The 71,754-nt window shown below is 44.7% G+C and overlaps 2 protein-coding genes across 3 annotated transcripts; both read right to left on the bottom strand.

The window, feature by feature from the left end:
* Positions 1–24,427: 24,427 nt before the first annotated feature.
* On the bottom strand, positions 24,428–37,827 carry RAMP2 (receptor activity modifying protein 2). 2 transcript variants are annotated; one of them, XM_063116738.1, is made up of 4 exons: positions 37,466–37,827; positions 35,753–35,848; positions 26,885–26,987; positions 24,428–25,740 (listed from the first exon to the last, which is right to left on the bottom strand). In XM_063116738.1, the coding sequence occupies exons 1-4, from the start codon at positions 37,512–37,514 to the stop codon at positions 25,485–25,487; spliced, it is 504 nt and encodes a 167-aa protein (XP_062972808.1). In that variant the 5' UTR covers positions 37,515–37,827; the 3' UTR covers positions 24,428–25,484. The 2 variants fall into 2 exon arrangements, with proteins under 2 accessions (XP_062972808.1, XP_062972800.1); XM_063116730.1 differs by having other exon boundaries at positions 35,753–35,845; positions 37,466–37,629.
* Positions 37,828–57,707: 19,880 nt separating this feature from the next.
* On the bottom strand, positions 57,708–66,343 carry LOC134399153 (receptor activity-modifying protein 1-like). Its single transcript, XM_063127061.1, has 4 exons — positions 66,247–66,343; positions 64,590–64,616; positions 59,731–59,872; positions 57,708–57,945 (listed from the first exon to the last, which is right to left on the bottom strand). The coding sequence occupies exons 1-4, from the start codon at positions 66,341–66,343 to the stop codon at positions 57,708–57,710; spliced, it is 504 nt and encodes a 167-aa protein (XP_062983131.1).
* Between the last annotated feature and the right edge of the window lie 5,411 nt (positions 66,344–71,754).

Raw genomic sequence — 71,754 nt, 5'->3', positions numbered from 1 at the left:
TTTACAAAGTGCAGGTTTTGGTCAATATACAATCTTTATTTTGACATAGGGGAGATAACAGAAGGAGGGGAGGGGAGGGACGGGGAGGCAGGAATGAATGAGCAAGACTTCCGTGTCATGTCAATGTCACACACTTAAACTTAGTCATAGTCTAAACATGCTGTATTAGCACTAGTCTGTACCCCTGTTCATTTGTGAAGAGAAAAAGACAAAAAGAGAGACACCTCCCTGCCACTCTGGACCAAACCTCATTATCAAAAAGAAAATACAGAAGCAGATACTGGCTCTGCATCTAGAAAGACATCTCCAAACTGGACTATTCCACCTTGCTTTACGGTGAGCTTGGTCACCATAAACTTTAGACAGCTTCCACTGACCTTTGGCAGGGCGGAATCCCTTGAGGTCTTTCCCTCCTCCCTGAATACTTGGTGGAGGATTCCGGATAATTCCTTCTCCTGGTGGTAGTGAAGGGATCTGGCGCCAAGCTGTTGGAAAAGAAATCAAGCCTTTCACCATTCATGGATGTCTAACCCTCCCACTGTCCGAACAGGCTTGATCCAGCATGCCTTTCCATTGCGCCCTGTCATCTTCTGTTCCTCTCTTTTATTTTGGATTCCAATCTCAGGTCAAGGTGCTCTGAGGATGGCCATTGTATCCCTGACACTGAAATAGTCATTCCCGACTACCACCACGCTTAGGCTGACAGGTTCTGGCTATGCCACAGTCTACTTCACAGGTTCTAGTCAGAGTAGGCCTCCAGGAGGGCATGAGTTACACAGGGACACTTCTCTATCATCTCAGGTCTTGTTACCCAGCAAGCCTAGTTCAGAGCTCCACATTCTGATCAGCAGTCCTTGGCCATGCCATGCTGGCACAAAGGGGGGAACCCCTCAGATAACAGTGCTGGGGAGATGCAGGAGTCCATCAAAGCAGAGCTGCCACTGATGAAGATGGATAGTTTTGCAAGGCAGAAGTTTCACCTGCCATGTGTTTTGCCTCATAAGACAAGCAAACATTTTATCTGCCCTGGGTGTAACATCAATATGGCTTCCCTGCCATTAATGGGCCCCATCCTGGGCATAACTTCCAGAATAATTTATTAAATCGACCATCATGTAGAGAGAACCACGAAGTTCCCAATTCTATGCTTTGTTCTCTGATGTCAACGTTAAACCCAACCGAAAGCAACCCAGATGCAAGAGGTGGAGATCCTTCCTTACCCTCTTCAGTTTGCTCCTCCATTCCTCTGCTTTTGAGGAATCCTCCTCTAAAAGTTCTGTGGAAGAAGAAGAAGAAGAAGAAGAAGAAGAAGAAGAAGAAGAAGAAGAAGAAGAAGAAGAAGAAGAAGAAATGCATTGGTTAGGAATATTGTTCTATTGGACAAGATGGCTGTGAGGTTTTCTTTCTAAATCAGACCTGGCAAATCAAATAACTAACATGCCTGACTTGTAAAATAACTAAAATGAGCTCTGCATGAAACCTCCCATTTACAATATGTCTGGGAGCTTTAACTGACCCAAAACAATGTGATAGGCTGTGAAAAAATGGGGTCCCATGTTAGTACTCGCTATACTTCAGGGTTAAACTACACGTTACATTAACTCACTAGTGTGCTGCTCCCCCCTTCTATTATTTATTTATTTCAGAGTAAACACACTCCCTGCCAACTGGATTGGAACTGCAGTGTGTGGGGAGGTTTAATTCTTCTCTCCCCAGCTGGGCCCTCCGATGAAAACACCCCCATGTGGCAGTTAGCAGCAGTAAAAAAAAAAAATCCTCCTTGACCCTCAGACAGTGAGGGAAACACAGAGCAGGCTGCTGTGGGAGATATTAATGGGCAGGCAGGTTCCTATGGGAGAAGACAGTCCTTGAAGTATCTTGGACCCAGCATGTTTAGAGCAACTGAATGGGCTTGCAAACCAAGTAGAAGCCAAAGAACATGTAAAATCAGCATTTGTATGCTCCACATGGCCAGCCCCAGTACAATCTAGCAGCTACTTTTGAACCAGCTGCTCGTTCCAAATACATTCTAAAGGCAGGCCCACATTGAGCGTATTACATCTATCTAATCTAGATACCCGTGGCAGGAATTTGCATGAATTAGCTTCTCTTGGCCAGCTTTCTGTCATTTTCTCCCACACTGATTTCATTTTATCCAACTAAGATACTTAACAATAAGAACTAGAAGCTTAGTTCCTTTTAAAAGTTGGGTCATGGAAGATCCAATTGAAGATGGCAAAGGCTTCTTCGCATTACCCACTGATTCTTCCTTCTATTTGCTCAACTTCTGCAATGCGCTCTACATGGGGCTACCTCTGTGCCTAGTCCGGAAACTTCAATTAGTCCAAAATATGGCAGCCAGGCTGGTCACTGGTAAATAAATAAATAAATAAATAACAGGGACTGGCCGGCGAGATCTCATTATGCCATTCCTTTTACAACTTCATTGGTTGCCAGTCCAGGTCCGGGCCCAATTCAAAGTGCTGGTATTGACATTTAAAGCCCTAAACGGTTTGGGGGCAGGTTATTTGAAGGAACGCCTCCTCCCATATGTAGCCCGGACCTTAAGATCATCTACAGGGGCCCTTGTCTGTGAGCCCCTGCCAAAGGAAGTGAGGCAGGTGGCTACTAGGAGGAGGGCTTTCTCTGCTGTGGCACCCCAGTTGTGGAATGAGCTCCCCAGAGAGGTCCGCCTGGCGCCTTCACTGTACTCCTTTCGTCGCCAGCTGAAGACCTTTTTATTCTCTCAGTATTTTAACACTTAATTTTAACTTAAATTTAAATTTTACTGTTTTAACTCTGTATTTTAATTTTATATCAATTTTGCTGCGAGGTTTTTATCCTGGTTGTGCTTTTTATACTGTATTTTGTATTTGTGCTTTTAACCTGTTGGTTGTTTTATTATGGTTTTAATTTTTGTGAACAGCCCAGAGAGCTTTGGCTATTGGGCGGTATAAAAATGTAATAAATAAATAAATAAACACGGTATATAAAAGCCAGGAGCCACACTCCTGCTTTATAGTGGTATTGAACTGCACTGACAACTGTTGGGGCCCATTGACACAAACCACATACTGCTTTCACAGTGCTATATCCTGTTCGGTGTGGCTCCTGCCTTTTATATACCGCTTTCATACCACTTCCATAGTGCAATATCCTGCTTGGGGTAAATTAGGCCTAGGCCTCAGTGAGCTGCACACATATGAAGAGATTCACTGCTGCTGTTATGGTAATACGAAATCTGTGCTCCTGCAAACATCAAAGTGACATGGTGGGAGACCCTCTTCTACCTTTGGAGGCAAGTGTCCTGAGCACTTTCCAGGAGCTGCGATCTGATAACAGCTGGCCCTGGAAAGTCTCCAGCAGCTTGGTGAGGACTTCTGCTGGGATGTAGCTCCAGAGAGCTTCGACGATGGCTCCAGCTGCATCGTTGTACAGATTCTGAAGATCCTACAGCACAAAGAGAGATCGGCATACCCTTTTGGGAACCATCTAAGGCAGGCCTCACAACTTTGGATCTATCAAGCTAATGGAACCCCACCATCCATGTATTGTACCGCATCAGGACCTTGGCAGCCTCCCTGCTTGCAGTCCTAGGCAGGCAGCAAGTTCAGGAGATTTCTCAAGCTCATCATGGGCCACTATACAGGGCAAATGGGGTACATTAAGCTTAGTGGGTCACAAGTTGCATAGGCTTCATCTAAGGAAGAAGGGGAGGAGTTTCAGAACAGGTTAATCAAGTGGCAATGTTTGGAATAGGGCTTAAATCAAAGCAGGGCTCAATCTGGGAACCTGCATTCCAATATCAGTGGGCCTTATGAAAACAAGGGGTAGGAGGTGGGAAAGCAAGCACAGAGTGCTTTTTGGCCTGTAACTGGCGTGGCTTTTATCTCCCGCCAAGGACCCCCTCCCACAACACCTTATACACAGATCTGGGATTATGAAGAAGATTGACAAGTGAACCAGAGTAGCTGAGCCCCCACACCCATCAAATTAATGGGTGTGGGGGCTCAGCTAGTTAATGTCACAAATTAAGCAGTGTGACATTAACTCTCAATATTAACATGGACTCTGTGCGAACCTCCTTGCAAAGTTCTTTAAATTCATCCAGGGGCCACCATAGCCATAGGAACATGTGGAAGCAGAACCCTGGTTTCTCTCAGTGCATGGCTCACCAAATCGTATGCATGTTCCTCCAAACAATTTGGACTGGTGAGACTGCATTTTTGGAATGAGGAGGCATGCGTTTTTCACAGAATCTCCAAACAGGCCAGACTACATATAAATGTCCAACCTTGCCATTGCGATACTCACTGTTTTCTTATCAATGTCCTCCATGGCAAGATGGAGCAGGTTCATGGCCAAATTGCCACTTATTTCGCTGGCCGACTTGATAAAAGATGGCAGAAGTTCATTGATGCGCATCCGGTGTACTGGTGCGATCTGCATAGGATTAAAAATGAGTAAGAATTCAAATGAAATCAATAATTTCTCAGTTTGCTTGTGTGTGTGTGTGTCCCCGTGTCTCCAAGAGAGAAAGAGGGGGAAACACCAAATCCAAGATTTCTATTTGCTAAAAAACAAAAACAAAAACCCCACAATAAGAAAGGTCTAACCATGCAATCCCATGCCCAAGTAAGCCCATCACGATCAATGCATTTTACCCCACAGTAGCCATGTTTAGGATTAGAGCCTAAGAATAAAAACAAGACATTTAAACGTTTTTTAAAACAATGGAAGTGGGTGTTAAAATAAAATAATAGTGCCCCAGCTCAATATGGCCTTAGCTAGACTTAAGATTTATCCTGGGATCGTCCCTGCCTGCTCCCCGGATCCCCTGTGTGTCATTTACATGAACAGAGATGACCCTGGGACAATCTTGGGATAAACCTTAGGTCTAGCTAAGGCCTATGTCCCCTTGAACTGAAGGGGATCATCCCAAAAATGGGTTGTATGCAAATGTAAAGTCACAAAAATGAATTTAAAACAAAGCTTCTAAAGAGCAAGTGGATTGTGCTGCCAATGTGGCTGGTAGTCTCTTCTGCCAGCGTGTAATTTGTCTTTTCTTTGTAGGCCAAAGAATCAACCAATACTTTTCTGTGAAAGGAACACTCATCCAAGGTTTACAAAAAGCAAGGAGTTGTTCAGAAACTCAAGCCACAGCTAGACCTAAGGTTTATCTTGGGATCATCCAGGGTTCGCCCCTGCCTGAGCACTGGATCCCCTGTGTGTCACCTAGATGAACAGGTTTGACCCCTGGACGATCCAGGGATAAACCTTAGGTCTAGCTATGGCCAAAGTGTTGCCCAGTATGCAAGTAGAAATACCATATTAAAAAGATTAAGAAGAGTTGTACCCCATAAAACTGCTGCAGGTAGTTGCACGCACTCGTTAAGACTACCACAGGCTGAGTGATCCTCATGGCCCATAGGCTGAGGTTAGAATGGGCCAAGGTGTTGGTGTTACTTGACCCCAAATTCTGGAGGTGTGTAAAGCACAGCTGTGCATCTAGGAAGAAAGAGAAAACAAAAGACCTACAGCAAGTGACACTAACAGATCAGTTACAGAAAACACTTCAAGGACTTCTTGTTCAACAGGACAGCGTGTCCTTATCATGTCTCGTATGTGCACTTCTACCTCCTTTTCTAGAAGGATAAGTAACAAGTCACAAGTAACAAGTTCTTGCTTTTTTTAGATCTCTCCTACCTTAAAAAGATGCCTGTGACCCATAACTCTCATGTTTTCTACCTTCAGAACTTAAGGGCTGCTATCCCCCTTTCATGGAAGGTTGCTCTTGAAGTCTGTTCCAAAGCCTCAGCTAATACCGAATGTAGTGACACAGCCAGGCCTGGCACCAATACATGTCATCTTTGGACAGATGATGGGGCATTGGGGCTCCAGCAGTGCCCACTCCTAGTCTGGGCCACCCTTCAATTTAATTTTGTATTAGCAGTGGGGAAACAGTGATCTTTATTATTATTATTATTATTATTATTTATTTATATAGCACCATCAATGTACATGGTGCTGTACAGATAACACAGTACATAGCAAGACCCTGCCGCATAGGCTTACAATCTAATAAGTTGTAGTTAACAATAAAGAGGGAAGGAGAATGCAAACAGGCACAGGGAAGTGTAAACAGGCACCGGGTAGGGTAAAGCTAATAGTATAGAGTCAGAACAAACTCAATATTTGAAGGCTATAGGGAAAAGAAAAGTTTTTAGCTGAGTTTTAAAAGCAGTGATTGAGTTTGTAGTTCTCAAGTGTTCTGGAAGAGCGTTCCAGGCGTAAGGGGCAGCAGAAGAAAAAGGACGAAGCCGAGTAAGGGAAGTGGAGGTCCTTGGGCAGGCGAGAAGCATGGCATCAGAGGAGCGGAGAGCCCGGGCGGGGCGATAGTGTGAGATGAGAGAGGAGAGATAGGGAGGAGCTAGACCGTGAAGAGCCTTGAAGGTCAGCAGGAGAAGTTTATATTGGATTCTGGAGTGAATTGGAAGCCAATGAAGAGATTTCAGAAGTGGAGTGACATGGTCAGAGCGGCGGGCCAGGAAGATGATCTTAGCGGCAGAGTGGTGGACAGAGACCAGCGGACTGATGTGAGACGAAGGAAGGCCAGAGAGAAGAAGGTTGCAGTAGTCCAGCCGAGAGATAACCAGTGCGTGAACGAGAGTCTTGGCAGAAGAGACAGACAAAAATGGTCGAATCCTGGCAATATTATATAGGAAGAAACGACAGGATTTAGCTGCAGCCTCGATGTGAGGAGTAAAGGAGAGCGAGGAGTCAAATATAAAGCCAAGACTACGAGCTTCCTTGACCGGAGTAAGCGTGACATCGTTGACAGTAAGAGAGAATGAGAGGTGAGGAGAAGGTTTAGGAGGAAAAACAAGCAATTCAGTCTTTGCCATGTTAAGTTTCAAACGACGATGAAGCAGCCAGGCTGAGATATCTGAAAGACATGCTGAGATACGATCGTGAACATCTGGAGAAAGTTCCGGAGATGAAAGATATAATTGTGTATCATCGGCATACAGGTGATATTGGAGGCCGTGAGATTGAATAAGCTTGCCCAAGGGCAGCATGTATAGAGAGAACAACAACGGGCCAAGCACCGAGCCTTGCGGAACCCCAACTGAAAGGGGAAAAGAGGAGGACGAGCTGCCGTTAGCCGACACGCTGAAAGAGCGACCCTCTAGATAGGAGGCGAACCAGTTATAGACAGAGCCACAGAGTCCAAGGTCATGGAGGGAATCTAAGAGAAGATCGTGATCAACCGTGTCAAAGGCTGCGGTTAGATCAAGGAGAATAAGAATGGAATAATGGCCTTTAGACTTGGCAGTAAGGAGATCATTGGTGATCTTGGTAAGGGCTGTTTCAGTGGAATGCAAAGGACGGAAGCCAGATTGAAAGGGATCCAGAGCAGAGTTATTAGAGAGAAAGTCAAGACAACGAGAGTAGACCAGACGTTCCAGGATCTTTGAGACAAAGGGCAGGAGGGAGACAGGTCGGTAGTTAGACAGTGATAGTCGATCAAGAGTGGGTTTTTTGAGAATGGGAGAGACTGTAGCATGTTTAAAAGCAGAAGGAAATGAACCAGAGGACAGAGAAGAATTAATGATGTGAAGCAAGGACGGGAGAATAGCGGGGATAAGATTAATAAAGACGTGAGAGGGAATCGGATCACGGGAACAAGTGGAAGGCTTCGATGAGCGCAGTATTTTAGACAGTTCATCAGCTGAGACCGAAGGGAACGCCGAGAGAGTTGAAGGAGGAACTGACAGGTGAGGGGCAGGAGCTGGAAGCGGAGCAGAGTTGGCTAGATCTGAGCGTATAGTTTGGATTTTAGCATTGAAGAAAGAGGCAAAGTCGTTGGCAGACAGAGAGGCGGGGAGAGATGGCGGATTAGGCTTCAGAAGAGAATTGAAGGACGCGAAGAGCCGCTGAGGGTGCTTAGCATTTGACTGGATCAACGTTGAGTAGTGCTGCTGTTTGGCCAGTGAAATGGCAGAAGAGAAGGAGGAGAGAACAAATTTGTAGTGGACAAAGTCCGCCCAGTCCTTGGTCTTACGCCACAGGCGTTCGGCTGCCCGGGAACAAGAGCGAAGGTAGCGGAGGAAAGAGGTGAGCCACGGTTGGGGTTGAGAGGGGCGAACTATCCGAGTTGTAGATGGAGCAAGATTATCAAGAGTTGAAGATAAGGAGGAGTTAAAGGAGGAGACGGCTGAGTCCAAGGAGACGGCTGTGTAGACAGAAGGGAGAGAGGAGGCTAAAGACTGAGAAAAAGCCTCGTAGTTGATAGAATGCAGGTCACGACAAGGGCGTGAAGCGGGACGTGAAGGAGGGGGATTGTGAGTGATATTGAAAGAGACTAGATGATGATCTGACAGAGGAAAGTCAGCAATAGAAAAGTCCAGGACAGAGCAGTTCCGAGTGAGGACAAGATCCAGACAGTGTCCAAGGGAATGAGTGGGTGCTTCAGAGCAGAGCTTAAGATCGTAAGAGGAAGATAAGGAGCGAAATCGTAGAGCTGCAGCATCGTGAGGGTCATCCACATGGATATTGAAGTCACCCAAGATCAGAGTAGGAGAGTTGTCAGAGAGGAGAAAGGACAGCCACGAGTCGTGTGTGTGTGTGTGCGTGTGCGTAAGAGAGGGAGAGAATTCATGAGTGTGTGAGAAATGAATGGGAATTGTAGGTCTTACCCCACCCACCACTGCCATTCTCACCATCAACCCTGCTCACTCGTGCAGCCCTTGAACATTTCATCAAGGGCCAGTACAGCACTCAAACCCCAAAAGTTTGCCTAGCTATTCCATAAAATGGACAAGTTTGTTGGGCTATCCCTGCAATTTATTTTTGTCACCATCAGAATGAGACAGCCCTGCCCCTGGATTCAATCTCAGGCAAAGTCTGAAACATGGCAATCCTAAATTGGTGAATGAATGGACAGGTGGGGCCCATTGGTGTCCTCTCTGGGCTTAGTGATTCTCTTCCTCAAAAAGCCTGACGAAACACAAAGGCTCCCTTACAACAACAGTGTCTCTTGGCATGTACAGACTCCCTCTGTTCCAAGAGGCAGAATTCAGTGGCTAATCTGCACTTGTAGCTGAATTTTGGAAGGGTATCTAAAAGGCAGGAGCCACAATACTGCTTTATAGCGGTATTGAAGTGCACTGACAACTGTTGGGGCCCATTGACACATACCCTATACTGCTTTCATACCACTAGATCCTGCTTGGTGTGGCTCCTGCCTTAATGTTTGCAGAAGCCACCCACAGCAGTGCAGGGCAATGATGTGTTCAGATGATGTGGAATATAGTCAAAAGGTATGATTTCTAGTTTAATAAAACACTGGATGCGTATCAAATCTTATCCCAAAGAGACTTCCTACTGATGGAATAGCAATTCAAAGGTATGAAACCCCAATTCTGCCTAAGCCAATCCTTAGACACCAGAAGTACAAGACTTAGATCCTCACCAGATACACCCAAATCATCCTTTGGATACACATGGGGACTCCTCCAGTTCATTAGCCTTCTTAACGAAGAGAAAAACCTGCAGAAGTGTTGCAAAATGAAACACGTGTAAAATGCCAGAGTTGTGATGAGAGTTGCTGTAACCCAAAGAAATGTTATAAGACATTTTTGTGCAATGAAAGTAGATCAAGAACTTCTTTCAAAATTTCATATCAGCTTGTGGAAACAAAGAAAGAAAGACAGAACGCTGCTACTTAGCACCAACACCAAATTGATGCTAACCAGTTGGCCCTCCCTTCCACAAAGGATTTCCAGAACCAAATGTAAGGCCAGACGTGGGGGAGGTCCATTAGCCTCCAGGACCCAGTTGGGTGCTGTCAACAACCCTAGTGGAGACCCCTCTTGATTGCTGCACCATATTTTATTCCAGCCTTCCTTTATCATCCAGGCCTCGTCTACACCAAGCAGGATATTCCACTATGAAAAGTGGTATCTAAAAGGCAGGAGCCACACTACTGCTTTATAGCGGTATTGAAGTGCACTGACAACTGTTGGGGCCCATTGATACATACCCTATACTGCTTTCATACCACTATATCCTGCTTGGTGTGGCTCCTGCCTTTTAGATACCACTTTCACACTGATTTCATAGTGCTATATCCTGCTTGGTGTAGATGAGGCCCCAGAGTGAAGTCTCTGTATTAGCACTCAGAACCCCCCTTGGCAGCAATGTTAGCTAAAACCTTAGGAAGCTTCCATTGATGGGCTTCTTCTCTGTCAAATACGTGGTCCTATACAACCAGTAGGAGAACCCCTTCCATTTCAATACAAAGAATTGAAGTATTAAACTATCACCATGACGATCACAGTGAGGATAAAATAAATTAGTGTCACGGTATGGATGTAGTTTTGAAGACCTACAATTATAGGCAGACCATGACTAAGTAACTTCCCTTGTATTGCTTGGAGTATGGCTGTAAAGGTGAATTTCATAACCATTTCAGCTGAAGTCTCGGAAAAGTCTTCCTTATATGATAATATAAAACAGAAAATGATATTATCCTGTGGGTCTGGCTTTCCAAGATCACAATGCATATTTAACCATATTTAAATCTTCAATATGGTTTTGTGGATCTCACCAAACCACTCTCATATAAGGTTGGCTCTTTGATGGGAAAAGTGTTTAAAATGTGTATTAATTGCCCTTAGCTTTGGTGGGTTATGAATTGGAAATCCAATCTGCAAACCAGCCCTAAGTAAAAGTTAATATAGCTCCAAAATAAACCTTTTTCAATACCTGTTACGAAGACCCATTTTTACTGCATTCAGACTCAGTCTGACTGTGAACTGTTTTACACTTTGCCAGAACTTAAAGTGTATCCTGATTGTGACATCATCCATGATATTCAAGCATAACATTTGAACTCACCAGGTTATCCCTGTGCCATATAATGCTCTGCAACTAAGTGGCACATAATGCTCTGCAATGAAGTAACCATCAGCCTGACTATCCAAGTGTGATGTTTAGTTTCAAACTCATAACCTAAATCTGAAGAAGCATTTAGCATAACCTGAAAGTGTGCTTCCAGTATTAAGTGAAGAAACATCCAATAAAAGGTGCAATCTTACTTGCTGGGTGTATTAATGCTCACATATTAGTCTACTTTAAGGAGAGAATCAGCTAGTGTAATATTATTTTTGTTCAGATAAATCCTTGACCTGATATCTTTCAGGCGCTAGGTCAAGACTTTCCTCTTCTCCCAGGCATTTAATGGCATTGAACGCGAAGTTTGTTTTTTAATGGACCCAAGAATTGTTGTTTTAAATGGATGCTGCTGTTTTTATGCTGTTGTTGTTACATCTCTGATGGTTTTTAAAGTGTGTGTGTGTGTATGTGTGTGTGTGTGTGTATATATATATATATATATATATATATATATATATATATATATAGTTTACTGTTTTTAGCTTTTGTGAACTGCCCAGAGAGCTTCGTGACTTCATGGACCAGCCCACGCCAGAGCCACGCTGCCCAGGGGTAATTAGGCTAATCCTCCCACCATGAGACCGACACACACAGGGAGAGGAAATAAGCCATTGTGGCTTATTTGGCCTGCACCTCAGTCCTCCCTTATGTGCAAACCTGGCCATTCTATCCAAGCCTGCTAGCCACGATGATGTAATAGAACCTCTAGGTTCCGAGGCAGTATGGGCCAGGGGAGGGGGAAAAAAGTCAGGAAAGGGCAGTTCCATTTATGAAATGAAAGAGGCCGATGCCTTGGGTGGGCTGCCTTTTATAGGCACAGTCCCTCCCTACCTCACATGGTCTACATTTTGCCATGAGGGGTGCCTCTATTCTGCTCCTCCCCCTCGCAACAGCCGGCTTCCCACCCAAGTGCGGCCTGGTCTTTCTGTTTGAGTCCTTGGGCTCAGTTGAAGCAGCTGCGGCGACAGCGGCAGAGCCAGGTAAGTGGGCAAGGGGGAGGGGGGTCTTACCTGCGTCTGTCGTGGCCCATCACCAGCTTCACTAGAGCCCGCGGCTCAACCTGGAAGTGTAGGCCGCAAGATGGGAGCTCCGATTTGGAGCCGAAGCTCTTCAGCAGAGCGGAGCGGACCCTAGGCGGATCGAGGCGGAGCGGGCAGAATCCGCAATTTGCAGATCGGCAGCGGAGCGGAGTGGGGGGTCCGTGCACAGCCCTACTTGATTCTATAGTTACTCAAATTGTATCAGGTGCATATCAACAGCACCATTTTAATTATCCATTAAAATGGTTCTGCTAAGAGTTCATCTGTCGCTTAGACCTTCTCATTCATTCATAATCTATAATGGACAACTAATGTAATATCTTGTTTTCCATCAGGCTCAGTTCATGCAACCATGAACATGAACTAGTGCTGGGCAGAAAATATGGTTCATTCTTATTCCGAAGATACTTCTATGATACCATTCCATTGCTTGACTGAAACAGGTTTTCTGACGAATTTACTATTTCAATAATGTATGCAAGAATAGAAAATCCTGTTAAATCCTATTGCCCAACCCTAGTAATCTGAACTCCTTATAAATCTCCAATTAATTCTATGATCTATGCCTAATCATGATATGATCTTCATTTCTTATTCGAACGTATTCATAACTAAGGTGTCAAATGAAATCCATCTAAGAAATTTCACTCCTCAGATCTAAACTCCTAACACTTCTATCACATTCCTCAGAAAGCATCTATTCCAGTGCCTCCAAATTTCTCCTTTTCTCTTAGGTTGAATTCAGTGGCAAGTTGGCACCTTGAGAATGTCAATTTCCACAGCCCATTTGGAGGATTTTGCTAGTTTTGTTGAAACTTTTGCACCTGGGATGTCTGGAGTTTTTACCTAAGGAGGAATATTTGTGAAGGTCTCCAAATCACGCCAACTTAGACAGCAGAATAAAGCTCTAATGTGACATTACTACATTCACATTTTGTAAATATAGCATTTACCTGCAACAGTCAAACAGCGACCTGTGTATTTCCTTATAGCCTTGTGTTATTATAATCAACAGCAAAACAAAGTTACTCCTCTTTAACTAATTAGTGTAATTGTGAACTCAGATTCTTCTTCATCATCATCATCATCATCATCATCATCATCATCATTTCACTGAGGTAATGTCTGAAGAACCGCTTACTTTCCCCCTCACATTAAATTGTGTGATCATTAATGTGTAATTGTCATGTCTACAGAAGCTTACACACTGAAAGTTCAATGTCTACTGATAACTAAGGTTAAGATTTTATGTAATTTTGTTGGCTTGCTGTTTGTCAGTGCAAACCTTAAGATGAATTTTGAGATGAGTTGTTGTTTTTCCCTTAATTTTATTACAACTTTTTTATTATCAGCCTTCTCCTGCAACAGAAGAAGAAACTTCAGGGCAATGTACATAAACAATTTGGGCATTGAAGCCAAACATTTCCCCCCTAGAAACATTGCTAGGCTGGCCAGATCACATTACGCCAGTCCTTTTACAACTTCATTGGCTGCCAGTCCAGATCCGGGCCCAATTCAAAGTGTTGGTATTCACATTTGAAGACCTAAACAGTTTGAGGCCAGGTTATTTGAAGGAACGCCTCCTCCTCCTTTCATCGCCAGCTGAAGACCTTTTTATTCTCTCAGTATTTTAACATTTAATTTTAACTTAATTAATTTTACTGTTCTAACACTGTATTTTAATCTTATATCAATTTTGCTACGTGGTTTTATCCTGGTTGGGCTTTTTATACTCTATTTTGTATTTGTGCTTTTAACCTGTTGGTTGTTTTATTATGGTTTTAATTTTTGTGAACCGCCCAGGGAGCTTCGGCTATTGGGCGGTATAAAAATGTAATCAAGAAATAAATTACCTCCATGTTCTTTCCACAAATTGTTTTATGCTTTTATCAACGGTTTTCAAGTCCACAGACCTTCTTTTTTTTAATCTTTGAGAAAGGTAATTAAGGGCCAAACTTTACTCTTGTTTACATTGGTGTAACTCCTGATCCATGCATAGCCGCAGAAAACTCACTCAGAAGAGATACCTGGCATACACCAATACAGGATAATCTAGGCATTTAATCATCAGAAAAGCAAGCAACAATGAAACAATAAACACTAACATTTATGTGGCCCTTCTCCTAAGTAATGCAAATGCTTTGTGTACATTATCAGAACAATCCTCACCACAACCTTGTTTTGTAGGCCACTATTGTCATCACCAAACTGCACATTACAGTGAAGCAGCTGAGTGACTCATTAGATTATGTCTCAGTTGGTATTTGAACTAAAGATATTTTAACTCTCATCTTGTGCCCCTAACTGCTATTGCCAATGCCCTTTCTTTTAATCTGCATTCTTCTGCTTTCACCTGTTGTCTTTTTGCCTGCGTGCCTGGTCTTGTCTTTCCCTTTTCCAAAGCACAATTTGACCATTGTTGTACTCATTCTATTTCAAGCACATTTGATGCAAAAACTTGTAACCAGAGGGAGACTTCAGCAGTGGCCTATTTCTTCTGCAAGGTAAGTTTCTAGTCATCCACACTTTCCATCAATTCTGATCCAGAGCAAAAACCACCACCTTCTTCACCTAGGTTTGAATCTGGCATCCATCAGTCAGCGCTTTGTAACCCTAACGTTTCTCTAGTATCGCAGTCCGATTTGAGCAGCAGCCTATGAACCAGCCGCTACATGTTCAAAGTCTTGTATGTGATTAAAGGAGTCACTGCAAGAGACAATGGGCATTCTGGTTTCTTTGTGATACTAAGATCAGCTTCTTTACACATGATTTTTTCCAGGTAGTTTCTTCCTCTGCCTTTCTACTACATTTCATTATACAACCACTAGATTCCACTATGGTAAAGCGGAATTGCACAATTACACAAGTCTCTCATTCCAATATTTCTAAATAACACCAGGCTTTCTTGTTAGGACCTCTGTCCTTAAAGCAACAGAAGGGACGTATGAGAATTTCATTTCAGTTTGCTAAACATCAGAATGTGCCCCATTCACACCCCCAAATGGGAACATGAGCACATTCTTTGGGCAAAGCTCATTCTCCCATCCCTAAGCCTGAGGTCACACAGGAAGAAACACTGACGGATCCAAAATAAAAAAATAAAAAAATAGCATCTTACCACTTTTCTGAGGATAGCACAGGGCAGCATTGGGCGGAGATAGCTTTCTCCATGAACGTTTGGTGGTCGTTGCTATGATTTGACCAGCAGAATCCATGTCCAGGAAGTGGACTTAACAGTGCAGTCCTACGCCTATTCCTCCCAGGTAAGTCCTACTAGGTCTTACTCCTAGGTAAGAGCTCATAGGATTGAGATTTTAAGAACTGTTCTTCTGGCCTTAAGTCAGAAGAGCAGAGGAGCTTCTCCCACTCCTGTGCTTAGTCTGAAAATGTCTGACATGTAATATGCTTTTCACTCATTAGTCAAGACCTACTGTATTAGCCCTCGTCTATACAACAGTGGGATAGCTCATTAAATAAAAACCTGATTTTTCATTGATTCGAATGTAGGTAAAGAGCATCACACTGTAGCAGCAACAGCGATTTATTTCCTGAATTATTATTTTTTTATAGTGTTATTAATGCACACATGCACACTATCACATTATCCCTTATATGATGATAAAGAGTAGAAGCCAAGGAAGCTATAAATCTTATCTGCGGAGCTCTACAGACTAATATAACACACAAACCGAGTGGGAGCGCGGGGGGAATGGGACAAGGCTACAGAGGGAAAGGAATATATATATAAATAGAGGAATGAATTTGTATTAAGAAGCTTTCTCTGCGGTGCTCCAGAGAGAGACTTCAAACTAAAATCAGCGTGAATGAAGGAGGCAGCGGATTGGTGCAAAATCAGGAAATGGGCCAATCACATTATTCTACCCTCAAAGCTCCGCCCACACGTCAAAATCCGACATAACTCCCCCAAAGACACACAACCACAAGGCAGTGCAAACTTGGACCCCATCTAAAAGCCGAGGTAAGTTGCGAATGCAAATATGTGTATTATTGCAGTTAAAACCCAGCGCTGAGGTGAATGGATGGCTGCATGTAACCTAAAATGCAAATATGCGCATTTAGGTTGGGGTAACGAAGCTGTATAGACAAGCCCCCTATTTAAGGAGATTCTTTATCATTATGTAAGTCCCAGTGAGCTCTCTTGAAATTACTGCTAAGTAAACATATAAGTTTAGGTAGCTAAATGTGTTTAATAGTAGCTGGATCGTACCATTGTGTGATGATGATGATGATGATGATTTCATATAGCGCCATCAATTCACATGGTGCTATCGTAGTAAAGCAATTATATCTTGTTCAGACATATTTAAAAGGCAACACCCCCCCCACACACACAAACACTGTAATTCCTAAAAGAGCAACCTTTTGTCCCACAAGGCCTGAGGGGGTAGGAGGAAATGAATCTGGGGAAGGCTGAACCTGACACAAAAGGAGGGTGGCTTTTGTCTTGGGGCTCTTTCAGAATTCTAAAGTCTAAGAAAGATGGGGCAACGAAGCGGCATCCCTATGTGCATGAGGCACCAGAGGTCACTGTGGCTTTCAGCAGTTGCATCTCTTTTCCTGTGGTTACCCACATAAGGCAGGAAAAGTGAAGTGTCAAGGGCCCTTTCTAGCATTCCTGTTGCCACGTAATAAATGCACAATTGTTAGTCATGTAGGGAATAAAGATATCTCCTCAAAGTTGCCCTTTGGTGCAGGTTGCTGAATTTTATTTTCATGCTATTTTGTTGCTAGGAAAATTCCCCTTTCCCCTTCCAATGGGATACTATCGTAGGGTGCTTCCATATAAGGCTGTTATTATAAAGTCACCCAGCCTTGTTCATGGAATTTTACAGGGGAGTCTGGGTCCAACCACTTCTTTTCTTCTTTCCACAAAAAACTATTAAAGAGGAAAAGTCAGAAACACTACACAATGCTTTTTGACTTGTCCGTGCTAGGAGCCCATTGTCCAGAAGTCACCTATAGCAATGTTGTTGTTGTTGTTGCTGCTGCTACTACTAACCACCACCACAATAATAACTGCAACTCTGGTAGCACTTCCATGCTCATGGTTTGGTGTCCTTCCTTTCCTCTCATTTTAATACTATCAGTCCTTGCTCAATTCCCCCACCCCCAAGAGTCATTTCTGTTTGTGTTCACTGGGTTCTGTTGAGAGTGAGGCACAACCTCTGTCCTCTCCCCGACTCTTCCCCAAATGCTTTATTTGTAGCTCATTGTGTAATTTCCCGCTTTCTGAAAGATTTGAGCCAATACCATTCCATGCCCCAGGAAGGAAGGAAGGAGGGAAGGAAGGAAGGAAGGAAGGAAGGAAGGAAGGAAGGAAGGAAGGAGGGAAGGAAGGAAGGAAGGAGGGAAGGAAGGAAGGAAGGAAGGAAGGAAGGAAGGAGGGAAGGAAGGAAGGAAGGAAGGAAGGAAGGAAGGAAGGAAGGAAGGAAGGAGGGAAGGAAGGAAGGAGGGAGGGAAGGAAGGAAGGAAGGAAGGAAGGAAGGAAGGAAGGAAGGAAGGAAGGAGGGAAGGAAGGAAGGAACCACCCATCTGGTGGAAAATACTAGAAACAAAGGTAATCAGGAGGGAGGAGAGATAGCTTCAGAATGCATGTCCTTCCTCCCATCAAACCCAGCTAGCAGCATAAGAACATGGTGGAAATGTTTCCAACGCAATTATTCCCCTGCCTTCTCCGCGAACCTTTTTTTTAAGATTACTTTTAGATTTTTTAAAAAATAAACACACATACTTGGAATCATGTCCAATTAATTTTAACTTGAAGAAAGTGTGACCAGGAGCATCATGTCTTCATTCGGTTTTTAATTTGGTAGAGGCCTGGCACTCAAGTGTTGTGCCCTCCTCTGAGGGAGGGCGTTTCTAGCCAGGTTTTTTTTTTTTAAGGTTGCTAACAGAAACAGGGCTATCACAGCTAGCAATGTCCAAACATTCAGCACAGATTTTAACCTTTTTCTTTGCAGCAGTAGTTGGCAGACTTCAGGCTTGTAAGATATATTTCTTCTTTTTTTCTTTTACTAGAATGGAGTTAGGGTGGTTCTTATACAGAGAACAGTCTTCTCTTTGAAGTGTTGTCCCCTTTTTGAAGTGTTGTCTAGTTCACACCTTCTTTAAAGAGAGAACTATAAGAACTATTGCCCATCAACAATTAACACCTGGGCAGGATCTACACTACTGCTTTAAAACGGTTTATAACAGTAGTGGCAACTGTTGGGGGCCAGGGCACACTCCCTATACAGTTTTCAAACCGTTTTCAAAGTGTCATATCCTGCTTGGTGTAGATCTGGCCCTGGACAGCAGACTGAAGAGCCAACCACACGGGCCAGCTAGGGGCTGTCTATACATTGCCTGAGCCCCGCAGTTGCTGCACAGTGGCGTTGGGTCAGTTACATGACACAGCTGCTGACCCGCAGCCACTGTGGGGCTTTTTGCCCAAGCTGCGCAATAAAAAAGTTGGGAACTTAGCCCAATTCTTTTCTTCAAAGTGTGGCCAGCACGGCCCTTCCGCTGTGTGACCTTGCTGTGGGGTCAAGCCGGGGGTTGACGGGTACTTACTTGGTTGCCGGAAGTCCAGCAGAGGGCAGGGTTGTGTTAATTAACTTCCCTGATGCTGCGTTTATTCACCCCAATGTATATCTGAAACCGCATTTGTAGAGGGAGCTTTTATCCCTTACTTTGCTGATGCACAGCTGTGCATCTCCAGTTTATAAAAATAGAGATCTGCTGCATTCCCCGACAGTTTGCTGGAATGGGGCGAAGTTGGGAAGGGCTGTTTTCATAGAGAGAGCACCCACCGCATTTCATTTAATCTACATGGTAATAAATACCACCACACCAAATTTCATGGTTTGGCCAGCCGCTTTGCTATTAAAGACACTACACCGCATTTCAGCTGCTTATATAAGAGCCTTGTTGTAACATTTTCTCGGGCCCGGTGTGAGATCTCTCGCTGCCCGAGGTGCTGCCGCAGCCACATCACATCCCGCAACCAGTGACCTTCTTACCTTTGTTGATGATGTTGGCACCATTGCCTCATTGGCTCTGAAGAGAACCACATGACGGAATAAAGGGGCCACATCTCTTGCAGGAGTTCACGCAGCACTCACAAGACTTCACTCAGCTCTTGTGGGAGTTCAAGCTACTCTTGCGAGAGTCGCTAGCCCTTCTTCTGGCTATGCAAGAAGGCAGGGAGAGGGCGGGCGGTTCCTCCAGAGAGCCCCACAAGCCACTCTCTCGCTGTGGGAAATGCCATGGTGGGAGTGTAGCCGGAGGGGTTCCCCAGAGCACCTGCTGGAGGTAAAGGTGAAAGGAGGAGCAGCAGTGGTGCAATTCGCCAGTCCTCCCGAGGCTCACCCTTTTTCATGGCCCTGCCTTTTCTGTCGCCATCCCCTTTTGTTTTTCTTCTGTTTTCTTAGAGGGCAGTGACTGTCTGGTTTTTACTTATCTGTAAGAATCTCTGAGAGGCTTTCTAGCTGAAGAGTGAAGAATAAATCAATAATAATAATAATAATAATAATAATTTTATTTCTTACCTGCTTCTCCCTCTGGGCCAACAGTGCGATATGGCTAAAATAAAGGCAAATGCTATTTGGGGCTGTATTAATAGAAGTATAGCTTCTAAATCATGTGAGGTACTGGTTCCTCTCTATTCGGCTCTGGTTAGGCCTCCTCTTGAGTATTGTGTCCAGTTCTGGGCTCCACAATTCAAGAAGGATGCAGACAAGCTGGAGCATGTTGAGAAGTGGGCAACGAGGATGATCAGGGGTCTGGAAACAAAGCCCTATGAGGAGAGACTGAAAGAACTGGGCATGTTTAACCTGGAGAAAAGAAGGCTGAGGGGAGAAATGATAGCACTCTTCAAATACTTGAAAGGTTGTTACACAATGGAGGGCCAGGATCTCTTCTTGATCATCCCAGAGTGCAGGACAAGGAATAATGGGTTCAAGTTACAGGAAGCAAGATTCCAGCTGGACATCAGGAAAAACTTCCTGACTGTTAGAGCATTATGACAAAGGAACCAGTTACCTAGGAAGGTTGTGGGTTCTCCCATACTAGAGGCCTTCAAGAGGCAGCTGGACAACCATCTGTCAGGTATGCTTTAGGGTGGATTCCTGCATTGAGCAAGGGGTTGGACTTGATGGCCTTGTAGGCCCCTTCCAACTCTACTATTCTATGTTTCTGATTCTATGGATCAAGGAAGGGAACAACATTAAATACAATATAATACATAAAACTAGTTAAAAGAGCATATTAAACCAATACAATATTAAAATAACCATCACAACATATTAAAATTCTTAAGCTTAAAATTCATCTGGGTAGACCTACCGGAAGACACTAGTCTTTATGGCTGTCTTAAACTCGGAGAGAGTATTAAGGTGACGAATCTCCTCCTGCAGCCCATTCTACAGTCTGGGGGCGGCAGAAGAAAAGGTCCTCTGGGTAACAGTTATTAGCCTAGTTGTGGCTGACTGGAATAAACTCTTCCCAGAAGACCTGAGTGTGGGGGGCAGATTGTACGGGAGAAGGGGATCCCGTAGGTAACCTGGACCCAAACCATATAGGGCAGGAGGTGCTTTGGACTTCAATTCCCAGAAGCACCTGCCAGCATAGACAATGGTCAGAAATGCTTGGAGTTGAAGTCCCAAACATCTGGATATCTTCTTTCTGCCCACCCCTTCTTTAAATATATAAATGACATAAATGGATGGGGTAAAGAGAAACTGTTGAGTAGGTAGACAGCCCATTAGAATTATGTCATTTTTATCTAACTCCTGAAGCTGTATCTCACCAGAGCCAAAACCATCATGTGTATCACTTGACATAGCAAGGGAAAACTTGGTCAAGTTATTATTTATTATTATTATTTATTTATATAGCACCATCAATGTACATGGTGCTGTACAGCGTAAAACAGTAAATAGCAAGACCCTCCGCATAGGCTTACATTCTACTAAAATCATAGTAAAGCAATAAGGAGGGGAAGGGAATGCAAACAGGCACTGGGTAGGGAAAACAGGCACAGGGTAGGGTAAAACTAACAGTATAAAGTCCGAGCAACATCAAGTTTTAAAAGCTTTAGGAAAAAGAAAAGTTTTTAGCTGAGCTTTAAAAGTTGTGATTGAGCTTGTAGATCTCAAATGTTCTGGAAGAGTGTTCCAGGCGTAAGGGGCAGCAGAAGAGAAGGGACGAAGCCGAGCAAGGGAAGTAGAGACCCTTGGGCAGGAGAGAAAGAATGCTGAGCCACAGTCATTGTTTGTAGTATGTACTTCTGTAGATCATTGTAGTGGATCTAGTTTACTGAATAACATAATTTGGGAAGCCAAATTCTGTGAACAAGGTGGTGGACAGGGTCTTCTCAGTGGTGGCCTCCCAATTATGGAACACTCTCCCCAGTGAGGTCCGCCAGGCACCAACACTGCCTTATACACAAGGATGGCCAGGTACCTTGTCCACTAAACAGGGCACTGCTTGGACATTGGGTGAATTAAGATAACTTTTATTAATCTGTTACTGCTGGCAGACATAAGAAAGATAAGTAGGAAAATATGTGCGGTGTATTTTTGCTTGTGTTTATTAATAAATATTGGAAACTACATTCTGAATCTGTTTTGCTTTAAGTCATAAGGTGCTTTCCTGTCTTCAGCCTTGTAAAGAGTATAATTTGAGTGGCTGAAGGGTTCCCTGGACAGACAGCTGCATGTAAGGTGGGGGGTGGGGGTAGCTCTTATGGATAACACTATCTTCCCTCCTACATATTCACTGTGGTTGCTTCCACACTAAAATTGCAATCGCATGGTCCCTGGGAGGACATCCTGGGGGGCGGCATTAGGATAGATCATATTTCCACCTCCAAGGGTAGAGAGATGGTCTACTCTTGGAGGGGGAGAGCTGACGGATTCCCCCCACACACACACAAATGCCCATGGCCCTTACCCCTCCAACTGTAGGACTTTAACTTCAAAGAGAGGGGAAAGAAGGAATGCTGGTGGGGGCATCTGGGGGTGATCCAGGAGAGTTTGTGGATCCAAAGCTCTCCTGACCCACAGAAATGATCCCAAGTCAGCCAGTAATCTAGGACAGTCTTTGAACTGGTATAGATTAACTCTGTCCTATTGGTGTTCAGAGAGCTTCGGCTGTGGGGCGGTATATAAATGTAATAAATAAATTAATAGAATTAATTTAAAAAGAGAGAGAAACATGGCTGGGGTGGGGGAGAAGGAGCGAAACAACGCTCCTCCTACATGAACCTGATGGGTTGGCGCTCTCCAAGATAAAGGTTAGGATTGCCTAAGGTGACCATATGAAAAGGAGGACAGGGCCCTGCCCTCTTTTGTATCTGGTCACTCATGTACAGCTCCTACAGCTTTGATTGTTGTGATGAAGAGGGAATTTCACCAGGTCTTGCATGCATTCAAATGACAGCTGCTGAAATTCCCTTTTCTATAAAACTGTTAAAGATAAATGCTCCCTGTCCTTCTTTTCATTTCATATGGTCACACTAGGACTGCCGCCTAAGGGCTTTGCTAGACCTGCTGGCTTATCCAGGCAGGGAGGCGGGGCGGCAGCGCGCTGACGTTAGCGCGCGCCGCCGCAGCTTCCAGACGCCGGACGCACAGAGACGTCGGATCCCTGCAGCATCCGCCTTTTTTTCTTTTTTAGTTTAAAGGGGCTGCGTGCGGCCCGAAGACTCCGGACTGGTAAGTCCTTTTTTTAAAAACGGGGGGGGGGGGGGGAAGGATGGCAAGGGGGGATGGCAAGGGGGGAGGGCGGGGGAGAGAGCGCCGCGCGCCGCCGCCCGAGCAAGCAGGCGAGCGGCGCTTGCCTGGGCAAGGCCTGGCATGGGGCGGCATTGCCCGGGCAAGCGCCGCTCGCCTGCTTGCTTGGGCGGCGGCGCATGGCGCTCTCTCACCCGCCCTCCCCCCTTGCCATCCCCCCTTGCCCCTCTCTTCCCCCCCCCCCGGGCTGATGGACACAGTGCTCGTGTGAGCGCTGTGCCAGGTCCGAGTAGCCGCAAAAAGCCGCGGACCTTCCTAGACGTTTCGCAGCTCCAGCCTGAGGCTGTGGCTGCAAAAAAGGTGCCATAAGCAACTTTGCTTATGGGACGTTGGAGGAGGCCTCAGTGCAGCCTGGGCCCGGATTCCCCTGTGCGTCATGTGGACGCACAGCAGGGAATCCGGGTCTCAAGGCGCGCTAAGGCCTCGTCTAGCAAGGCCCTAAGGCTCCTTGGCACTGATGAGGCATTGCCTTCCAACAAGCATCTGGAAGTGGAATTAAAACAATGGTTCAACGTAGCGTTTAATATATTTATTTTATTTATTTGACATATTTATAAATTGCCTCTCCACCTTCTGGGTGCTTGAGGTAATATACAAAATTCAGATATAAAAACAGCAATAAAAACAGAATAAACTAATACAGCACAGCAATAACATAAAACTGGAGACAGAACATTCATTATAACAAAATCAGAAAGCGACATTAGAAACCTTCAAAAGCTTGACAGCATAATGTAGGCTTCATTGCCCATCTAAAGGATAATAAACAGGGGGCTAGTTTGATTTCCCTAGGGATGTAGTTCAACCATTCTGCTTCTATTGCTATATTTCTGTTTCCATGACTAAGATCCTTCTATAAGTTTTATATACAAATAAGTCCCATTCAGCAAAGGTCACCTGCAATCTTAATTAATAGCTTCCTCCTAGTAGCTTCTGCACTTTATTCTTTCTTACCTAGCATAACAGAGGCATTACTAAGAGGAGGCCTCTCAATTGCATGTTAACTAGTCATTTTCTTTGGCCTGCTAGGGGACTTTAATTACTAATTGCCTCTCTCTCTTTTTTCATTTTTAAAATAATGAAATAGCAGTTTTTCATTGTAAACAATGAAAATTTTAAAATGATAAGAGGAGATTAGTAAATAATTACTCCCATTGCAGGGAACAAATTAAAGTGCAATTAAGAGAGTATTCATCAGTAATGCCACTGTAATGTTGGACAGGAAACAATAAAAAGGTGATAAGTTGGAAAGAAGAATCTATTCATTAAAGACAGCAGCCTCAATAACACTTTAACAGCTGATACTGTAACTGCATTTTAAACAACAGTTAAAAAAAAACAGGTCTGAAGAAACACTGCAGCAAACAATAAGATAGGTCTCTGGAGTATCCTCTGGGAGTCTCCTCTGCAAGGATCGAGAAGAGATCCTGGCCCTCCTCTGTGTGACAACCTTTTTAAGTATTTGAAGAGTGCTCTCATGTCTCCCCTCAATCTTCTCTTCTCCAGGCTAAACATGCCCAGTTGTTTCAGTCTCTCTTAATAGGGCTTTGTTTCCAGACCCCTGATCATCCTGGTTGTTCAGAGGAGGGCAACCAGGATGATCAGGGGTCTGGAAACAAAGCCCTACGAAGAAAGACTGAAACAACTGGGCATGTTTAGCCTGGAGAAGAGAAGATGGAGACGAGACATGATAGCACTCTTCAAATACTTAAAAGGTTGTCACACAAAGGAGGGCCAGGATCTCTTCTCGATCCTCCCAGAGTGCAGGACACGGAATAAGGGGCTTAAGTTAAAGGAAGCAAGATTCCAGCTGGACATCAGGAAAAACTTCCTGACTGTTAGAGCAGTACGACAATGGAACCAGTTACCTAGGGAGGTTGTGGTCTCTCCCACACTAGAGGCCTTCAAGAGGCAGCTGGACAACCAGCTGTCAGGGATGCTGTAGGGTGGATTCCTGCATTGAGCAGGGGGTTGGACTTGATGGCCTTTTAGGCTCCTTCCAACTCTGCTATTCCGTGATTCTATGAAACTCAGTCCTAATAAACATAGGAGGAGTGATACAGATGCCTAACCCCACAGCCTGTATGAAAATAGACAGATTTATTGGTGTATGGAATCAATAAGCACCTCATGTACTTAGGCAGCTGCAACATTCTGGAAAATTTGGGTGGAGGGGAGAAGATACCAATCTACAGAAAGAAATGTTTACACAAGTGGCCAGAGCAGACTCACGTATGTTTGGCCTACTCAAAGCTACCCTGTAGTCTTTAACTGTCATGGCTTCCCTCCACAGAACTCTGGAAACCAATTCTGTAAAGAGTCTAGGGAGTTATCACCAAGAATTTCCAGCAGTTCTGTAGCACTACAATTTCCAGAATCCCTTCAGAATGAACTACAATAGTTAGACCACTTTCAAACTGGTTTAAGTCTGCTGTGTATATGTGGCTGCATTTGCTTCTATGACAGAGATTCTATGCTACTTCTTTTAATACAAGTTGTAAGGTGCCTCAATACTTTTAGCATTCAAAGTCTCAAGGTTAAGTCTCCAGTACAGTGGTTCATGTCAGGTTGTGGTTTCTTGGAGTTGGAGGGGGGCAATCCCATGATAGTCAAGAGATGAAGATTGTAATAGCATTGCAGAGTGTTTGGCCATGTGGGCCCTACGATGTTAGTAAATGAAGGTCAGGACTCATGACTGCATCTCCCCATCCTTGCTCTTCAACACAACAAGAGTGACCAGAAAAGGGATGAGGCAGATGGGAGTTATGATAAGGGGCAGTAAAACATTTTCAGGGGGGTCCATGAGAAGAGGGTATTCTTCAGTGCAGTTGAGGAAGTACATGCGGTGGCTGAAGACAGTGTAGTTGTCAGCCAAGGCATTGGGGAAGCCATAGCTCAGGTTATCAGCCCATTCTTCCAGGCAGCGTCGCAGTTCACTGTATGGTCTGTGGAGTTGATAGAGGAAACAGAGTAAGAGAGCCAGGTGTAGGAGCCTTAGATGGAAGCCATCTACACAGGGAAAGTTGGTCCTTTGCCCTCAGGGGAAACCTTGCCCCGCAGACCCCAGATGTTTTGCACTTTCTACTTCACCGAACTCTTGTCTTAATAGCTTTGATGTTCTAGTGTTCATACTTCATTCACATACTTTGTTCACATGGAGCGTTGACTAGGCCCATTTGGCTTTCCTATCAAACCCACTCATGAATTGAGAATGCAGCCTAGAACATGCAGCAAGATTGGCTAACTTTGAAGAAAGGAGGTGGCCAGTTGTCCTACTTTATAGAGGACAGTCTCTATTTTGGGGAGCTGAAAGAGGACAATCTTCTATTTGAATGTGTCCTCTATTTGATGGGCTGTTCAGTCCTAGTCTGGTTTAAGACCAAATAGCTATAAGGAGAAAGAGCAGCAGGGGCCTCAAAGTTGTCCGTCAACAGTTAGCACCTACACAGCAGACTGAGCAGGCAAACAGGTCACCTAGTCAGTCTTCTTGACTATGATGAGATATATTGTATTTCTATTTAAGTTATAGTTGCTGTTTTTAAATTTGCAGCTATATGTGCATATGCAAATATTATGCAAATTGGTGTCCTATTTTGTTCTCTTTTTTGTTTATATAATTCCTCTTTTTTGGCAGTACTTAAGGGTCTGCACTCCATTACTGATCCTCTAAATAAGGATTCCCCAATAAATCTGAAATGCCCCAGAGTTTCCTAGAACATAATCTGAAATCCACCAAAACAGATAAAACAAAAGTAAGATGCCACACACAAATTAGATGATATCAAATGGTGAAACGACACAAAACATTTCCCCCAGTCAGCTTTGCTTGCAAAAATGCTCCCCCAGATAAACAAAAAAATAACACTTCCAAACAGATGCCTTTCTTTAAATGGTTTCAGTAATGATTTCTGGCAAATTAATGTATTATTGCTTAAAACATTTTATCAACATGTCTCAAGATCTGGGGTTTGACTTTATTTTTTTAAAAAAACTGAAAACGCCAGCATTTGTATGCCAAAATTCAGAATTTCATATGACCACATTTTGAATTTGCACAAAAAGTTTCGTTTAATGTGAGCTCTTCAATACCTGCTAATAGCTCTCCATTCACACCAGTGCACTTTGCTGACATTGCCCATCTGGTGAACAAAGAATCTCCAGCAGTTTTCTGCAATGACACTGTACAATGCATCTAGAGAGGAAAGGAAGCAAAATGTCATGAATAACATCCTTCAGGTGTGTATGGTAGGTCAGCAGAGAGGGGAAAAGGTACTGGCTGGGTCACCTGATGCCAAAAGCCTACAGAATGGGAGTTTTGGTAGATGCACCAACAAGACTAATGGAATATAACCTCCATTTTGTCCTGTTGTGAACCGACTACTGACCCATGCAGGGAGAACTCCATAGTGCAGGGGTGGGCAACTTGCAGCCCCCTAGATGTTGTGCCCTACAACTCTCATCGTCCCAAGCCTCTGGCTATACTGGCTAGGAGTTGCAAGACAAAACAACTGGAAGGCCCCATGATGCTTACCATAGTGCATCTACATCTAATCAGTCAGCACATCATTTCTATAGGATGGCAGTGAGCAAATGATTTTAAATGTATTCACTTGCTGTGCTTTTCGTTGTATGTCTCACTTTTTGACTGGTGTTCTCAATGTGGCTCACAACAATAGTGAAGGAAGGAAGGGAAACAATCTGATGTAGTGGGTGGGTGGGAGTTTCTCTTGTCAGCTGGCAACTGCAGCGGACCAGTTGCAGAAAGGACACTTCACTGCAGAACCCTACAACAGCCCATGAGTTCTGGGTGACTTGTTACTCATAGCTACAAGCTACCCTGGCCAGGTTTACATGACCCAACAAGCTGAGGGTAATTATGCTAATCCCTCTGGCACATGACCAGCATATACCAGAGGGACTTAACAAGCCAACACATCACGCCAGTCCTTTTCCAGCTTCATTGGCTGCCAGTCCAGGTCTGGGCCCGCTTCAAAGTGCTGGTATTAACATTTAAAGCCCTAAATGGCTTGGGGCCAGGCTATCTGAAGGAACACCTCCTCCCGTATGTACCTCAGGGTACATCCTCAGGGGTCCTTCTCCGCGAGCCCCTGCCAAAGGAAGTGAGGCAGGTGGCTACCAGGAGGAGGGCCTTCTCTGCTGTGGCACCCTGGAGTTCGCTTGGCACCTACATTATATGCTTTTAGACGCCAGGTGAAGACTTTTTTATTCTCCCAGCATTTTAACAGTCTATAAATAAATTTTAACTAGGTGTTTTAAATTTGTAATTTTGCATTGCTGCTGTTTTGATCTGGTTGAGCTTTTAGATCATATTTTATATTATGGTTTTATACTGTTGTTTTAAAAATGTTTTTAATTTTTGTGAACCGCCCAGAGAGCTCCGGCTATTGGGCGGTATAGAACTGTAATAAATAAATAAATAAATAAATAAATTATTAAATAAATATTTAATAAATTAAATATTATTAATTTATTAAATTAATAAAGGACCTTATTAACCACTCTGCAGTCATGCAAACAGGTCTTTATCAAGGTAAAGTCTTCACTTTTGCAAATTTATGCAAATTTCATAGCAGGAAAAATAAAAAGTTCATGAATGCCTACCTGCATAAATAAGGGCTTGGAAAATAATTTCTTTTTTGTGACCCAATGGCGGGGGCAGGGGACTAGCTGCAGAAAGGCAACTGCGGAGGACCAACTGCAGCAATGGTGATGATGCAGGGAACAAGGAAAGGAGGATTTCATGCCTCCCCGGGATACGTGGCAGTAGCAGGCTGGAGGACTGAGAGGGACTGGGGGAGAAACAAGCCCTGGGAAGCTGCCGAGTAGGTGACCATCTGTCAGGAGTAAAGGGCAAGCTACCCATCCACCATGGCTTCTTCTCAGGTTGGCTTAGCCTGGCATGCAAATGCACCCACTCTCTCACTTCTAGCTCACCCAAGAAGTGGGCCAGAAGAGAGGAAGTCCCAATTGGCCCTTCAGGAAGCTTTAGAAGCAGGTGAAGTATTTCCCTTGATAAAGAGAGCCATTGGCCTCATCTTGACGAACACAGGAGGAAAGCACCTCGCTCTTATTCTCCGCTGTATGAGGAAATCGGCTCTGCTCTGTCAGAGTTACATGGCGGAGCCAGCTGTCCCTAAAACCCATTTTTTCGGTGCCAGGAAAAGCATACTTCTAGATGGGGGCAGGGTAGCACTAACGTCATCAGTGAGAGAGGCTTGTTACCCACCCCTCTCCAGGCTCCCCCTGCTACTGGTAGTATGAATGAGATTGGGAAGGAACTCATGCGGCAGATCTATATTTTTAGAAATCTGTTGTGCAACAGCAAAGTAAAGAATAAAAGCTCCCTCCAGAAATGCCCCGTTTTGGATTCATATTGGGGAGAACAGACACAGCATCGGAGAAGCTACCCTATTTCTTCGATTCTAAGACGCACTTTTCCCCCCATATAAACATCTCTAAAAATGGGGCGCGTCTTAGAATCACGAGTGTGTCTTAGGGTTGTTTTTTGTGTGTTGGTGGTACTGAAATTAGTGTGCGTCTTACAATTGATGGCGTCTTAAAATCAAAGAAATACGGTAATTAAAATAACATCAGGGAAGCGAAGTAGGCAGCAATTAAAACTCTCAACGGAATGGGAAAAGGCGTGATGGGGGGAAGGGGCAGCCCCAGCCCCAGCCCTTGACCACATCCCAGCCGGGTCACAGGCATGCCCAGGAATGAATGTGGAGCCACGAGGGTGCATTGCAGAGTAAGCGCATGGAAGCAGCTTCAACTAAAAAGAACACAGTAAAACAACTGTGCAATACCGTGACTTTTCGAGGCAGAAGTGGCTGGTTACATGTGTGCTGGCCATGCCGTCATCTGTTGCAAAGGACCTGACAATGCACCCAAGCCACAGGAAAAATCCCTTGAAGACAGCCCCAAAGTAAAATGTGTGGGGAACAATATGTTAGTATGGCTGTCTTTCTTATCTTGCAGACTATCTGCTGCCTTCAAATGTAAATTAGAGGGAACATTTTTTTAATATTTAATTTCTTTCTTTCTTTCTTTCTTTCTTTCTTTCTTTCTTTCTTTTTCTTTCCTTTTTAAAATCAAATTCCATGCAGGAAGCTGGAAGGGGATGCATCTGTATGACCTCTGCAGTGCCAATCCCTCAAAATATGGCAGTCAGCTTGACTTTGAAACTTGCAAGTCCCTGTTTTGAACCTTTGAAGCATCAGTCTTTAGAAGGATTTGAAGTGAAGCTTGCAAATCGAAGTGCACACCCATTATTATTCCTCAGGGTCTTCTGCTTGAAAGGAGGAGAAGTTGTTAGAGATCACACACTACTTTCTGGGGTTCATTCTCTTAATGGCTATAGGCTACAAGCCTAAGCAGGTGCCCTCCAGATGTTTTAGACTACAACTCCCAGTGTCCCATACCATTGGCCACGCTGGCTGGGGCTGAAGGGACTTGGAAGTCCAAAACACCTGGAAGGCACCAGGTTGGGGAAGGCTGGGCAAAGATAAACCCAGCTGTAAAATTCATGCTTACAACCATCACAGGCATCTGACTACCAAAGCCTAGAGAACTAGAGATGGCTATTAATCTCTTGCTCTTCTTGGCCCTTTCTTCACCTAAGGGTGTAGAGGGATGCAGGGGAGACGATCCTGGGATTTCTGGCTTCCGGGATTATCATCCTGTGTCCAGACGGCCGCACAACATCCTGGAAGTGAAGAGGGATGTCGCACCCATCGTAGCCACCATTTTAAAAAAAGAAACAGAAGCTAGAGCGCACTTGCACTCCAACAAAATGTAAGTTAAGAAAAGAAAAGAAAAAAGGGCCAACCCTGCTCCTCACCCCACCCTGATGTCCCTGGCCTGCCCCCAGCCCAGCTCCTTCCCCCTGCTGACCCCTGCTACTCGCGGGGAGGAGGGAAGAAGCCAGGACAGGTGCCCACACCACCCATGGTCCTCAGGATCACCCCGGGACTTCTAGAAGAATTGGGTTTCCCCAGGGTTTCTTTATACCTTGAGAAATCCGTGCATGTCCCCCCTGCCTCTGGGAGTCCCTGTGCATTATTTGGGAGCACCCAGGGACAACCCGGGGGTAAATGGCCAGTGTAGAAAGGGCCTTGTAAGCTTTATTATTATTATTATTATTTATTTATTTATTTATTTATATAGCACCATTAATGTACATGGTGCTGTACAGAGTAAAACAATAAATAGCAAGACCCTGCTGCATAGGCTTACATTCTGCTTTCCCAGGACCAATCGACCTGGCATCCGCCAGAAGACAGGGTGATAGATGAGCAAAAGGCCTGACCCAAAATGTTTCCATAACAAAGAGCATGCCACTATGGGTTGAGCAAGCTGCGATCATTCAATGGTGGGGAGGGAAATGCATTCCTACATACTCAGAGGCACCAAATTCCCACCCCAGCAACTGCCAGGTTCTGCTGTCATAAGGTTATAAGAGTCCTAGGGTTTGTCCATGCGACTGCTCACACCGCCGTAAATGAGCATCTTTTCATTTTTGGACAGATGACACAGCCGCAACTGCGAAGCCATCCAGGGGCAAACCCTAAAAAATCCGCTCCAAAAAAGTCAGGAGTTTACCCCGACTTTTTTGGCAGCGGAGGTGGCTCCGTGGGTCTAAAAAAGTAAAAAAAAAAAAAACAGAAAAATGGGGGGAGGACAGGAACAGTGCTGTTCCTCCCTTTTTTATTTTATGTTCTAACGCTGCGGAGCTCCACAGAAACAAAGATAAATTTAAATGCAAATTGGTTGGGAGGACCGGTCTACCTCCAATCTCAATATGCGGATTTTAGCAGATTAGGTTCATTAAAGTAAAAAGAAAAGGGGGATGGCCCCGTTCCTTTCCTTCCCCCCCCCGCCTGTCGAGGAGGAATAGCCCTGTTCCTTTCCTCTCCCCCCGTTTCTTTTTTTGAAAAATCTTTTGAAAATGTGCCAAGAAACCCACCATATGGTCTACCTCCAATCTCAATATGCAGAGTTCCGCAGATTGGGGGTCTTTACATTTTTTTCAAAGGGGGGAGGGACAGCCCCATTCCTTTCCTCCCCCCCTAGGTAGGAACGGCCCCATTCCTTTCCTCTGCTGCCCCCCCCCCGTTTCTTTTTCTTTACAACTTTTCAAGAGGCATTGGGCAGGAAAAATCGCACTTGCCTTCCTTCCCGTGCAGATGCCAGGAAGGAAAGCAAGTGCAGGTGCAAGGTGCCTCCTGGCGCCCAAGCGCCTCCTCCGTATAGACGGGGCCTGCTGGATCAGACCAAAGGCCAGCCTCATGTTTCCTACAGTGGCCAACAATGGGAATTGCACAAGCAAGACATGAAGGCAACAGCCTTCTCTTGTGGTTATTCCCCAGCAGCTATTATTTAGTGGCATTCTGCCTCTGATCCTGGAGATGGCATACAGGCATCATAAATAGTAGCCATTGATAGCCTCATTCTCCATGAATTTGTCTGTCTTTTAAAGCCATATAAGTTGGTGGCCATTCCCACATCTTGTGGTAGCGAATTCTTTTAGTGTAATAGTGCACTGTGTGAAGAAGTACTTCCTTTAGTCTGTCCTGAATCTCCCACCAATCAGCTTCATTGTTAGGGTGACCAAACGCCCGGATTTGCCCGGACATGTTAGGAAATCCCGCCCCCAAACGAGATCCGGGGGGAGATTTCAAAATCCCCCCAAATGCCCCGGAAAATCACGGTCCTGAGGCCTGCGTTGCTGAGGGGGGAGGAGCTGGGAGACCCGTTCTCTGAGAACAGGCCTCGCAGCCCCAGCCCTCCACCGACGCCCTCCCCTTCTCCTCTGTGCTGACACACGCGCGCCAGCGCAGAGGAGAAGGCCAGCATCGCTGGGTGAGTGAGCTGGGAGAACTGTTCTCTGAGAACAAGCCTTGCAGCCCCCACCCCCCAGCGATGCCCTGGAGTTGGAGCTGGGGTTGGAGCTGGAGCCGGGGCTGGAGCTGCAGAGCTGGAGCCGGGGCTGGAGCTGGAGCTGCCGGGCTGGGGCCAGGGCTGGGGCTGCAGCTGAAGTTGGAGCTGGAGCTGGAGCTGGAGTTGGAGCCGGGCCGGGGCCGGAGCTGGAGCTGCCGGACTGGGGCCAGGGCTGGGGCTGCAGCTGAAGTTGGAGCTGGAGCTGCCGGGGTGGGGCTGGAGCTGGAGCTGCCGGGCTGGGGCTGCAGCTGGAGCTGCCGGGCTGGGGCTGCAGCTGGGGCTGCAGCTGAAGTTGGAGCTGGAGCCGGAGCTGGAGTTGGAGCCGGGGCGGGGCTGGAGCTGGAGGGCTGGGGCCAGGGCTGGGGCTGCAGCTGAAGTTGGAGCTGGATCCGGGGCTGGAGTTGGAGCCAGGGCGGGGCTGGAGCTGGAGCTGGAGCTGGCGGGGCTGGGGCTGGGGCTGGAGCTGGAGAGCTGGAGCCAGGGCTGGAGTTGGAGCTAGAGCCGGGGCGGGGCTGGACCTGGAGCTGCCAGGCTGGGGCCAGGGCTGGGGCTGCAGCTGCAGCTGAAGTTGAACCTGGGGCTGGAGTTGGAGCCGGGGCGGGGCTGGAGCTGGAGCTGCCGGGGCTGGGGCTGGGGCTGCAGCTGAAGTTGGAGCTGGAGCCGGGGCTGGAGTTGGAGCCGGGGCGGGGCTGGAGCTGGAGCTGCCGGGGCTGGGGCTGGGGCTGGAGCTGAAGTTGGAGCTGGAGCCGGGGCTGGAGTTGGAGCCAGGGCGGGGCTGGAGCTGGAGCCGGTGCGAGGCTGGAGCGATGTGTTTTGCTGGGCTGCTAGCCCCTGCTGCTTGGCTGCCCCTGTTCTCCTCTTTTCCCTGGAATTAGAAACTGTGGAATATTGTTGTCGCATAGGTAGGATACGTTTAATTTTACCTTCTATTAAAAACAAAAACAATGTTCTTATAACTGACTGAGAGGGCAAAAAAGGGTAAATTTAAAAAAGGAAGACAGAAAATTGGTTGATTTTCGGGACATGCCCAGACTTGCTCTCTGTTCCAGCCAGCATTTCTTCAGCTGCCATAGGCACTCATGAGGCTTGAATTTGGGGGGTGGGGCATACCAGCTTGCTTGCTTGCTTGCTTGAGTCAGCGCAGCCCACCTTGTTGTCCAGCAACTCCCTCCCAGCCACAGCATGCCCAGGTCTCCAAAAAGAGGGCATCTCTTCAAGTAGTGGTTTTAAAAGTTGCTCAACTATATAAAGTAAGTGTGTGTGTGTGTGTGTGTGTGTGTGTGTGTGTGTGTGTGTGTATTTTGGTCAGGCATGTTTCTCTGCACTTCTGGGAATTGCTGCTCTTGTATGTGGGGGGGTATTAAAGTAATTGAAGTCCAAATGAAATGCCTCTAGCTGCAACCTACAGTGGAGGGGGTTGATTGGATTTAATCTCTGGCTGCATTGAAGAAATAAATTGTCACTGACTTTCTATACATTCTTTGGGTACTGGTTTTGATGAATTAATTGGGTGAGTGTGTGCTGGGAGTGGGCTTGCCTTGGGTGTATTTTAAAACAATTATTAGTGGGTGAGCATGTTGGTGGGTATAGATTTGTATTTTACTTTTTAGCCCCGGTTGTGTATGTATGTTTCTCATTTGTTTGGTTTTTGCCTTAGCGCATGTGTGGGATGATGATGCTCACAATGCTTTGGGAGAGTAGATGGCTGTGTTGTGTTTTTAATGGCGTTGTTTGTTTGTTTGTGTAGTTTGCCTTGGGTGTGTGTATGCCTGTGTGGATTTATTATGTTGATGAATGTTATTTTTCCTTGTGTGGGTTGCTGTGGTTTATTATTATTTTGCCTTTCATGAGTGTGGGCTGGATTTTTATTGTGCTCCTCCTGACCCCCAGTTAAGTGTGTGTGTGTGTGTGTGTGTGTGTAGGTTTGTTTGTTTGTTTGTTTGTTTTTAATTGTCTTAGGGAGGGTGGGTTTGGAATTGCCATAAAATGACACCTCAGTAAAGTTTTCCATTGTATTTCGTTGTAACTGAATGGGAATATCTGAAAGTTGTTTTAAGAGCATCTGGAATGATGGGGCAGTTGCCTCAGTAAAATCAGTATAATATATTGGAGATATCTGGTTTTAGTAGTATTCATGTCAGCATACTAGTTGCTTTTAATCTGCAGCTGCCATACACATTTGTCTAACCAATAGCAAGAAGATGAAGACAATGGTGTATGAAAGATCCCATGAAAAAGAACAATTGGTTGTATCCAATGTTAGTCTTAGACCCATTGAAATGAATGGAATTTAGACTCTGAATACAACCCATGGTTTTGAAAAGCAGCTTGTTTGTCTTTTGGCATGATTTGAAAGACAATTGCTCTACACTGCAAGCATGGGCTACTCGTTCAGCTATACTAAGTCTCCTCTCAGTAGCCATCTGTACTTATCTTGGCGTGTTCACTTTTTATTCTCAATTATCTGTGAACAAACTGTTGTTGTGGCATGGCAGCTAATGTCTCAAACGTTGTACCAGAATTGTTCTGTCCTAGTGAGATAATTATGTGAGTGCATAGCATGATTTGGCCTGACTTCCTTGAGTGTGTCTGGACCTCCTAGGCTCTGAAAGCATCTTTCTGGAGAGCACCTGTTGGTGGCATGAGCCACGAGGCCAGGTTCTGTGAGTGCATGGTTGCCCTTGACAGGAGGGGCTTGCACTTGCTACTGTAAGGTGAACAGACGCGAAGAGGCTGCAATCCTGTATTCATTTATCTGGAAGTAAGCTTTATTGACATCAGTGGGACTTGTTTCTGGGTGGGCATGCCTGCTTAGGGGCTGTTCATGTTGTTGGGCACACCCCCTTGGGGGTTGGGCAAGTTGGTGGACATGCCCCTTTGGGGTGGCCATGTTGTCCTCCCTTTTGGTTTCCAAAATATGGTCAGCCTAATTGTATGATCTCAGATTCTAGAATTTTGAGAGGGGAGAAAAACCTCTCCACACCATGCATAACTCACGGATGTAGAATGTTCTGTTTCCTTCTTCTAAAGAGATGTTGACATTCTGGGGAGTCGCTGTTGTGGTCCAAGAATGAGCATCAAGCCCAATAGCTGCTGCAGATGAGAGAGAACAGAAGGGAATGCAAGAATGGCTTGAAGAAGAACTATAGCTTATTTGATGAGTCAAGTTTGGAATAATCTCTCTGGATCCCTTGTGGAAGGAGAGAATTCTATTTGGGTTCAAGACAAAGAGAGTTTGTCTTCCCAAAACAAGTTTGGGATCCCCTGGAAGCAGCTTAGAGGGACAATTTGGAGCAGAGTACCAGCTATCAGAGAAAGAGCGAAGCGCTCCTCCTCTTCCGCCCCTTTTCTGGTCCAGTTTTTCCCTTCCGGAAGCTGCTTTTCATTTAAAAGAACAGTGTTGGATCTCTTGGCAGGGCATCAGCTCTCTCCTACTTGTTCTTAGCAGTCCATGGTTTACTTAACCCATGGGCTGTCATTACATGCAAACAGACCCTTTGTTTCATGTGTTACTTAACCCATGCATTGTAGTCCATTGGGGCAGGAAGGGCTCCTCCTACACATGCTTCCTCTGGAGCTTGAGGAACAGCTACAACCGGGAACAGGATGTTGTGTGGCAAAGAGATTAAATTTCCCTTAAAATGACTCTGGGAGTACACTCTACGTACGCTGGGCCATATCTAACTGCCAAATCTGCAATGCTATTTGCTTTGGAGCATAGCTGCTTTGTCTTGCAGCATGTGGCTTGGATCACTCGTTTCTGCCATTCTGGACATGTTTGCTCTATAAGAGAAATGCATCTGTTCTTTGTTTGCAGTACGCTATAGTTTGGATCACACATGTTTATCTCCAAGAGAGAGTGGAGGGATGGATGGATGGATGGATGGATGGCCCTGCCTGGCAACAGAGGGATCTTGGCTTCTTCAGCTCTATATTTCTAGGAATGACCCTTGCCTACCCAGTGCCCAACTGTCATGCCCACCAGAAAGAGCCCCATGCATATATTTTAAAAGGGGAGAGGTGCATGCCAAAATAGTTGGGCATAGGAGTGTTCAGAAGTCATTGCAAGCCTGAACTTGAAAAATGCACTTAGTAAGGTCGAGAGACTGGCCCCTGCCTCAGGCGGATCCTTAGTGCCGGGGGCACACCAGATTCTCCCAAGGGCTGGGTATGACTGGCCTTGTGCAAAAGGGAGCTTGGCGTGGGAAGGGGCATCACTCCTGCGGAGATAGCAAATCACCATTAAACCTAGAGTAGGGGGTAAGAGAGGAGCATTTAGAACAAAGCATTACTTTGACTATCCCTGCTGAGATCTTGAGGGACAGATAATGAAGAGCTTAGTAAGAAAAAGACTTGCCGTTAGTGGGAGAGCAGGGGAAATACTGCACACGTGGATTAAAAAGGTGTGTTGTGCACACAGAGAGACCAGACAGTAATGTCAGAGTCAGGAAAAAGATCAAGAGCTCCATTTCAAACAAGAAACCGTGTCAGAGGAAGCAATGAATGTCAGACTCTGAGGTCTGAGTCGGCCTTGCAGGGATTCCCTGAATGGTCACCCCACCCGTTTGCTTGCTGCAGCAACCCGACCCACATGAGGAGCACCATCACCATTCTCTCCAGCCCAAAGAACTAAAGCCACTATAAGCTGTCCCGCAAAACTGGCCCCAAAGCTCCGTGCTGCCTACCACGCCCGCCCTCCGAAGAACTTACCTGTAAAGGCCAGCAGAAGCAGCTGCAAGGAGAGGCACTGGCCCGCCATCGTTGTCCACCCTGCCACTCTGCACAGCTGCCTCTTCCCTTCTGTCCAGCTTGAGGTTTGAATCAGAATAACAGGAAGCGCCTCCTTTCCTCTGACAGGGCTGGTAGTGAGAGTGCTGCAGACATGTGAAAAATGAGATTCAGGAGCAAGTCCTGCTCCCAGGGGCTCTGCTGAGGCTCAAGTCTCCTCCCTTGCTCCCACACCCATTCAGAGTCACCAGGACCTCTGTAACCCCGGGGCAGCCACCTTGGGTCACCCTGCCTTGCAGCAAGAGAGCACTGTTCACAGCACATCGCCTTTACAAGGCCTTTGCTTGGCAATTTCCTTCTCGCTCTGTCTGCTTTGTTGTGAAATCCCAGAGACAGCTCAAATTGGGCAGTCAGGGCAGAAGGGAGAGAACGAACGAACGAACGAACGCCAAGCCTGTGGAAACAGACACTGCCTCCCCCTCCCACCCCCAGTGCAAAGTCAGGCAAAATCAGGGACAGACAGCCTGAGGGCTCTTCTGACATCTGCACAGCTCAACTGACTCATGCTTGAACCAGGGTTAAAAGAAGCCACAAACAATTGTTATAATAACATGTGCTCCAAAGTATAACATCTGTGAGGAGCAAGAAAAAAAGCGGGGAGGTTTAATGCAACCAGGCACCTCTTGGAGAGAGAGCTACTGTTCCCTATAACATAGGAATAAATTCTTCTCATTTAAGTACAATACCACTTGTATCTTGAATCGCTGTGCTGATAAATGTCCACTGCACATTACTTTTTCAGCTGTTTCGAAATAGCAACACTCTTTACTTTGTGTTTGCCACTGCCATGCTATGTTGGCTGATTATCTGCAAAACACAACGTCTCAGCAGATTTCTTCACTCTGTGAGATAGACCTCAAAAAACAGGAGGATTGGGACTTCCTAATATAAAGATATACTATCTGGCTAATCAATTAAGATATACTATAGAGGGCATAATAGGAACAGAATCATAGAATCATAGAATAGCAGAGTTGGAAGGGACCTACAAGGCCATCGAGTCCAACCCCCTGCTCAATGCAGGAATCCACCCTAAAGCATCCCTGACAGATGGTTGTCCAGCTGCCTCTTGAAGGCCTCAAGTGTGGGAGAGCCCACAACCTCCCTAGGTAACAGATTCCATTGTCGTACTGCTCTAACAGTCAGGAAGTTTTTCCTGATGTCCAGCTGGAATCTGGCTTCCTTTAACTTGAGCCTGTTGTTCCCTGTCCTGCACTCTGGGAGGATCAAGAAGAGATCCTGGCCTTCCTTTGTGTGACAACCTTTTAAGTATTTGAAGAGTGCTATCATGTCTCCCCTCAATGTTCTCTTCTCTAGGCTAAACATGCCCAGTTCTTTCAGTCTCTAGGTTGGTTAGGGTGGGAAACACAAGATTTGGAGTTATAGAGTTGGAAAATATTTTTTTAATAAGTTCACTAAGAAAGGGTTGGAAAAAAATGAGAATCCTTTGATGAAGAATATTTTAGAGATTTGGGCGAAGTATAAAGACAAATTGATGCCAATCATTTCCCCTTTAACTCCGGTAGTAATGGTGGGAAACTTTCCAGTGAATTTAAAGAAGGAATTGGAAAAGGAATTAAGGGAACAGGAAATAATTAAACTAAAGGACTGGATGGGGAAGATGGATAGTAAAGAACGAATAAGAGAGATGTTAAGAGAGAGGAAGACCTCGTGGATTGAGGTTATACAATTAGAACAATGGACAAGGAAATGGATAAACGTGAATAAAGAGTGTAGAGAATATACAGAATTTGAAAAGATGATTATACAAAGGGAGGATAAAGGTGGAAATATAGGTATAAAAGGTATAACAAGTGGAATATATAAAATGCTGCTGGGAATTTAAGATAAACAAGAGTATTTTAAATTGATATGGGACCAGGATTTAACAAGGCAGATAAGTAATCAGAGTTGGGGAAAGATATGGGACCTGCGTATTTTGAAAACTATGTCGGTAAGGATAAAGGAAAACTATTATAAATTGGTATGGAGGTGGTATTTAACACCAGCAAGACTAAATCAAATTGATAAGAAATATTCCGCATTATGCTGGAGGGGATGCCAGGAAACTGGCACCTATGTTCATATGTGGTGGAATTGTGAATATATACAGAAATTTTGGCAAATGGTGTTTAAGGAGATAAATGAAATAATCAGGATGAAGTTAGAGGTACGTCAAAGTATAGCATTGTTGTCAATTTACAAGAAGATTAACTGCACGCAAGCTATTAAAGATTTAATAACAAATTTATTGACAGCAGCGAGATTAATGATATCTAGGAAATGGAAGGAGCAAGGTGACTATCAAATAGAAGAATGGTGCAAGGAAGTTTGGGATAATACACCAAAAAGAGATGTTATTTTCGTTACAGGAGACTGGAACGCTAAGGTGGGCAGTCAAATGACATCTGGAATTACAGGTAAGCATGGTCTAGGAGAACAAAATGAAGCGGGACATAGGCTGATAGAATTCTGCCAGGACAACTCACTGTGCATAACAAACACTCTCTTCCAACAACCTAAAAGACGGCTTTATACATGGACTTCACCAGATGGCCGACACCAAAATCAGATTGACTACATCCTTTGCAGCCAAAGGTGGCGGACATCTATACAGACGGTAAAAACAAGACCTGGGAGGATTCCACACGTAGTACTGAGGGCGCTTCCATGCGCCTCCAGTGCAGCCCCAAAGCGATAGTGTAACTTGCCTGGAGAAGAGACGAGGAAGAGGCGTCCTTGCCACTGCCACCGCCGCCGCCACCCACCTACCTCCGACCCGGCCGGGTCGGAGAGCTCGGCGGAAGAAGGTGGGGAAGCTCTCCACCCCGCCTTCTTCCACCGAGCTCTCCGTCCCGGCCGGCGAGGAAGTAGGTGGGTGGCGGCAGCGGTGGCGGCAAGTCCTCGTCCTCGTCCTCGTCTCTTCTCCAGGCAAGTTACACGATCGCTTTGGGGCCGCACTGGGGGCGCATGGAAGAGCCGTCAGTACTACATGTAGAATCCCCCCAGGAGCTGACTGTAGTTCAGATCACGAACTTCTTATTGCACAATTTAGAATCAAACTAAAGAGAATAGGGAAGACCCATGGATCAATTAGATATGGGCTCACTAATATTCCTAATGAATATGCAGTGGAAGTGAAGAATAGATTTAAGGGACAAGGTTTAGTAGATAGGGTCCCTGAAGAACTATGGACAGAAGTTTGCAACATTGTCCAAGAGGTGGCAACAAAAAACGTCCCAAAGAAAAAGAAAACCAAGAAGGCAAGATGGCTGTCTGCTGAGACACTGGAAGTAGCTCAAGAAAGAAGGAAAGCAAAAGGCAACAGTGATAGGGGGAGATATGCCCAATTAAATGCAAAATTCCAGAGGTTAGCCAGAAGAGATAAGGAATTATTTTTAAACAAGTAATGCGTGGAAGTGGAAGAAGACAATAGAATAGGAAGGACAAGAGACCTGTTCCAGAAAATTAGAAACATCGGAGGTAAATTCCAGGCAAAATTCCATGATCAAATTCCATGATCAAAAACAGAGATGGCAAGGACCTAACAGAAACAGAAGAGATCAAGAAAAGGTGGCAAGAATATACGGAAGATCTGTATAGGAAGGATAATAATATCGGGGATAGCTCAGACGGTGTGGTCAGTGAGTTAGAGCCAGACATCCTGAAGAGTGAGGTTGAATGGGCCTTAAGAAGCATTGCTAATAACAAGGCAGCAGGAGACGACGGTATCCCAGCTGAACTGTTTAAAATATTGCAAGATGATGCTGTCAAGGTGATGCATGCCATATGCCAGCAAATTTGGAAAACACAAGAATGGCCATCAGACTGGAAAAAATCAACTTATATCCCCATACCAAAAAAGGGAAATACTAAAGAATGTTCAAACTATCGGACAGTGGCACTTATTTCACATGCCAGCAAGGTAATGCTCAAGATCCTGCAAGGTAGATTCCAGCAATTCATGGAGCGAGAATTGCCAGATGTACAAGCTGGGTTTAGAAAAGGCAGAAGAACTAGAGACCAAATTGCCAATATCCGCTGGATAATGGAGAAAGCCAGGGAGTTCCAGAAAAACATCTATTTCTGTTTTATTGACTATTCTAAAGCCTTTGACTGTGTGGATCATAACAAACTTTGGCAAGTTCTTGGTGGTATGGGGATACCAAGTCATCTTGTCTGCCTCCTGAGGAATCTGTATAACAAACAAGTAGCAACGGTAAGAACAGACCACGGAACAACGGACTGGTTTAAGATTGGGAAAGGAGTATGGCAGGGTTGTATACTCTCACCTTACCTATTCAACTTGTGTGCAGAACACATCATGTGACGTGCTGGGCTTGACAAATCCAAGGCTGGAGTTAAAATCTCAGGAAGAAACATTAACAATCTCAGATATGCAGATGACACCACTTTGATGGCTGAAAGCGAGGTGGAACTGAGGAGCCTTATGACAAAGGTGAAAGAAGAAAGTGCAAAAGCTGGGTTGTAGTTAAACCTCAAAAACACCAAGATTATGGCAACCAGCTTGATGGATAACTGGCAAATAGAGGGAGAAAATGTGGAGGCAGTGACAGAATTTGTATTTCTGGGCGCAAAGATTACTGCAGACGCTGACTGCAGCCAGGAAATCAGAAGACGTTTACTTCTTGGGAGGAGAGCAATGACAAATCTTGATAAAATAGTTAAGAGCAGAGACACCACACTGACAACAAAGGTCCGCATAGTTAAAGCAATGGTATTCCCCGTAGTAACCTATGGCTGCGAGAGCTGGACCATAAGGAAAGCTGAGCGAAGGAAGAGAGATGCTTTTGAACTGTGGTGTTGGAGGAAAATTCTGAGAGTGCCTTGGACTGCAAGAAGATCAAACCAGTCCATACTCCAGGAAATAAAGCCAGACTGCTCACTTGAGGGAATGGTATTAAAGGCAAAACTGAAGTACTTTGGCCACATAATGAGAAGACAGGATACCCTGGAGAAGAGGCTGATGCTAGGGAAAGTGGAAGGCAAAAGGAAGTGCACTTACACTGGACCAAGGGCAAGATGGATGGGTGATATTCTGGAGGTGACAGACTTGACCTTGGGGAAGCTAAGGGTGGCGACAGCCGACAGAAAGCTCTGGCGTGGGCTGGTCCATGAAGTCACGAAGAGTCGGAAACGACTGAACGAATAAGCAACAAAAACAAGGAAGTTTGGGATATCGCTATTAACAGTAAGTTAATGTGTAGTATTAAAGTTAAAAAAAGGATTATTGAAACAAAATGATTTTGAAGAGATATGGAGATTTTTTTGTAGACTTTGTGTTGATAAAGGGGAAAGGGTGTAAACCTTTACAAGAATCATTACAATTTCGGAAAGGAGAATAAGGGTCCCGGGGGTGGGGTGCACTTATTCATTCGTATTTTATTATTAAAATTATGTATTGTTGTTATGAATTGTGTTTATGTGTTAGTTTAATTTGATGTTGTGTATAATGTTAAAAATTCAAAAAAGAGGGATAGACACTATTAACCAGAGTTTACAGAAAGGGGACTGAACCCAAGAGAGTTGAACAGGTGCCCCAGCTGCAAAGTCTACCAGCTATCTGCAGTTCTGAGTGGTGTTTTGAACTGATCTCAAGGGTGGCCCAGGGGCCTGATGCGGAGATTTCCCCTCCCTCCCCCTGCTCTTTTCTGGACCATCGTCAACATATGGACAACATGCCTGATGCGGAGTCAGAGCTTTAGTTCATCCGGACTAGTACTCTCCGCTCTGACTGTAAGTGACTCTCTAGGGCAGCCTTTCTCAACCTGGGGCGCTCCAGATGTGTTGGACTGCATCTCCCAGAATGCCCCAGCCAGTCCAACACATCTGGAGCGCCTCAGGTTGAGAAAGGCTGCTCTAGGGTCTCTTGGACAGAAGACATTCCCAGCACTCACTGCTCAAGGTCCTTTGATACCTAGGAGTAAATCTAGGACCTTGTGCATACAGACCATGTACTCTAACACAGAACGATGGCCTCAACACAGTTGTGCCAGATAACCTGCAGGGTATTACAGCTTGGCAACAGTGCTACTTGGCGGGTGAAAATGGTTTCAGTGTAGGATGCTTCTGCCTTTTTCAACAAGGTGCATAGCGTATATATCCGGCTGCTCATTAGCTATATGATGAAGAACAAGACTCAGATCCTATTTGGCCTTGCCCAGGGAATAATTTCTAAAAGGACTAGGAGAGTTGCTGAGAGTTGCTGAGCATCAAGCCTGCTTTAAATTCCCATTCTCTACCTTACCCCACTCTCCCTAAATGTCACGGGTGGGGAACCTGTGACTCCTCAGATGTTATTGAATTACAACTCCCATCATCCCTGACTATTGACTATGCTGGTTGGGACTGATGGGACTTGGAGTCCTATATCTAGATGGCACAAGTTACCCACCTTGTCATGTGTGTTACACTGGACAGCTGCCTCAGAAAGTTACCTTAAGCACCAAAGGTAACTTTAATCACCTTAACCTCCAAATATTCCTCCAGCAGATATTTGGGGAATTTTTATCTTGTTCTTGGAGACACCCAAAGAACCCTTGATCCAAAGGAACACTTTATTCACATTCAAAGCTTTATTTGCTCACACAGAAAACACACCACATACATGAATAATTATTCCTAATTTCTATCTAGCACTAGACAGATGACAATGCTAATACTAATTCTCTAGTTCTCTAGTTCTAATTTTCTAGTCTCCACAGCACATTGTTGGTCTGGTCAGAAACAGATGGACATGATCTCAGCTGTCTTGGTCTCCTGACTGACTCTGTGCCAAGAATCCTGGGACTATAACACCTTTAGTCCACTTATTGGCCATCCCACTCTAACCATACAAAACATTTAATATTCTTATTTTGGTACAATGAGGCTGCAGGTGAAAGATAACATTCCAGTAGTCTAAATAACATCTCCACCCATCTGGAAGTTCCCCCACCCTTATGAGGATATCAGCCTTACCCCAAAACATGCAATATCTGTTTCAGAGGTTCATCCCACATACACATTTGTTCTGGTTTACCCTCGAATTATCCCATTTGGGGATTTGCTTCTCTTGTTACTGAACACCAAAGTAGAACTTTACGTAAGACTGCAGTCAACTCTTTTGCATGCTTACTCAGTAAATAAATCCCATTGAGTTCAATGGAATGCATTTCCAAATTAGAGCCCCTCGGATTGCAGCCCCTTGAAAACGCCCACAGTACAGCGCATTGAAAATGATGGATGAGAACACATGTTGAAATTTGAGCGATGTGTTTTCGCATGCCCAGAAGAACCAGACTTTCCTCACACCAAAATATTTCATTTCTTTTGGTTGAGAAGCACAATTAAAGTAGGATGCATGGGAGTACTTCACAGTAAAGCAGATTATAAACTGGAAAACTTCAGAGACCTTTGCACACAATTCACTGTGATTGCACAGTATAATGCTGTTGTGATGAAGCTATCAGTCAGTTCGGTTCTGCTCAACCATCTGGTGCAACAACTTACCTAACTTAACTGTGTCTGTATTCCTTTCGGCGCCTCCTGAAAACGTCATTAATCCAGGAAGGCTTTCCTTAAAGACCAGCCACAGTTAACTTTACATTTTGCTTCTTTTAAAATCTATTTTATAGTATTTTAGAGCTTTATCACACCAGTGTTATACTGCGCAATCACTGCGAATTGCGTGCAAAGGACTCTGAAGTTTTCCATCTTATAATCTGCTTTTATTGTGAAGTACTCGTATGCATCCGGCTTTAATTGTGCTTCTTAGCCAAAAGAAATATTTTGGTGCGCAGAAAGTATGGTTCTTTTGGTTATCCCTCATTTTGAATCCGGTGTTCTGTGGGTGTGTTTTCAAGGGGCGGAATTGCTGATGAAAGAAAGGGCCGTGTCTTGTCTCCAGCGGGTGTTCTTAATTGCCAATTCAAATCCTTCCTTCTCCTGCTTCCTCCATCTTAACTTGTCCATTTTCACTTTAAAAGAAATGTGGGAAATTATTATTATTATTATTATTTATATAGCACCATCAATGTACATGGTGCTGTATAGAGTAAAACAGTAAATAGCAAGACCCTGCCGCATAGGCTTACATTCTAATAAAACCATAATAAAACAATAAGGAGGGGAAGAGAAAGCAAACAGGCACAGGGTAGGGTAAACAGGCACTGGGTAGGGTAAAACTAACAGTATAAAGTCAAAACAAAATCAAGTTTTAAAAGCTTTAGGAAAAAGAAAAGTTTTTAGCTGAGCTTTAAAAGCTGCGGTTGAACTGCACCCTCCTTGCCAGCAGCACCCTCATTTTTAAAGATAAAGAGATCCAAATTGGCACAGTGGTAGGTCTTAAGGAGAGCTTTCAGCATGCCAAATTTGAACCAGATTGGGTCATCCATTGATTTTTAATGGTTTTTTACATTTCCTCCATCAAATCCATTGGAGTTTATAATCTGCTAGTGCAGAGGAACGTAGGATCTCATTTCCATGCCTTTGAACATCCGAAACTGTGCATCTTCAATGGGATTTACTTTACTCAAAAGTAAATCCCATTAATTTCAACTGCTTACATGACCTACTGCCCCTTGGTCTGTGCTTGGAGGGGAGAGAAACAGAGGGAGGGGGGCTGGAAAGATTTCCCCTCTTTCTGCGCCCTTTTCCTAAGCACAGACCAAGAGGCAGCATGTGATGTTAGCAGTTGAAATCAATGGGATTTACTTTTGAGTAAAGTAAATCCACTAACCCTGCCTGGAGGCTCCCTCCCTCTGTGGCTCCTCCTTAGGAAAAGGGTTCAGACAGAGGGGAAATCTTTCCAGCCCCCTCCCTGTTTCTCTTTCCTGCCCCCTTTTATCTCAGATCCAGGGGGGTGTCAGGCCCAACTCCCAGCTGAGGAGAGGGGAGGACAAGCAGCCACCGATCATGGCTCCTTCTCTTGGAGAAGCTGGAAAGAAAGCTAGCAAGCAAAGTGGTGGTGGTGGTGGTGGTGGTGGGTGGGTGGGTGTGCTTGCATCTTCAAGTTCATGAACTACAGATGTGCTGTTCCCTTACTCAAAAGTAAATCCCATTGATTTCAACTGCTAACATCACATGCTGGCTTACCTTTGAGGAAAGCCCATTGAACAGAGAGAGTCTTACTTCTGAGTAAACACATATAGAACAATGCCCATAGACATGCAGATCATGGAAGGGGGAAGGAGGTTTTCGGACAGCATGAATGGAGGGGGAGTTGTCCAACTTACAACAACCAATAAACTGTAGGGGGAGGTACAAAGGAGAAGAATGGGCAAGGCCACAGTGAAAACAACAAGCTGTGAGAGTGAACCTTAGCAGGGTAACAGCAATGCGCTACAGGAGAGGTGTGAGTTTGCAAGTTTTCATACGGTATAGAAGCACTATATAAACAAAGTAGGATAATTCGAGGGAGAACCACAATAAAAGGGTATGTGGGATGAAGGCTTTATTCTGTTTTTATTTTATTTTATGCTGTACACCGCTCCAAAATTTTGAATGGGGAGCAGTATATATTGTAAATAAATAAATAAATGTAACATACATGGTTATATAAATTCATACTGTAGTGAGCAAGCTTTAATGTGGATGCGCACTCCCCCAAGTATCAGTTCCCCTTCTTTCTCTAATGGGCAATTATGCATAAAGCCACAAGTTATTCAAATGAACATGGCATATACAGCAAACAAACCAGAAAGTCTATTGCAGGGATTCCCCTATATATCACATAATATGGGGGTGGGGTGGGGGCTCACATTAAAAAGGATATCTCCAAATGCTACATATGTGTGGGAGCTACTGACATCATTCTATAGGGAGGGGAAAACAGCTCAGTACATGCTGGAAACAGACTCCAGGGTTGATCTCTGGCCTTCAATATCCCTTTAGTGGAAACTTTCCCACCTGTAAAAAGCAAAGTGATTGTTCAACAATACAGCTTTGTAAAGCAGTTTGCCTATTTCACAGCCTATACCGATGTGTTCCATTGCAGTCTCTTTGAGAACTGAAGTCAATGTTTTCCACATGCCAAGTTCAACAAGGCCCCTGCGTGTCTTGTTCCAAAGAGCCAATTAAGCTTAATTCTGAGTACCTGCAGGAAAAGAAACCATTTAAGACTGTTTTGTTTGGACAACCTTTCAGGGACTAAAGAAGGAGCAAGATAGGTTCTTCCTACTGGTGAACGTTTGCTTGGTTTTGATTTTCAGAGTTTTGATTACTTGTTTCTAGTGTTGCTACTGGCTTTAAGCCTTTGAGAATAGGGTGGGCTAAGAATCAAAATAAATATATGAACACTGTTGTGTGACCCCGCCCTTGTTACCATGGTTAGTCACCCCGCCCCCATGAGATGCCTGTTGCACTTCACACTTTCAGAATGGCCTGGTGCTTTGCGGTGAAGTCTCATTTGCACCCTCCCCTCAACACCCCAAATACCCCTGTTTAATAGGTGAGGAATTGAGCTCAAATTCTGCTGCAGACTCAAAGTTAAGTCTCTCACATCCAGGTAAAGTCTACCCATGGCTATCCCATTGGCTCTTAGCCCCCAACCTGCCCTATCCCAGTCTGGGCCTCTTTCAATTGCAAGCAAATGCAGGGTCACCATGAAGTTTTGGGGCAAACTCAAGGAGGGAATCAAGAAGACGCCAACTGCTCAAGTCCCCTGGGGTCGGGGACAGCAGCTCCATGCAAGCAGAGTATTTTCCCGCCAGCTCCCTCCCAGTTCCTTCTGACACATGTGTAATTTATGGGTCAGCAACCACCCAGCCAGATGGCTCGCCATCCTCATCACCCAAAGCTTTGTGTTTTCATAGAGAAAGACTGATTTTCCTTGGACTGTACAAGCAGGCTTCTCTCCCTCCCACTCTCTGGGCCACATCTGGAATGGATCATACGCTGGATAGAGACCAAGCTTGTCAGCACCTTTGATGCCGCTTGCTGAGGTCATGACGGCTGGATCCAAGCTGTCGGCAAAACAGCCTGTGTGCTCTCACTTGCCACAAACACGCCCACTGAAGTCAGAACATCTTTTGAGTCTGAGAAGGCCAATTAGCCTTTGCCAACCATTTCTGGCAGGCACAGCTGGACCTGCAGAAGCTAACCTTCCTCTGGTAGCATTTGCTTTTATGGTTTGTTCTAAGCAATCATTTGCCAAAATAAGGAAAGAGTTGTGAACGGACTTGGCACAGGTGTCCTGGAGATTTGCCTATGGAGATGTTTTTAAAAAATTAATGTATCAACTTGAGCAAAGAGCATGACCCCAGAAGTACCCTACACCCCTCCTGTCTTGATCACCAGGTCTCAGACTGGGCACATGTAAACTAATGATCATAAACGGGGGCTACACTAACTCACATTTTTTTAAAAAAAACAAAAAAACAGTGGAAATTTGCTATGATAAAACAGATTGTATGCACTCAGTTTTACCGGATGTGGGGCATTCCATTCAGGTTGCAATCTAAAGTTATTAGATTCAGTGAATGTGTTTTTTCTTTTACTCCCTGTCCTAGTTCCTCGCTGTTGAGACAAGCTTTTCTCTTTGCTACTAGCAAAAGTAGCAAGACAATGGAAGGCCTTGCAGCCAAACAGTTCTGCTTGTTTAACCTCCTCCCTGTGAGCCAATCGAGTTTCTAGTATCCTTGGATTTCTCCACTGCGATATCTTCCCCACTTGACTATGGGCCAAAGATCCAATTCCTAGGAGTTCCTTTGGGCTAAATAGTTACAACAAATAAAGGTATTTTTTTCCTCCCTGCCCTTTACTCTAGCATAGGAAACAGACATTGATGGTTAGCAAAGCAAAAATAAAAACATAAAGACATGCTATTGTAGTTTTCTAAAACATAAATATTTACTAAAACTACAAAATCAAAAAGCAAAAGATTTCTATTTCATACTCTCATGAGCAAAGATGGAAAATAACAATAGGATGAACTTGCCCTGTACATACTCCCTTAGTCTTTCAAAGAGTAGGCATCTTTTATCTTGGTTATTAAGAATTCTTTTTTAGTTTATGTTTATGGATTGGGGACTGGCACAGGGTGACCAGGTCTCCTACTTTACAGTCCTCTATTTGAAGACATCTTCTCTTTCAGAGGTAAGCAGTCTTTTGGGTCCATGGGCACATTTGGCAATTTGAGAAACAGTCCTGGGTGCCACCACAAAATGGCTGCCATAGGAGGTATGGTGAGTCACAAGGGTCAAGTAACCTGCCCCAAAGTCTGAGTTCGAGGCAGGGGTAGGGGCTGAGCACCCATACACTAAACAACTCATTTGAACTCAGTTTTCAGCCTTCAAACATCTGGAGGGACACAAGTTGCCCACCCTGACCACTGTGATGTTCCCATTTTCCAAATAACAGACACAGGATTGGATCCAGAATAAGCTGATAATGCCTTGGTCTGTATCCAATGCACAGTGCTTGATCACTAAAAAGTATATGTGCTCTGCCCAAGATGGTCACACTTTCTGTCCTGAATTGCTTCGGTACGAGCCGCTGAATGTGGAATTGCCATCATTTAGTCTTTCTTTACAGAGAATCAAGGTCACATCATTATATCATTGCTGGACCATTGCATTCCAGTATTCTCTGTGCTGTCCTACCATCTATTTCCCAAACCTGATTTGGGTTCTCCACCCCACAACACTTAAAATGCAGTTGCAGAGCCAGCCTGTCATGTGTGGATTGGCAAAAACGTCATCAAAGTTTTTCAGGGCTACTGTGTCTTTAATTACCATCTTCCTCTAACTTCATCTGTTCAGTGCAGACACAACATTCCTAATGAATTACTCCTTAATTAGTCTTCCTATTCCCTGAGGTAGCAGGGAAGAGCTTTAATTATTCATTTCATCTCATGAATTTATGTTCTTTTCATTATGAAATAGTGTTATAAACAAATTTATTTATTTATTTATTTATTACACTTATATACCGCCCCCATAGCCAGAGCTCTCTGGGCGGTTTACAGAAATTCTAAAATTGAGGTAAAAACGAGTCTACAAAATTTAAAACCCTAAAACACAGAACATACACACATAAAGCATTAAAAACCTTTAAAAAACCCTAAACATGTGGGTGATTAGGATGTGCCGCCATATGCCTGGGCAAAGAGGAAAGTCTTAACCTGGCACCGGAAAGATAGCAGCGTTGGTGCCAGGTGAGCCTCGTCAGGGAGATCGTTCCACAGTCTGGAGGCCACCACCGAAAAGGCCCTGTCCCTCGTTGCCACACTCCGAGCCTCTCTCAGAGTAGGCACCCAAAGGAGGACCTTAGATGTTGAACATAGTGACCGGGTATATTCATGTCGGGAGAGGCGTTCTGTCAGGTATTGTGGTCCCAAGCCGTGTAAGGCTTTATAGGTCAAAACCAGCACCTTGAATTGGGCTCGGAAACATACAGGCAGGCAGTGCAAGTGGACCAGAGCAGGTGTTATATGGTTGAAGCTTCTGGTTCCCGAAATCAATCTGGCTGCTGCATTTTGCATGAGCTGCAGTTTCCGAACCGTCTTCAAGGGCAGCCCTATGTAGAGTGCATTGCAGTAAACTAACTTGGAATAAAGAAAATTATTGAGAGGAAACTAGTTAATTAATACTCTCCTTCACAGAAGAGAAAACAGCTAATTAGAGTGCTCAGTTCAATAATATCATGACAATACTAAATGGTAAACAAGAGGCAGAAGTCACAAGAAGTGAACCTCTCGTTAAAATTGTAGTAATAGATATTTGAGGGAAGGGGAGAATGTATCACACAGAGCATAACAAAAGCTTCAAAGTACAGCAAAAGCTACAAAAGTAGGAGTGAACGAAGTTAATTTCAGTTACATTGAATGTCTCAATTGTTCTTTGTTTCAGTGATTTTGACATTAAGATGTTATGTAGAACAATTTGTCTTAACTGTGTGCTGTAAAATCAGATGTGACCAAGGCCATGTTCGTGTGGGGCTGGACATGTCCCCTTGGGGGTCGGTAATGTTGGTAGGCACGCCCCCTTGGGGGGCAACTATGTTGTCCTCCTTTTTTGGTTTCCAAAATATGATCAGCCTATTTCAGACAAAAGAATAACTTTGGGTCATTTCATTTGTGTATGGTACAGTTGTCATGTAAGATGTTCTTGAGTCTTGAATCATGGTTAGAAAAGCTATGCTAACATGAACATGTTATGTACAACAGGTTTGTCTTAATTGTGAGCTGTAGAATTAGACATGTAACCAAGCCCATGCCCCCTTGGGGGCCAGTCATATCAAGATGGGCCCGCCTTGGGGGGTGGGCACGTTGGAGTGGGCATCCATATTGTTCTCCTTTTTAGTTTACTCATCTATCCTCCCAGTTCTTGGAAGAGGAATAGAAAGGGAAAGAAAAATACTCTGGGTGAACAACTGGCTACGATGGTGGTGCAGATGTGAGAGATTTGGATTCTGGGACCACAGGCTACTTTGGGTCCCAGGTAGTTTTCTCATCCATTCTCCCGGTTCTTGGAAGAGGATTAGAAAGGGAAAGAAAAATACTCCGGATGAACGACTGGCTATGAAGGTGGTGCCGACATGAGAGTTTTGGATTCTGGGACCACAGGCTACGCTACTTGGAACATGGACTGCTGGCAAGGGATGGGTTGCATCTCACAAGGACTGGAAAGAATGTGTTTGGCCACAGCATGAAGAACTTCATCAGGAGGGCTTTAAACTGAATCCTACGGGGGAGGGAAACGTAAACTTGGAGGGAACAATGGATGAAGGCTTATGCACCAAAACAGAGAGAACAGCTCTAACAGTGCCTCAAAATAGTCTTCACAATAATGTAGGAAAGAAGCCAGACTGTAAAGCTCATGGTCTTCCTTGTCTATATACTAATGCCCAGAGCATGGGAAACAAACAGAATGAACTTGAACTCTTAATACATGAAGGCAAATACGACTTGATGAGTATAACTGAAACTTGGTGGGATGACTCCCATGACTGGAATACAGCAATTGAAGGGTATAATTAGTTCAAAAAGAACAGAAGAAATAGAAAGGGAAGTGGAGTCGCACTATATGTTAAAAAATACTTATTCCTTCACAGAAATACAGGAGGATCAGCCTGGTAGCCCCATTAAGAGCATGTGGACTAAAATAAATGGGGCAAGGAATAAAAGGAGCATGATAGTCGACTACTGACCACCCAATCACGTAGAAGACAAAGATGAAACTTTTGAAAAACAAATTGCCAGTGCTTCAAAGAAGTGAAATGTAGTAATGCAGGACTTCAACTACCTCAATATCTGTTGGGAGACAAATTCTGTGAAAAGTGGCCCTTCCAAGAAATTCCTGACAAGTGTGGCTGATAACTTTCTCCTACAGAAAGTGGAGGAAGGAACTAGAGGATCAGCTATCCTTGACTTGATACTGACCAATAGGGATGACTTAGTGGATAGTGGCAGTTATGGGAACTCTGGGGGAAAGTGACCACGTCATACTTGAATTCTTGATTTTAAAGGAAGCAAAAGGTGAGTGTAGCCAAAAACGTACTCTGGATTTTAGTAAAGCTCATTTTAATAAACTCAGAACAATGATAAGTAAGGACCCATGGCAAGTAGCCCTAATGAGAAAAGGAGTGCAGGATGGGTGGGAATTTTTTTTAAAGGAAATTTTAAAGGTACAATTACAAACAATTCCAACAAGGAAAAAAGGTAGAAGACAACAGAAGATGCCAATGTGACTCCACAAAAGGCTTAGAGATGGCGTGAAAACAAAAAAGGGCACATATAGGAAGTGGAAGGAAGGCCAGGCGGTAAGAGCCAGAGTAACGCCATTAGCTCTAAGCGAGAGAGACACGTAGCAAAAGCAAGAGATACATGCATAGAATAGAGCTATTGTTCGCCAGAGGGGGGAAGAGTTAGCAGCATAGACTAGAAGAAAGGAATGCAGAAACAGAAACATATTGAACTAGATAAAACAGGGGCATGAGTAGTATAGACAAATGCTGACCACCAGAGTGTTGTTTACTTCGAGGTATAAAAAGTGACCGCACCCTACACCTTTTGTCCGGTCTGCTATATGCTTCCGTACCCTGACTTACAAGCAGATAATCAATAAGTCAGTTTGTATTGGCTTCCACTTTTGCATGCTGGCTGATTTCTTGGGGCTTCAATTGGCTTCGCCCACAGGAGAAAGAACATATTTTCTAACAAGGCTACAAAAGAAGAATATAAACAGGTAGCACAGAAGTGCAGGATGGCATCAGGAAGGTTAAAACGGAGAATGAGCTGAGGCTAGCAAGGAATGCAAAAAGCAACAATAAAAGCTTTCTTTAGATACCTGCATAGTAAAAGACAGAGGAAAGAACTGATGGTTCAACTGCTTAATGAGGACAGCAGATTGATAACAGGTGACAAAGAAAAGACTTGAAGTGCTCAATTCCTACTTCGGCTCAATCTTCTCCCAAAAGCGGGTCTATGACACCCCTGACAAAAGCGAAGTACAAGCTGAAGGGGAAGGATAATGTGTGGGATTCCTTTACTTATACCTGGCAAATATTTTCAGCAACTTAATGCGTTTCATAAATTCTTCTGGGGTTCTTCCCCTCTTCTAATATCTTTGAAATAGATGCAGATTTATTTATTTATTTATTTATTTCATTTTTATACTGTCCAATAGCTGAAGCTCTCTGGGCAGTTCACAAAAATTAAAATCATGACGAGCAAAAAAACAACCAGCAATCTAAAAACACAAATACAAAATACAATATAAAAAGCACAACCAGGATAAAACCAATTAAAGAAGGTGGGTTTGGTTTTCCAGACCTAGCTTTGTACCATCGGGCTTACCTATTGGCTAGTACTAAGTTTTGGTCTTCTTCTGCTCCCTCAGAACTGCCACCATGGTCAGTTCTGGAAGCCTTATGGTTAAAACGTCTTCCCAAATGGATAGCACTCGGTTCTCATCGTATTAGAATAAGTAACCCCCCTTTTACAATTTTGGTTGCTAGAGAGACTTGGGGTATAATATCTTGTCAATTACAGTTTGATCCATTCTGTCATGCAAAATTGACTATTTGGGGAAACCCAGATTTAAGGAAAGCATTTCTGTGGAGGACATGGACGGATAAGACGATTTTTACTTTGGATCAATTAATAGGCTCAGATGATGAGTTTTTGTCCTTTTCAGACTTGTGTGTTAAATATAATTTACCTGCTATGGCTCAATGGCAATACTTGCAATTGCAACACCTGCCGGAATCTAGGTTTGGTCCAGCTGCTTTTACAGCTTCAGAGCCTCCAGTATTGTTAGAAACACTTACAACAGCTCAACTGACACGTCAATCCACGACCCATATATTTATTTATTATTTATTTATTTTATTACATTTATATACCGCCCCACAGCCAAAGCTCTCTGGGTGGTTCACAAAAGCTAAAAACCAGTAAACATTAAAAGTATACAAAATTTAAAAACCACCAGAGACATAAAAACAACAGTATAAAAACAGCAGCATACTAAATAGTATTTAGTAGTAGTAAGTAAATATGATACCCATAGTATGAGCCTGTGTCGTGTTTCCCAAGACTTCCCACCTTCCTGGGAGACAATAACGAGGCCTGCTAAGTAATCCACAAAACTTTATTCAAGCAATAAACATCTCTTCCCACCTGAAGGGAGTCTAATCTCTAGGAACTTTCCTCTAGGCAAAACTATGCAAACAACAGAATGAAATGTAATAGGGATAAATGCCAAGTTCTACACTTAGGAAAAAGAAACCAAAGGCACAGTTACAAGATGGGGGATACTTGGCTCAGCAATACTACAAGCGAGAAGGATCTTGGAATTGTTGTAGATCACGAGCTGAATATGAGCCAACAGTGTGATGAGGCTGGTATTGAAAAAATACCAGCCCAACACTGCCTCACAAACAAAAGAAGCTCCAATGTAGATTATACCCAGAACAAGTAACATTTTGAGCAGTGAGCTGCTGACCAGGCTTCTCCTGTAAAACACACACACACACACAGAGTGAATGTACAGGACAGTCTAGGGCATGCAGTTTGAAAGACAGAGGGATGTGTGCCACCTATGTGATAGTTCCCTCAAGAACTAATGTCCCAGAGTACCTGCAGTCATTTTCCGTGCACAAGGAAATGGAGCCAGCAGGAACTGGCAGCAGGAGGGTGGGAAGGATAAGCACCGTCATAATCAGGCACATTGAGAGCCAGTGATGCTGTTTTATAGGTCCCAGGATATATATAAGTGAATCCTGCAGACTCCAGAATGTATAGAACAGGGATGCAGAACCACATTCAGCCAGAGGGCCAAATTTAGGGTGACCATATTTGGGAAACCAAAAAAGAGGACACCTAGTGTGTGTGGGGGGAAGCAGCTTTCTGAGTCCTGCAGAAAGTACGTTATTCCCCCGCCACCTTAAAGAACCCGATTGGAGTGGAGGAGGGGAAAGGATTTCATTCTGCACCACCACCATCCGCTCCAATGGGGGCCTTTTCTTTAATGTCCACGAATGACCCACTTTCCCCTTTAAGACCTCAATTGGAACTAGGGGTGGGAGAATGATGTGCCTCAAGAAAGCATGTCATTCCCTCCTGCCATGCTAATGGCAGCCTTAAAGGGGAAGGTGTGTCATTCCAGGACATTATTGAAAATTATAGAAAATCCCCCCTGACACCATGGAAAGAACAAAAACCAGGACAAATCTGGGGAAATCCTGACAGTTGGTCACCCTAGCCAAATTCCATTTCAGAGAACCTCTCAGGGCTGGGAATGAAGGCAAAAGGGTGTGGGAACAGAAAACAAATACCAGCCCTATTTTAGCTTAAAGTTTTTCCTACCAGCAACGAAGTCTTAGGAGAGGCATTGCAACCTTTTAGAATCGGTGGGGCGGGGGGAGAGACTGCACAAAAGGTGGAAAACTGAACGAGAGGTGGTTGGGGAAAATGGAGTGAAGCCAAGAGAAAGGGGTTTGGCCTTCTGGGAAACTCCAGAGGACCAGATTTAGACCACAGGCCTGAGGTTCTGCATCTTTGGTATACACGAACGCAGTAACAGTGTCTTAAAGGGCGCTTGTCAGTGTACTCGTGTATAATTAATTCACTGCCATGTTTGGGTATGAATACAAATCGGATAGTCCTAAACATAAGGAGCTAAAACAAAAGCAACTAAGACAGGAAAAGGATATTAATCAGTGCTCCAATTTTCGAAATAAGCAGTTGTTTCAAGTCAATTTTACAAAACAGACAATGGATTGTTCTTGTGGGGAAGGGCCTTTTTGACAAGATTGCGCCCCAGTCCACAATAGTAATGCCAGGGCACTCCTCTTGCATGATCGTATTGGTACAGGTCCACTATTGCTAGGCCAACCTCACCCAGCACTCACCCTGCACAGAGCCTGGACCAGCTACCCATCATCCTGACTTCTGATGTCATATTATCATCGTGGGGTTTATTTAGTTGAAAAATACATGAATGAGAAAAAGGATAAATTTATTTATTTATTTATTTATTACATTTATATACCACCCCATAGCCGGAACTCTCTGGGCGGTTTACAAAAGTTAAAAACTGTGAACATTAAAAAGTATACAAAATTTAAAACCATCAAAAGCATAAAATCAACAATATCCATTTAAAAACAACAATATCCATTTAAAATATTGAATACAAGGAAGAGATAATAGATTTGGCCGCTAGAACTGGTTCAGCTGCTTCCACTTTCGCATGAGAGTTCCTCCTACAGATTCCTATTGCCCACCAAGGGAGGTTCTCACTGTTGTTGCTATTATTTGCATTACATCATGCCACAAATAAATATATGCAACCTTGAAAGGAATGGTAACGGAAGCAGTGAGAAACCCTAAAAATAGCATGTACTATTGGTTGAGACAATACCATCCAGAACACACAGCGCTTACTCCACTTAGGAGCCAGGGCACCATTTTACTGAAGGGGAGAATGATAATAATAACGCAGTAGCTCAAAGATATACAAGCAAGCAAACCAGCACTGGCTCTGTCATACAACTGACCCAGAGATCTTAATAACTAGAGCGTCCCTCAAACTGGAACCCAGTTGTCCCCATTCACCTTCTAGACTGGAAGCCCAGGAGCACTACCTCCTATTTCCTTATCTCAGCATCACCCAATTCTAACTGTTGTCTAGATGACAGTTTGTGGTGCAGGTTCAGGCCTTCATGCTTTGCAGACAGCGAGTGCAACGGAGAGAGGCACCAGGCAGACAGGCAGGGAAGCCAAGACTATGACTACTCCTGTAGATGGCTGGAGGTCCGTGGTATTGGTGGGCAGGGAGCAGTTGGCAAAGTACTCGGCGTGGATTCTCACAAAGAAGGCGTCCAAGGTGGGGCTGGACACAGGGCAGCCCATACTTTCGGTCAGCAGTCCAGTACAGACAGCGAGTTCTCCATACATGCTGTAGAGGCAAAAAATGGAACAATTGTGAGGGATGGCACAAGCAAGAGCTGCTCAACGGAGGCAGGGGCCCCTCTGCCAACCTGCTCTTTATGTCTGGAAGAGGGGACCCCTCTCCCATTTTTTCTTTGGTACCTATTTCTTCTGCAAAGCCTTTCCTGGCCCCAAACAATTAATTTAGATAGAGATAGATAGATAGATAGATAGATAGATAGATAGATAGATAGATAGATGAGCTGGAGCTCAGGTCTTCCCCAAAGTCTTACCTTAAGACAAAGAAAGCCCACCTCCTCCTAATTGCAAATGGTCAGTGTGGACTATGGCTATTCAGTGTTAAGGAAATATATCAGGTTGCAACTTTTAATAATGAAACTTTAATTGGCTTAAAACATTTATTTACTCAAAAGGCATTCCTGATTAATGGGCAAAACACTTTCGAAAATAAGTGCTTAAGAAAAATAAGTGCCTTTAAATATAAGTAGTTGTGAAAATAGCAGATGGCTAGCACCATCTTAGAAGAAACATCCCCCCTGCACAAGATGGAATGTGAATGCATCACCTAAGATGGCACCTGCTATGACACATACATGCACCATCTAAGGACAAAGGAAGTATGCTTTACCTGCAAACCTATTCATTTTTTTTTATTTATTATACATTTTTTTATTCACATATACATTTATGAATTAGTTATATGAGTTTTAATAATTTTATTAATTGATCAAGATTTTTTAATCACCCACCAGCCCTAGAAATACACTCTGCCTATGTAACATGGGCCAGAGCTAAGCTTTGGCATTCAAAATAGGTTCTGAGGTGGAGTTTTGATGAGGCCATGACTCAGCAGCCCCAATCCTTCTACCTCCATGCCTCTTCTCCACCTCTGTGTTGGAATGCTGCTCCATGAGACAAAGGCAAATTCAAGCTTTCTGGCAGAGGAGGGGTAGATGTCTTAGAATTTCTAAGCAACTCCTTTTAAGATATATTGTCTTAGGTGCATTTGCCACTGAAAGCAGGAACTGCATCATAAATTGTGTGCAGAGGCTCCCCACATGGTTCAGGGAATCTCACTCAATTACACCAGCAAAACTTTCCTTTTGGGGAAATTTTTGCCAGTATGGTTACGTTTGCCCAAACTTCATAGAGTAATCTTACACAAATGACTTCCTAGCAACAGTACCTTGTCAGTTCCAGGTACACTAGTTTTTGTGTTTACCAACTCACTACACCTGCTTGGTTGTAAATAAGTTGCAGAGTCTTGGCAACTCCCATGAAGGCCAAACTACGTCCCCATGTTCCTTTGTGTTTGCATCGAGACATATCATAGTTCTGTTCTTTGGGCTTTGAAATGCCTCCTGTTCCATTCAGCAGAGGCCCCCAGAACCGGCCAGATTTCTGTGAGACAGACATCTCTATCTACCACTGAGAGACAGCCTCACCCCATCACCAACAACACTCGGCCCCCTTTTCTGTTTGTGGAGGAGTTGTGTGGTATTCAGGCACATTGAATTAACTGTGCAGTGTTTCCTTCAATACGCAGCTCAGCCTCCAGTCTGCCCTCCCTTACTTCCCTTGGACTCGGTTGGCAACACATAATAAGCAGGTCATATATCTAGGAAAAACCAGGGGGTGGGGAGAAATCTGAGGTTTATTTAAAACATTCTACTTCAATTTCTTTTATTTAGTTGTGTTCTTCAAAAACGACTAAAGCGTAAAAAGAAAAAGAGGAAAGGTTATGGCCTGCTTAAGGTGTCAGGAACCAGGCCCACCCCTCAGATATCTATACCTGCCAATTGTTTTCCAGAGGCATCTTTTATTCTCAGCTGTAGCCATGATGGCGGCGTGAAACTTGGGCCAGCAATGCACGGCTATCCGGTCATAGTAGGTATCTGTGCAGTGACTGGCTTGGTCTTCCTCTTCAGAAAGCTCTAGTATGAGAAGGGAAGGTCAGCTTCAGGAAAAGGGACATTGGCTGAGGGACGGAGGTAGGACAAGGCAGCAGGTGACTGGAGAAGAGAAGGCTGAGGGGAGACACGAGAGCACTCTTCAAATACTTAAAAGGTTGTCACACAGAGGAGGGCCAGGATCTCTTCTCGATCCTCCCAGAGTGCAGGACACGGAATAATGGGCTCAAGTTAAAGGAAGCCAGATTTCGGCTGGACATCAGGAAAAACTTTCTGATTGTTAGAGCAGTGCGACAATGGAACCAGTTACCTAGGGAGGTCGTGGGCTCTCCCACACTAGAGGCCTTCAAGAGGCAGCTGGACAGCCATCTGTCAGGGATGCTTTAAGGTAGATTCCTGCATTGAGCAGGGGGTTGGACTCGATGGCCTTGTAGGCCCCTTCCAACTCTACTATTCTATGATTGAATTGGACACACTGAAGGGAATACTGAAAGAGATCTGTGGGAAATTGAGGCTCAATTTTCCACCCTGACTGCCCTTCCTCCTTTCCGTCTCTACCTGCCCTGTCTTCAAGGCACACAACTGGTCCTAGTCCCTGTTGCCAGGGTCCTGGGAGTCCTGGTGGATGACCGTCTCTTGCTGTGTTCCTTTATTGAAAGCACAGTGAGGGCCTGCAATTTCCATCTTTGGAACATCCAGCGGATTTGCAGGTTTCTGTCTCAGGCGACTGCAGAACTCTTGGTTCGTGCCTTGGTTGTCTCATGCCTGGATTACTGTAATAGTCTCCTAGCAGGTCTTCCTCTCTCCTGCTGTTAGGACTGTTCTGGACCTCCCCTGGTTTGCCCATACCTCCTTCAACTATAGGGCCTTGCATTGGCTTCCACTGAAGGGCAGGGCCCAATTTAATATCTTGGTCTTGGCCCAGTTTACCTTTCCTCCCTTTTGTCCTGATATGTTCTAGGCCGGGCCACCAGATCCATGGGTCAGGCCCTCCTGATCCATTCTCCCTCACAAATGTGGTGTCTCATGCATTCCAAGACCTTGTCCATCAGCTGTGGAATTCACTCCCCCTGCCACTGCAGTTAACAGAGAGTTTGGAGGTGTTCAAGAAAGGTTTGAAAACCTTTCTCTTTGAATAGAGGGGGTTGGCTGGTTGTTCCTGAGGTAGAGCATAGTGATGGTCATTGTGGTGGCCACTACACACTTTATATGGGTTTTATTTAAGGTTTTATGGTTACATTCTTTTAAATCCAGTTAAGTTCTTTTATTAGAACTATCGTATTTATTGTATTTTGTAAACCGCTGACCTATTTTACTTCATGTACAGTGCTTTGTAACAAAGCATTATATAAATAAATAATTATTAGATTTATATATCATATGCTGGAACAGTTCCTATTTTTCATAAAGAATTGCAGCAGAGACAAGCATATATCCTGCCTATTGGCAGAGGGTTGGACTGGGTGGTCTTTAGATTTCTTTGGAAAGAAAAGGTATTCAGAGTCAAGAGCAGAGTCCCATTAATAGGGTATAAAAGAGCATAAGAGCCCATCCAGTTTCTGATCTGACAGTGGCTAGCAGATAGTTAAGGCAAACCCATAAACTGGGCGTCAAGGCAATGGCCTTCCCCTGCTGTTTGCCCACTAGCAGCTGAAACACAGATACTGCCTCTGAACCTAGGATGTCCATTTAGTTCTCATGGCTAACATCCACTGCTAGCCTTCTCCTCCAGGAATTCGTCTGACTTCTTTTTAAAGTGATCTGGCCATCTCCATACAGAGTGCGGCCATGAATTACATGAGTTAATTAACAAAATTCACAGTCGGGCAATATCAAAATATCACAAGAAGTGTGTGAGCCTTCAAGTTCTGTGCAACACTTCATCAGATCATCAGTACAAAAAGCAGAGTGGGGAGGAGAATCCAAAATCTGACGAGATACTGTGGCCATGAGATCTTTAGTTTAGCTCCAGTCTCAAAATGGGGATTACCTTTAACAATGCATTCTGGAACAGAGAAACAATGGCAGATCTCTATTTCTGAAAACACAGATAAAAGAAATGGTCCAAAATCTTATAGCTGGACAATAACTTTATTAAAACAAACCAAAATACCACAAAAGACTGCATGGCTATTGTTGGACTTCTTTATACAAGTGAAATAAGGCACGCTCTTGATTGGCCGCTCATGAATCCTTTTGATGACATCGGCAACCTCCTGCACATCTTCCACGCCTTCCTCTATTAATTCTATTTTTTTTAAAAACAAACTGTGATATCCCAATTCTGCTGAAATATCTCAGGATTTCCTACCATGTACAGGGAAAGTTGTGCTACAAATCACCCATTAGAGGGTGATTTCCCATTCAAGGCTATGAGCAGCGAGATGAGGGGATGTTTTCCATTATAGACCCCGTGGTCGCCCTTCTTGACCGTGTAATACAACCCCATTATGATTGCACAAGAGAAACAGGATGCAAAGCCCTGGTAAGGATATGTGATTTCCCTTTAATCTAAAGAAGCCCTTTGACTCTTTATGTGCTTTGGAGAATACCATATTTTGCCATTCAGTGTGTAATCTACTACCAGAGGAATATGATTTTCTACCACTAAGGGTTCCATTCCTTCCAATCACTAGGTAATATGCAAAATTTGGCCTCAATTGATTTTTTAACCTAGTGCACCACCTGGCATTAATATTTGGCTTTACTAGTATAAAAACTGTCATATTTCTCTTTTGTCCTGTGCTGACTCAGGAACTTGTGCCTTTCACCCAGACAAGAAATAGATCTGAGTTACAGCCAATCTTTGCATTTCCAGAAATAGAAAACAGCCATTGCTTAGTTGTGCCAGAATGCATTACTCGGTGTAATATGATACCTGCTACATTCATTGTCTGCAAATCTCCACTTTGGGACTGGGGGCTTTTCTACACTGCCTGTTTACCCCACCACTGTGATGCTGATTCATATTCCCAATCGCACACTGGCAAAGTACACTGACTCTGTTATATCGATACTTTCTGATGGGTGGGGCCACCGAAAAGCATCTCTCTTCAACTGCAATAGTCCCTTTAGTGGATTCAGTTTTGCAGGTCCTGCCCTTTTCCCCACTATCATTACTGATAGTGGGGACTGACAAAGCAGGGGTGCTTCTCCCCGCACTGGGAAAACCCAGCTCCTCCAAACAATGGCATTCAGCCTTCTTCAGTGGCATCTTTTGCCTTCGCGGTGAACAGTGTACTGGAGCACTTGCGCACCAAAGTATACCAGCAAAACAGCATACCAACATACTGGGATACTGAATGGTAGGGTGACCATATTTGGGAAACCAAAAAAGAGGACACCTAGTGTGTGTGTGGGGAAGCAGCTTTCTGAGTCCTGCAGAAAATACGTAGTCACCCCACCACCTTAAAGAACCCGATTGGAGTGGAGGAGGGGAAAGGATTTCATTCTGCACCACCACCATCCACTCCAATTGGGGCCTTTTCTATAATGTCCACGAATGACCCACTTTCCCCTTTAAGACCTCAATTGGAGCTCGGGGTGGGGGAATGACATGCCTCAAGAAAGCATGTGATTCCCTCCTGCCATGCTAATGGCAGCCTTAAAGGGGAAGGTGTGTCATTCCAGGACATTATTGAAAATTATAGAAAATCCCCCCTGACACCATGGAAAGTACAAAAACCAGGACAAATCCGGGGAAATCCTGACAGTTGGTCACCCTACTGAATGGCAACATGCCCACCCAAGCGTTGTCTCCACTGCACCACCAACACCCGCTTACACCAAAGCGCGTTTTAGCATTATACACAGCCTTGTGATGACAAAAATGTGTCATGGCTGCAAAAAAACCTGCATTTTCCTCAGTCTTTTAAATAGCGAAATTAAGGGAAGAAACACGGAGATGTCCTGGAGGTTGACAATGTTGTGTAAAAGCCCCACATACTTCCATGAGTGGGCAAACATGAGCTTGCAATACATCACTCGTGCAGAGAAGTTCTTGGTCTAAACTGCAGACTTCATGGACACAATCGCTGGCCAATTTTTAAAAAATTTTATTTTACTTTTCTGTTCTCCTCCATTCTATTTATGCCACATATAAATATTTTTGAAACAGGAGAGAAATCAAATGCCCATTCTAGCCAACTTAAGTTTTCACATTTACCTTGTAGATCACAGCTAGGCAAATGGTGCCTATGGGCACCAATATACTCTCAGACACCTTTTGTTGCACCACCAATGTGTCGTACTCTTTATTTATTTATTTATTTATTTATGATAATACATTTTCTTACTGGCAGCTGCAATTGGTTCAATGCAAAGTGAGGAGGATGCTGTCTTAATTTCACATGAATACTTCTGGGCTAAACAGTGGGTCTCAGAGACATTCTTAGGAAATGAAGACTGCAGGTGGCCATGACAGCCATTTTGTGATGGTTCCCAGGACAGATTATCAAATTGCCAAATGTGTCCAAGGGCCAAAAATGTTGCCTTAGATAGAGTACAGCAGTGTGTGAAAACACCCTAAGAGATGTATTTAATGTTATTTGTGAAAATTACCAATAGAGTAGAGGGACCATAGATTCAGATGAGATGGGGACTAAGAAAGCAGACAATTTTGGAATGCAAATTCTGTAAAAACAGAGGCCAGTAGCTAGAGCATGAGAGTTCTAATATGAGAGTTCCTATTATGCAACTCTTGACAGGGGCAGGGGCATAGGAAGATGATATCATTGCTCACCTTCTTCATCTGGATACAAGTAGGAGACTAGAAGAGAAAAATAAATGTTAGTCTAGGAAGAACATACAGGATTGAGTGACAGTGATGGATTCTCCATTTCCATCTTTATCCACCTTTATATTCTTGAGGAACCTGCCAGACCTCTTTTCCTCCCTGGTTCACGTACAATTTCTATTCCAACTGCTGATTCCAGACATGGCACACACTTAGAGGGAAGGAATCCGTGTACTTGACCTGCCATCATGGACCAGGCCAAAAACTACCCCAGTTAGTTATTTTCTAAAAATAACCAACTCCAGTAACCACTCTGTGCAGAGTTGATTATCTGCACAACCATTGGTTTTTGTGTCATCTGTCGGGCTCCATGGATTATTTCCCCTGCAAGAGCGGCACAAATCCCTGCTGCTCTTGCCCAGCGGAGCTCTATAGGCAGGAGAAATAATCCTGTCTGGGAAGCACGGCTCCCCACATGCTTTCCGGGACAGTCACATGCCACCAATCACACCGCCTCATGTGTTTCCAGGGCCATGGATGTCCCTTTCCCCTGCCCCGGAGGGAAAGTGTTGTTAATTGGGGACGGGGGATGCTTGGAACTTCTGCCGCTGCACTTTGCAGTGAGTGGAGAACGGGGCGCAGGAGGAGTGAGTGCATCCTCCTGCGTCCCATCCTCCATTCCCTATTAGTTTTGAGGCTGAGGGTGTCAGCTCTCCCCACCCTCAGCCTCGAAATTAATGGCAATAGACACGTTACGGATGAATACCATACCCGATCAGCATCAGCTCTCCCCCCGCCCTCAGCCTGGAAACTAATGGGAATGCTCGAGCTGCAGATGTATACCATACCTGGACCAGGTATGGTATTCATCCACAGCACAAAGGTTCCCATTACTTTTGACACTGAGGCCGGAGAGAGCTGATAGCTCTCTCTGGTCTCAGCATCAAAACAATGGGCAAGAAGCTGACGACGCGACGCGTGTCCCTCCACAGCCGCCGCAGTCTGAACTGGCGGCCACGGAGGGACATGCGCCACGCCTGCCGCTGCAGCAACAAGGAGGCAAAGGAGCTTTTCTCACTCCCTCGTTGTTGCTGCAGTGGCGCCCACGGTGTGTTGCCCTCCGCGATTGCTGCAGCCCAAACTGGCGCGGAGATCTGCCCCTTGGTTTTGGCTGTGGAGGGACATGTGCTACCACAGCAAGAACAGATCTCTTTCCTGCTGGTTTCGGCTCCAGCAGCCACGGAGGGACATGTGATGTGAGCGCCACTGGAGTGACTGCAACAAGGAGGTGGGGGAGCTTCTCTCCCCCCCTCCCTGCGCCCCTCCCCACGGAATGACAGAACCCTGATAAGGTAGGGGGGATCCAGGAACACCATTCGTCAGGGAGGGGGGGCAGAGAGAAATAGCCAACCCTGCCTTTATAGCCTACTCCATGGTTGATTTATTAGCATGTCACCCAAATGCGACATGCAAATAGTCATCCGTGGAGTGGCCTATGAGGGCAGGGTTGGCTAAAGTGTTGCCCGAACCCACCCAAAGGCTCAGAGCCTCCCTCCTGAATGAGTAGGAGGAAATTTCAGGGAAAGGGGGAGGAAGGAACGGTGGTGTGCATATTCAGTTTAGGGCAGGCCCCCTTAAGAGCACATGTATATATTTCTCTTACTTTCATCTTCAAGGTCACCGTAGGCCTGTACTGTGCATCCTGAAGAAAAGAAGAGAGAGTTTGGAGCAGGATGAGTGTGACCAGCCCGCCCTTCCATGTTCTGTCCCTACCCTAAACCCTTCATTTTGCAGGCTCTTGCCCCCCGGGGATGTTTTTTAGCAAGGGTAAGCATTCCAAATTATGCTTAGAGCTCCTCATGGCACAACATATTGGAAGGGTGGGTGGGTACAGGAAAGAATTTGGCAAAGATGAATTCCATTGGGGCTTTTCCCACGCCTGGCCCCACCAATTCAACTCTGCTTTGGCTACTCCTGACCTGGGCATGTTTGTGCAGCTGCTGGAAAGGGAAGGGGGCTCCCTTGTTGCTCTTTCTTTGGGCTGCTTTGAAGCCAGTTCTAGTCACAGCAGAGAGCCTCCTTGCCCTTCACTCTGCCCCAGCTGTGACCCCCAGGTCCATAACACACGATCCTTCACGTTACCCTGGAAGTAGGTGGTATCCACCAGGTGTCCACAAATACCGGGCTGTCCTAATGCCGCAAGGATTTTGTTGTGTTGCTTAAAGGATATAATTGAACGCAAGAAGCGAAAACTAAATGTACTGGTGCCAAATAAAATAACCTGGGCTAAACACTGGCAGACGTCAACCCAGCCCCCTAATAGAAACAGAATGGCTTTACAAACCACAATATTTCACTTGTATGAAGAATCTGACATCATACATTTGAATGAGAGGGACGCTCGTTGAGGAAGACAATTTTATAGCAATTTCTTCCAAATGTTTGGTATGCTCATGGGTTTCCAATCACACAATTGTGGTGTGTGTGTGTGTGTGTGTGTGTGTGTTTGTGTATGTAAATCTTAGCTTTTGAGAGGAAGAGGAGTAGCTCTTAAGGAATTACACTCATAAAGGCTCCTTAAAAAGCCATTTTCTTTCTCTAGGTACTTCTTATTCCTATTATTATTAGATACTCAGAAATTTGGTCAATTCGTTGAAATCCATGTGAAGTCCAGAAAACACACCCACCACACCCCTTGGAAAGCTAGAGAGACTTTGTATTTTAACTACACCGCCTCAGACCACAATGAACCACCCAGTTTTAAAGATTCTATTCTATAAGCCTCTTGGTCTTTTTCCTGTTACAAAGGGGCTCTCCAGACAAGGAAGCCCAGACACCCCCACCCCTTACCAGCTGAGCCCACTGCTGGGAATATATTTCACCCCACATAATGGATGTGAGAAAACTGCATATTCTCTAATGGGTCAAAGTAATCACACCGCAGGAAGATGGACACTTACCTCTGCGGAAAAGCAAAACCAGGAGGGAATACAGGAAACAATGCCAGAGGACCAGAGACATTTTCATCACCAGTCTTTGAGAGAAATTCAGCATTCCCTCCTCCTTCTCACCCATATGGGTGTTTGAGACCCCTATGGCCCGCATGTTATGCTTGGGCTTGCTTCAGCCCAATGAGGGAATTTTATTCTCTTCAATGTGGATCTAATGAAACCAGGACCAGTTGTTTTGCTTAGGAGAGAGTAATATTTCATTGTGAAATAGCAAACAAGGGGCATGAATGTCCCTGCAGTTTGGTGAAGGAGAAGGTTTCAAGCCCCTAATTCTGGATATGTGGATTGGCTGTGGTAAACTCTGTGCATGTTCAGAGACAGTCTTATTGTCCACATGTTCCAGGAGAGCCTTGCTTTTTAATGTCAGTTCTGGCAGAGCCGCTGAGAGGATTTAAAGGCCTCAATGCACACAAAATTTCCTAAAAGAGGGAAAGTTTGTGTGGGAACCAAAATACAGCACAAATTAGGTATGGCCTTCAGCATATTGCAGCCTTATACACACCCAGGGCCGGTGCCAGACTATTTTGTGCCCTAGGCAAGGTCAGCTACTTTCACACACACACCCCGCCCCCAAAAAATGCCAACTTTGATTTTTAAGAACTTATGTTTCCTGGAAAAAATAAGAAGCACAAAACTTGAAACTGCTAAATTTATTTTGAAGTACAAGAAATACGTCATGCCAATTATAGCAAACAAATTGGAAAGGAATGTCTATGGGTCTAAAATGCATTATTTAATAGGAATATCACCTCCAAATCATCCCCCCCAACTCACACACACGTGCACACACACACACTCAGCATCACTCACTCCAAACAAACACACGCATTAACACGCATTAACACTCAAAGACCCCATGCACCCCGTTCACCCATACATTCTCTCTCTCTTCTGGGCGCATTCTGGAAGTCTGAATGTGGAGCTGCCCCACCCCCACCCCAGTGTCCCTGGCTTCGCTTCAGCTGGGCGGGCGAAGGGCGCCATCTCGCCCACCCAAGCCCAACTGAATCTTTGGGCCGGGCCGACTCACAGCCAACGCGCGTGAGTGCCGCGCTGTGCCCGGTGCCCCTCTTAGCTTGGCGCTCTAGGTGGCCGCCTGAGTGGCCTCTATGGTAGCACCGGCCCTGTACACACCTAACTCTTGGTTGGCTCCAAATTTAGGCACATGCAACTGGGCTGCCAGAAGAGGACATCTCTTCCCCCTCCTCACCACAGCCGCCTCTCCAGTGCCCTGAAAATGCTACACAAGGGGACCATGCGGAATGGAACGAAGTGTGGTGGAGAGAGGGGATTCCCCAAAATTGGGTGGAGGCAATTTCCATGAGCAGAGCCCTTCTGCCCATGGAAGGCATTTCCTGGATCCATCATTTGTTTTGTGAACCACCCAGAAAATATTGGTTATTGGGCAATACAGAAATCTAATCAATGAAGTAGTTCTTTTTATACCACATAGAGTCCTACAGCACTCTAGTTTGGAATATGGTGTCTCTTTATGTTGTCCATTCAAAATACCAAGGCTTTTCTCTCTAGCTATGTACCCAAAAGCGCGTTGAAAACGTGTCAACAACCCCCATGTTTAGGTATATCAAATCATAAGAGGAAAAACTGGGCTTTGAAGCCAATAAGATAAGATTTCTTTTCTATAAAATGTCAAGCAATTGGAGGGAAGAACTAGCACATGATTTCTTTGCCCCACTATTAGAACTATACACTCAGGTTCATGGGAATTTTGCTTTGCAGAATTCAGCCAAAACCCACCATAGCCCAAATCCTAGTGCCAAAACGAATGGTGGCTCGAGTTTCTGAAGTGTTTTAGATATTTGCGAGTTTTTCCTGTTGGAAGTGGATTAATTGGAGGTGTTTGTGTTTTAAAACAATCTGGGCTCTGTATAAGAATGTAAGACTTTGAGTTACCTCTCTTCCCTACATTAGGTGTGAAGGAGTGCTCTACATATTTAATTTCTATGGAGAGAGGTGGAGGGGCTAAAGCAATGCAGTTTAACCAGGAAGTTCCTCTTCCAGATGTAAACCACAGCCCTGTTGTGGTTACCCAATCAATGCTGTGGGGGAAGGCACTGTGAACATGCTCAGACCATCTTGACCATCTCATGATTATCTTCTTGACCATCTCATGTTCCATGGAGGAATCCTGCCATGGAAGATCAGTTCTGAGGCAGCGTGCACTATTTTACCACTACACTTCCAATACATTTGAAAAGTTCCCTATTTTTTTTACAGGCTAAAGGCCTTGAAGGTGTGCTGTCTGTGAAATCTTGATTACTCATTCTGCCTCCACTAGAGTGACCATATTTTGGAAACCAAAAAGGAGGACAACATGGCTGCCCCAAGGGGGCGTGCCCACCAACAAGTCCAGCCCACAAGTCCAGCCTTGGTCACATGTCTGATTTCACAGCACACAAGACAAACCTGTTCTACGTAACATCTTAATGTTAAAATCACTGGAATAAAGAACAAGTGAGACATTCAATGTATCTGAAATTAACTTCACTCATTCTGATTTTTGTAGCTTCTGCTGTACTTTGAAGCTTTTGCTATACTCTGTGGGATACAGTCTCCCCTTCCCTCAAATATCTTTTTTGACTGCAAATCCCCCACTGGATGTCCATAGTCTCAGCTTTCTAACATTTAACACTCTATCCCCAACATTCATATCCATACTCACAGATTCAGCATACTGCTACCACTGATCAAATGAAGCAGTTGACAAGTACAGAAAAATCTAGTACAACAAAAGGAAAGCCACACTGTAAAATAACCATAATCTCAAAGCCTAAGGTGAAAATAAAAATTCATTCACACACACACACACACACACACACACACACACACACACACTCAAGGCAAAACAACAATACACACCTCATACATGCTCAGCAAAGGCAATAAAAAATAAAATCCACACACCCCTGCACACTCACCCAGCATGCAAAAAACTCCACACCCTCCCCAAGACAATATAAAGAAAAAAAAAACTCCCCACACACACTTAACCGTGTGTGTGTGTGTTTGTGTGTGCAGAATATAAATCCATCCCACATTCACCATAGGCAAAGTAATAATAATAACACACACACCCAAGACAAACAATAAAATAACATTAAAAATAAATTACCTACTCACCCAAGTCATCATCATCATTAGTCAGGCATCAGCTGTAGGATTGGGTAGGGGAGGGAAACAACAAGCTCAAGGGAACAACAAGCCCAAGGGAAACAACACTTGCCCAGGAGGGAGGAAGCAAGCCCGCCAAGCGGCCATGTCCATACCCTGATGATCTGACCAGGGTGCTGCTATGTCTGCCTGGGCCATCACCTGGGCTCCTATCGAGGCAGGGAGGGGTAGGGACGCTTTCCTGGAAGTCCAGGGATGCGTCCTTCTAGCCACCTCCCCCCGCGCTGATGGGTCCTTCTACTCGGTCTGCGCAATGGCACAGGCCAAGTAGAAAGCCCACTGAGGCAGGGAGGGGCAGGGATGTGTTCCCGGAAGTCCGGAACGTGTCCTGTCCTCCTCCTCCTCCTGCGTCGATGGGTCCTTTTACTTGGACTGCGCGATCGCACAGGCCAAGTAGATGGACCCATCGAGGCAGGGAGGGGGTTAGGGACATGCCAGGTGCTTGTTTGCCCGGAATTTTGGGGCCAGCCTGGTTCCCCTTGAGACCCTTCATTTTACCGGAGGTCTCTGGGGTTTTCCGGGTCATCTGGTCGCCTCTCCACACAGTTGCTAGTAACCTGTAACTGCATTATTAAACAGGACTACATAGACAGACCCATGGCAGGGCTTTAAAACACAACCCGCCAGTAGAATATCTGCTAGTTTAAGGGAAGAGAGTGCAGAGGGGTGGTGATTGTTTAAAGTCTGTGCTGTACTTAAAGGTACAATGTACCCTTCATTCAGTATTCCTGAATATAACACAGAAGTGGTCCATTTACTTGCAGTGCTATGTCCCCACTCCCTCTGCAACACTATGACCCAATTTATCTGCAGCATATTTTTGATGGTGTGCTGCACCTAAAAACATTCTCCATAATTGCAAGAACTTACCTATATTCATCCTGCGTCCCCTCCCTCTTGTAGTGGTACGGTCTATTGCCTGCACAATATATTTCCTGTTGTCAAGCGTACGTCTTTTTGCCTACACA

This window comes from Elgaria multicarinata, chromosome 1, assembly GCF_023053635.1.
Source record: "Elgaria multicarinata webbii isolate HBS135686 ecotype San Diego chromosome 1, rElgMul1.1.pri, whole genome shotgun sequence".
In the NCBI taxonomy this organism is placed as follows: domain Eukaryota; kingdom Metazoa; phylum Chordata; class Lepidosauria; order Squamata; family Anguidae; genus Elgaria; species Elgaria multicarinata.
Note: the sequence above shows the minus strand (reverse complement) of the source record. Positions and strands in the feature narration are given on the sequence as shown.

Bases quoted from the DNA above. Each gene is read 5' to 3' on its own strand.
- RAMP2 (XM_063116738.1), bottom strand. From the start codon at position 37,514: ATGGCGGGCCAGTGCCTCTCCTTGCAGCTGCTTCTGCTGGCCTTTACA. The intron at 35,849-37,465 runs GTAAGTTCTTCG...TCTCATCTGCAG, and splicing joins GCTTCTGCTGGCCTTTACAG to CAGCTATTGGGCTTGATGCT. The intron at 25,741-26,884 runs GTATTGAAGAGC...TCAACTCCACAG, and splicing joins GAATGGAGAGCTATTAGCAG to ACCATACAGTGAACTGCGAC.
- LOC134399153 (XM_063127061.1), bottom strand. From the start codon at position 66,343: ATGGAAGGGCGGGCTGGTCACACTCATCCTGCTCCAAACTCTCTCTTC. The intron at 59,873-64,589 runs GTGAGCAATGAT...TTCTCATACTAG, and splicing joins CTTGTATCCAGATGAAGAAG to AGCTTTCTGAAGAGGAAGAC. The intron at 57,946-59,730 runs GTATAGATATCT...TTGCCTCTACAG, and splicing joins CTCTGGAAAACAATTGGCAG to CATGTATGGAGAACTCGCTG.